Raw genomic sequence first — 68,684 nt, 5'->3', positions numbered from 1 at the left:
CTCATGGCCCGGACGCCTCCTCTCGTCTGACAGACGTCTATGGGAGACCCCCGCCTGCCAAGTGCCCAGCTCTGCCATCCAGTGATGGGCGTCCAGGCCGAGAATCACTGTCAGGGGGCTGAGGCTGGCCGGCCCCCCCGTCCCTGATATCCGTGCCCCACCCGATGACCATAGCCCAAAGGACCTGCGTGGCCCTCTCAGCAGATGGGGAGGGGTCTCCAGGGGCTGGAGGAGGTCACAACTCCAGGCTGGACACTGGAGAGCTGGGGGTACATGTGCTGGTGTCTGAGCCAAAGGTGGGGGGGTCCAGCAGGGGAGGAGGGGGCCCTGAGGCAGCGCAGGGGTGGGAGGACTCTCCTGGTGGAATGCAGCATCCCGAGGTTCCTGATCCTTCTGAAGCCTTCAGTGGTCAGACCCCACGCTGTCCTCCACACACATCTGCAGGAGGACAATCGGGTGGTGGACTCAGGGTCTCTTGTAAGGAGAGGTTAAGGGCACACGGCCTGGGGCCGTGGCTGCCACCCCCCTCCCCCAGCAGCCCCTTCAGCCTTGAGCAGCATCTCTCGGCCCTGACTCTGGGGGGAGGTAGGAGGGGGTGTGGGTCCCTTGGGACTGGGAAGGGGCCTCGTTCAGGTCCCATCCCCCACCCTCACCCAGGCTGGGCACTAGGAGGCCTCAGTGACCAGTTTGAGAATAAACAATATGATCAGTAATATGAATATCACTGGGGTTTCCCAGGTGGCACTAGAGGTAAAGAACCCGTCTGCCAATGTGGGAGACCATAAGAGAGGCGGGTTCCATCCCTGGGTCGGGAAGATCCCCTGGAGGAGGACATGGACACTCACTCCAGCAGTCTTTTGCCCGGAGAATCCCCACGGACAGAGGAGCCTGGTGGGCTACAGTCCATGGGGTCGCAAAGAGTTGGACACGACTAAGCGACCGAGCATGTATGAATATTGGTTAGAAGTGATACAATCCATTACACCATTAATTCAGAAAGAAACAACCTTTGTAAAATAAAGTAGCAGCTGCCCCAGAGACCGATTCCCTGATTCCGCACCCAGGGCCTTGACGTGTGAGCCGGGTTCCCAGGGGACCCTGCCCTCACATGTGGGTCCGAGGAGGCAGCTGAGCCCTGTGAGTGGGTGTGAGGACCGTGACCCTGGCGGGTGCCGCAGGCCCAGAGAGCAAGGCCACGTGGTGCTTCCAGTCCCAGGCTGTGGAGTCCACCCCAGGTCCCGGCCGAGCCCCGAGGATGCTGAGCTTTGCCACCCTGGGCCTCTGAGCCCCGCGTGCCCGGGTGGAGGGCGAAGGGGTCAGATCAGGCAGTCAGTGGACAAAAGGAATGAAACCAGCCCCGGGTGGAGGGACGCGCAGGCCCGTCAGAGTGTGGACACACGTCAGGGCTGGGGCGCCTGGGCCGTCAGCCACACGGCAGGTGTTGTGTGGATCATGCCCTCCCTGGGCCCAGCGTGGTGCTCACAGCTGGGTCTGGCAGGAGGCAAGCCCTGCAGTAACTGCAGAGGGGCCGTGCTGACCGCAGGGCGCACTCTGGCACCTGGGAAGGTCAGGGGTCAGGGAGCTCACCGAGCATGCTGCGCCCCACTTGGTCCCCCCACTATGATGGGGTGTGAGGTGCCAGGCCCAGGGGAGGAGCAGTGCCCACCCCCTCTTCCAGGGGGCACCTCACAGTGACCAGCCATGCATGGCACTCTGCCCATCAGCGGCCACTCTGCCCACCCACGCTGACCACTGCAGGCCCGGGAGTAGTAGCCACTCAGAGGCTCTGAGGGACCGCCCCCAGCAGGGTGGAGGCCAGGCCTGCAGCAGGTACCGACGGCCAAGCCTGGGGACTCGGAGCCTTGCCCCGAGCTTGGCCACCGTCACATCCAGCAACAGAAACGGACCCTGGCCTGCCCCAGAGCCGGGAGCACGTAACCTGAATTAGGAGTGAGGGAAGGTGGCCTGGTGTGGCCAGTGATGGCTCCAAAGAATGGCAGCTGGTATAACCAGAGGACTCCCTGGGGGTGGGGGGTACCTGAGCTGCAGGGACCCCAGCTCTGTGGCCCTCAGCTCTCTCCCCACTGTTGGCAGGGATGGAGAACACTCTCAACAGCAGCGGCTCCAGGAGCAGCAGTCCAGGCCCCACCCCGGCGCCCCCCGACACAGTACGGGAGGTGCTGGACGCGCTGGTCGTGTTCACCTGCGTGGGCGGCATCGTGGGCAACGGCCTGGTGGTCTGGCTGCTGGGCTTCCAGCGGCGGAGGGGCCCACTGGGCATCTACCTGCTCCACCTGGCCGTGGCTGACCTCCTCTTCCTCCTCTGCTCGGCCACGCTGACCGTCCTGAGCGCCAGCTCCTGGGGGATCCACATGCACCGCCTGGGCCCCCGGGCGGTGAGGAGCGCCGGGTACCTGGCCTACACCGTGAGCCTGAGCCTGCTGACAGCCGCCAGTGCCCAGTCCTGCCTCCCCGGCCTCTTCCCCACCTGGTACCGGGGCCGCTGGCACCGGCGCCTGTCAGCTGCGGTGTGCGCCGTGTTCTGGCTGCTGGCCGTCCTGTTCATCGTGCCGGCCTGGTACTTCCATGACGAGGCTGAGCATCCCCACTCGTGGCTGGGGTCCAAGGCGGAGACCGTCTTGCACTTCTTCACCCTGGTCAGCTTCACACCCATCATGGCCCTGTCCGGCATGGCCCTCTGCATCCAGGTGCAGAGGAGCTCGCCCCCGTGGCAGCGGCCGCTCACGCGCCTCTACGTGGCCGTCCTGCTCTGCGTCTTCGTGTTCCTCGCCTGCGCCCTGCCCCTCGGCATCTCTGGGTTCCTGCTCTACTGGCTGGACCTGCCCCAGAGCGCGAAGACTCTCTTCGGCCATTTCACCTGCTTCTCTCTGTCCGTGAGCAGCAGCACCAAACCGATGATCTATATCCTGGTGGGCAGTGGGGGCCGCTTGAGCCTGAGGGAGCCCCTGGGAGCCGTGCTCAGCAGGGTGCTGCAGGAGGAGCCTGAGCTGGAGGAGCGGGAGATGCCCTCCACTGACCCCAGTGACGAGGTGAGGGTCTGAGAGCCTCTGGAGCCCTGCCCGAGCCGCCCACCGTATGCCAGCCATGTGAGCCCTGCCCCGCGGCTCCCTGCCCAGCTCCCTCCCTTTCCCAAGCCCAGCATCCAGCAGTCACTCCAGAGGCAAACAGCTGCTGTGCCACAGGTCCCGGGGGGGCGAGCGTGCGAGGCAGTGAGGAGGAAGCTGAGGTCCCGGGCCCGGGGACACAGGAACTCTTGACAGCAGTCAGGTGAACAGCACAGAGCTGTTAGCCACCCCACAGCTTTGGCGGGTGCCCCCCACCGCCAGGTCCCAACCCTTCAGTTGTTGGATCATCAGAGAGGTCCTGGGAGAGGCAGGGCAACTGGGGCAGTGGTCAGGGGGCTCAGGGTGAGGGCCAGTGTCCATTGTATCTAGGTGGTTCAGTATTATTTTTAACACTGATTTCCTTGGCTGCCCCGGGTCTCAGCTGCAGAATCTTTTTCTCCTCATGCATCTTCACTGCGGCACGCAGGGTTTTTGAGTTGCAGCACGCAGTATCTTGTTCCCTGACCAGGGATCAAGCCCGGGCCCCATGCATGGCGAGTGCAGAGCCTTAGCCACGAGACCGCCAGGGAAGTCCTGGTGGTTCTGTGTCTTCACTGGACACGCAGCAGCTGAGTGCCAGAACGGGTGACAGGCTGCAGGGGCAGCCCGCATGCCCCACGGGAGCAGCACAGATGGCGCTGACCGGGCCGTGGGCCACGGGCGAGAGAAGGCACGCGTGGCGCCAGCACCGGGGCGGGCGGCCCAAAGTGGACGGAGGAGCGTACCTGGCAGACACTCTGGGATCCCCAGGGTCCTGGACCCAGCTAGAGTGTGGAGGTGGCTGAGAGGGGCAGGGCCCTGGGAGCTACGGGATCCATCAAGGCCCTGGGTCCCTGTGCCGCCCTGTTCACCCAGAGGCCTACAGGCCAGAAACAGAGGCCTGGGGTGGGACTGCCACCCCGCTGGGTCCGTGCTCACCAAGAGTCACAAGGGCAGGCGGTTTCTGCTCAGCCACACTCTGCAGCAGCGGGCACCCTGCATGGACCACGCATACAGCAGGCATTTAATAGGTGGTGTTTAACATTTAAACGGGCATTTAACAGCAGCTCGAGCAGGTCGAGTGTCGATGCTCACGGGGTGCTCACAGGTGCACCCTGGCTTCATCCACTCACTCCTTTGGGGCTCTTCTGCCTCCTCTGCATGGACCCCTGGGCAGCAATGGTCTCCCCCACCCAGCTCCGTGCCCTCTGACCACCCCTCCTGCAACCCCGCCCACCAGCTCCAGTCTGCCTCAGGGCCTTTGCACCTGCTGTTCTCTCTGCCCAGAATGCTCCTCCCCCAGCTGCGTGCAGAGCTCTCTCCCTCATTTCCTTCAGGTCATCACTCAAGTGTCACCTCTTCAGAGAGGCCTTTCCTGACTGCCTTACATAAAATAATACAGCACACACACCCCTCTGGACCTCCCACCCCACTCCACTTGCCCTGTGGGCTCCCCGCTGTGTACTACAGGCTCACCAAGAGGGACTGTGTCCATCTGGGTCACAGCTGTGCTCCACACCGAGGACAATGCCCGACACAGAGAGGGGCCCAGGACATGTTTGTGGAATGTGCCGCTGGGCAGGCAGGCCTGGGGGCCCAGGGAACAGCAGCCACGATCGTGGGGTGGGGTGGTAACCCAGATGGCTCCAGTCCATACTCATCTCCAAGAGCTGCTGCTGCTGCTAAGTCACTTTAGTGGTGCCCAACTCTTCGTGACCCCATGGACTGCAGCCTACCAGGCTCCTCCGTCCATGGGATTTTCCAGGCAAGAGTACTGGAGTGGGTTGCCATTGCCTTCTCTGATCTCCGAGAGGGCCTTCCTCAAATGACACACTCCATGAGGGCCCTCCCCCATGCCCAGATGGGAGCCTTGGCATTCATGTAGGCACAAGTGAATGAAAGTGAGTGATGTGTGTGTCTGCCTGTTGATGTCCATAGCACATAACCCACACCATCCTCACCCGGAGCCGACCACTGGTCTTCGGCTGTTTCATGCATATGTGATATTTTTTTTCTCCCCTCTGTAGGGTAAACTCCCGAAGAGGAAGGCCTGATTCTTTACAACCTTGCCGAAGGCTGATGGCAAAGACTGCCATCCGTCACCAAAATCTGACTTCCAGAATGAACAAGCAAGCTTGCGCATGGGCTGCTTCTTTGCTTTATCTGTTTTGAGGCTGTGTTATTTGGAGCATACGAGCTTAGGGGTGTTCTATCCTGGGGAATTGGAGCTTTAGTGGTAAAATATGAAGCTGCCCTCGTGAATCGAGAGGTGTCAATTCCTTACAGTCTATTTGATATTATCGCAGCTCCATCAGCTTTCTTGTCTTGCTGTTCGTGCGGTGCATCTTCTCTTTCTGTGACTTTCAAGCTTTCTGTATCCTTATCTGTTAAGGTGTATTACTTGTAAACAAGTCAGAATTGGATGGAGTTGTAACTTTGAGAATTAAACCCACCACTGCAGTGAGTGGGCTTGTGGTTCCTGAGTCCCGCATCCCATGCAGGAGTCAGTCCTGGGTGACGGCAAAGTGGGATGAGAAGGCGGGAAGGCCCCGCCCTCACTGAGGGACCACAGCGATCGGGGGCGGGGAAAGGACTGGCTCTGGCTTTGAGACTTGGCTCCGCCATCACCTCCGTGGGGACCTTCTGGCCTCGCAGAGCTGTCTTCTCATCTGTAAAGTGGAGACAGCCACCTCCCCGCCCCCACCAGGCTGCTGTGTGCTGGTCTGGCCTCCATCTATCAGCAAGCGCTGAGAAGTGTCATCCCGGGGCCTTCTGCGGAGGAGACCCGAGCTGCGTTAGAGCTGGGTGGGCATAGCCCAGCCCTGCCTGAGCCATCCCAGGCCCTCTCCATCCTGTCCCTGGATCCACCAAGGGTCAGGTAAAAGATGTCAGCCCGCACAGGGACTCGTGGGATCTCAGAGGAGGAGCTTCCATCCCAGGTAAGGCCAGGACTGATGTGGCTCTTACATCACCTAGGCCTCATTTTCCAGGGCAAGGCTGTGCCCGTCCTTGACTTAGGAACTCCGCTTCGGACTCACGGAGCCCAGGGCACACTCAGGCCAGGGTAGTAAACAGGGCAGCGAGGCTGACCAAGGGGGCTGGATGAGGGGACCCAGGTGGGGATAACCAGGAGAGCCAGGGTGGCCGGGGAGGCCGGGACAACCGGGGGCCATCAGGATGACTCCCTCCAGCCTGGTCAGACAGCTCCATTCCAGTCCGCTCCCGTCCACTCTGCTGCCCAACCCCCGTGCCCCCAGAGGCACGTATCGGCTCCCTTTGCCAAGGGGACGTTTGCCCTTTCAGACCTGGCTCCCTGCAGTCTGACTGGGCGAGAGCCAGGAGGACGCAGAAGAAGGAAACTAAACACAGAGCCATTCGGCCCGGAAACAAAATATGGCAACCGGCTGTTGCAGTTCCGTCGCTCAGTCGTGCCAGACTCTGTGACCCCAGGGACGGCAGCCCGCCAGGCTCCTCTGTCCATGGGATTCTCCAGGCAGGAATACTGGACTGGGTTGCCATGGCCTTCTCCAGGGGATCTTCCTAGTCTGGGAATCAAACCTGGGTCTCCTGCATTGGCAAGGGGGTTCTTTACTGTCTGAGCCACCATACTTTTCAGCAAATCCGGAGCCTGGCACGAAGTTGCAGGTTAACAGTAAACAGACGAACAGATGAAAGCTTAGTATCCTCCATCCTAGAACGAACCAACCCGGGGGTTGCACGTGGTGGCTCCAGATAAGACAGAGCAGAGGCGAAGCTCGTCCTGAAACCTGGAGAAAAGGTGAAGCTACACGCACTGGGTTTCCCAGATTGTGCTAGCGGCCAAGAACCCGCCTGCTGATGCAGGAGATGCAAGAGATGCGAGTTCGATCCCCAGGTCGGGAAGATCCCCTGGAGGAGGGCATGGCCACCCACTGCAGTATTCTTGCCTGGAAAATCCCACGGACAGACGAGCTTGGCGGGCTACAGTCCACAGGGTTGTGAACAGTCGGACACCACTAAGCGTGTGCACACTCACACACACACACACACACACACACACACACACAGTCAGGGACACCCCCCTCCCCAGCTCCCTGGGCAGAGGCTGGAGGAGTCTTTACCAGGCATGCTTATTTCCTGTAGCTTATGTAACAAATGACCACAAACTGAGCATTTTAAAACAGAATAAATTCGGACTAATATCTCTCAGGGGACTTGGAGCTATTTTTTTTTTAATTAGGAAAAAGCAACTCCTTGTAGGGATACTTTAGCCTGTTGCTGCCTGAAAGATCACTAAAGTAGGATGCTACAGAGTGCTTCTGGCAGACAAAGCATTCACTGAACCAGGTGAGACTGATTAGCTGAATCACGGCAGATGCTTCGCCTCCTAACCTTTTCAGCCAATAACACTTTCGCACGGACTTAGGGTCCTGTTTTCCGTGTTTCTCTCTTAGTTGTATCAGAATCAGATCCTCAGTATTTTAAACTGGGCAACATACTTACATGTGCTAAAACTGAAAGTGGAATGGAATCGCTACAGCGAAATATTTCAGACTTCCCTGGTGGTCCAACGGTTAAGAATCCACCGGCCGACGCAGGGGACACAGGCTCGATCCCCAGTCTGGGAGGATCCCACATGCCAAGGGGTAACTAAGCCCGTTGCGCCACAACTGGCAAAGCTCACGTGCTCCAGAGCCTGCTGCTCCACAACGAGAGAACCCGCTGCGGCGAGAAGCCCATGCTCGCCCCAACTACAGGAAAGCCCTTGCGCAGCGACCAAGGCCCAGGGCAGCCAGACACAAATACACAAAAATAAAATAAGCTTCATTAATAGGCACTGACGCTTGCATTTTCTACCCGTCTCGTATGTCACAAAATAGTCTTCTGAGTTTTTTCAACCATTACTAAATGTAAAAGTCATTCTTCGCTTGTAGGCTGTACCCAAAGAAAGGGCCAGGGGCCCAGATTGGGTCTGAGGGCAACCGTTTGGCAACCCCTGATCCAAATAACATCGGGAAAATGGTTTACTGAATTCTGGGGGAGCTCCGTGATGTAATACGATGAAGCAGTTTTGAATGACGATTGTGACAAATATTTTTAAAACATGGGACAATGTTTATGACACATTAAGTGGAAAATAGCAGAACACACAAGGGTATGAGCAGCCGGATGGTAACGCTGTAAAAATGCGCAAACACACGGAGGGCGATCTGCAAACCATTAAAAGGGCCCAGCTGGGTAAGCAGAGTGAGAATGGTTTCATCATTCGTTTTTCCAATTTTTTTTTTTCAAGAAGACTCAGTGTAATTCTTGGCTCAATGCGATGCGTGGTAAAGTGAAATTTCAGAGGTTGGGGCACACAGCATAGCCAGTGATCAAGATCATAACTCTGGGCTACACTGGGGGTTGGAACCCACTGGTCATCACTCACCGCTGAGCCCCGGCTCCCTCTTCCAGGAGCAGTGGGGAGTGAGAGGGGGAGTCCGGAGGGTGAGCCCTGAGCGGAGCCCTCCTTCCACGGTGGCCCACTTGGCCACCGTCCCTCAGGGGCGCCCCCTCCCAGCTCTTCCCTGGGTCTCTGGGGTCAGCCAGCTCTCTGAGGTTGCTCCTCAACAGCCCGGGTCATGGGGGCCCGCCCCGCCCTCACCAGCACTAACCCGGCTCCTCCATCTGAAGGAGGCACCTCCGTGGTGCAGAGGCTCGGAGGCCCGTCCAGCCATGGTGGGAACAGTCATCCCTGCCTCACAGTCCTAAAGAGCCTGGCTCAAGGGCAGGCCAGAAGGCTCAGCCACCATGTGCTGTTCAAGAAATCCAAGGGACACAGGGTGACCATCTGACCCAGCGCTTCCACTCCAAGAGAAGTAAAAACAGCTTCAGGTAAAAGCTCGCACTCGAATGTTCCCAGCAGTACTACTCACAGTAACCAGAAAGTCGGAAAGTCCAAATGTCTACCACCCCGATGGATAACAAGATGTGGTCGGGCCATACCATACAACAGTGTTCAGGTGTAAGAAGGAATTCACACTGACACGTGGATGAATCTTGACAAGGTTCAGTGAAAAAAGCCAGACACTCAAGGCTATATTGTACGATTCCATTTGTATTAAATGTCCAAAGTAAGTGAATCCAAAGAGACAGAAAGGAGGTTTGTGGTTGCCTGAGGCTGGGACTCAGGGACTGGGCAGTGACTGCTGGTGGATCTGGGGTTTCCTTCTAGAGGGATGAAAACATTTTGGAACCAGATAGAGGTGAGAGATGGGATGAGATGGTTGGATGGCGTCGCTGACGCAGTGGACATCAATGTGAGCGAACTCGGGGAGATGGTAAAGGATAGGGAAATCGGGCGTGCTGCAGTCCATGGGGTCGCAGGGTCCACCATGACTTAGCCACTGAACGACAATAATGAGATGATAGCTTTGCAACATTAAGAATGCCACTGAAAGGCTCACTTTAAGATGGCTGGTTTTAGGGCTTCCCCAGTAAAGGGAAGGCTCAGTGGTAAAGAATCTGCCTGCCCGTGCAGGACACACAGGTTCCATCCCAGACCCAGGAAGATCCCACACGCTGTGGAGCAACTAAGCCCGTGTGCTGCAACTATTGAGTCTGTGCTCTGGAGCCCGGGAGCCCCAGCTACTGAAGCTCAGGTTCCCTACCAGCCATACTCCACAAGGAGAGAAGCCACCGCAGTGAGACTCCCTCGCACTGCAACCCGAGGGAAAGCCTGTGCAGCAGTGAAGACCCAGCACACCCAAAAATAAATTATCTTTTAAATGGTTAATTTTAGGAATTCCCTGAAAGTCCAGTGGTTAAGCCTCCGTGCTTCCGATGCAGGGGGCGTGGGTTTGATCCCTGGTCGGGAAACTAACATCCCACAGGCCACATGACCAAAACAAAACAATGAAATAAAGTGGTTAATTTTACGTCCTGTGAATTTTACCTTAAAAGGATGTCCTGAAGGAGCTGGCCAGAGTTGGGGGAGGGGGAATACAGCAGCTGAACGGTGCCATAGACAACGGGCCAGATGTCAGAGCCACATAAATACGTAACATCAAGTCCTCCATCCGATACACACGCAGCGATGCCTACATGGGACAGACCCTGGGCCAGGGAGAGCCAGGGCTCGGACCCCGTCTGGCCGGCTTGAGGACGGCCGGACACAGGGCGCTGGCCGCCTCTCTCCGTGGAGGATGGAGATCTCCCTGGAAGCTCCCCTCCCCCCGGGGGGCTGCAGTTTTCCTGCCCCGCCCTCCCCCGCCACCCCACCCTGCGAGGGCCCGCAGCGGTCCAGGGGAACATACTGTTGGCAGCTGCCAATCTCCCTGACTGACAGGCCTGGAAAATCCAGAATTCCTCACCCTCTCACGCTGCCAGGCATGCAGACCTTCTGGGCTGCATGTGTGAATTAGAAATGAGAGGAATACGATTATTATTAAGAACATTTGGGCGGGACTTCCTGAACCATTAAGTCACCCTTCACCCAAGCCAGAAATATGGACGTCTTCCCAGGCCCTCACCCCACGGGGATCAGGCCACAAATTCTGATGATTTAACCCGTGAATATTCAGCAGCTGTGCCCCTCAGCCTTCTCTGCCTGGCCACGCTTCCAGACTCTGGCTACCTACCCCGTCCTCCATGATTCTGGTTCATTGAAGACACCTCCTCCTCTTGGTCATCCCCAGAAGGACTTTTCTAGAATACAAATCGGGCAGATCTCCCCCTCCTCCCACCTATGTAAGACCCAGGCCCACCCCCAGCCAACCAGGACCACAGGATGCCCAGGATGGAGAAGCACCCAGGATGGAGAAGCACCCTGCAGGGATCTGTTCCCTACAGATCACAGGACCACACTCAGCACTGTGGAAAACTTTTAAAAAGTGCAAGAACTGAATAAAATGACAAGCACTAGACCAAATCCCAAAGGTCAGAGATGTTTGAATTTGGCCTTACAACTTTCCTTCTTCTTTACGCACGTGGGTGTCTTTTACATACATAGCACATGTGCTCAGACACTCAGCTGTGTCCGGCCTTTGTGACCTCATGGACTGTGTGGCTGCCCAGCGTCTTCGATCCATGGAGTTCTCCAGGCCACGATACTGGAGTGGGTTGCCATTTGCTCCTCCCGAGAATCTTCTCAACCCAGGGATCGAACTCATGTCTCCCGCATAGGCAGGCGGATTCTTTACTACTGTGCCACGTGGGAAGCTCTTACATAAATCGGAGCCTACTGAATCACTAGTTCTGCATCCCATTTTTATCCTTAAACATTAACATTAAATGATTACACAATGTGATTATAAGATGATTCTACCATTTGATTTTTACAAAGTATCTGCAAAAAAGATGAATTCCTAAATATTATAGAGGAACTTTGGGGTAAAGATGGCAAGTGAAAGTTAGTCACTCAGTTGCGTCTGCCTCTTTGTGACCCCACCAGGGTCCTCTGTCCGTGGAATTCTCCAGGCAAGAATGCTGGAGTGGGTTGCCGTGCCTTCCTCCAGGGGATCTTCCCAACCCAGAGATCAGATGGCAGATTAAAGGCATACATCAACCGAAGGCCACTCCTGAGGCAAATCGACTGATTCCACAGAATCACCAGAAGCTCAGGAAGTGGGGGTCCTTGGGTGCTGAGGAAGGGGGTGCAGGGGAAATAAACTAACAAGGAGGTAGGAAAGCCTTTCAGAGAAGCAATCGCTTTAGAGACTGAAAGTAGAATAGAGGTAGGAATTCCCTGGTGGTCCAGCGGTTAAGACTCTGCCTTCCAGCGCAGGGGGTGTGGGTGTAACCCACGGAGCCCGGTCAAGGAACCAAGGTCCTGCAGGCCGTGGGATGTGATCAAAGATTGTTTAAATTTTTTTAAATTTAAGAATAAAATTAAAAAATAATTTTAAAAAAGAAAGTTGAGGTGACCAGGGGCTGGGGTAGGGAATACGGTTTAGGGGGCACAATTTCCTTTCAGGGAGATGAGAAAGTTCTGGAAGTGGACAGTGGTGATGGCTGTATAATATTACTCAATGCCACTGAGTTGTACCCTTCAAAACGGTTAAGATGGTACATTCTATGTTATGTGTATTTTACCACAATTTTTTTTTTAAAAAAGAAAAGGGACCTGGGACTTCCCTTGGGGTGCAGTGGATAAGAATCCGGCTGCCAGTGCAGGAGACGCAGGTTCGATCCCTGATCTTGAAAGATCCCACAGCGAAGCCCGAGGAGCACAACTACTGAGCCTGTGTGCCTAGAGCCGATGCTCTGCAACAGGAGAAGCCACAGAAGCGAGAAGCTCCTGGGCTGCGACGAAGAGCAGCCCCACTCTCATCAACTAGCGAAAACCCATCAAAACTGCGAGCCCCAGCTCAGCCAAAATAAATAAGTTAATTAATTTTAAAAAGACACAGTCTGATGATCAGATCCGAGGTGCTACTCAGCGAAGCCCCCTCCCCAGACCCAGGAGAAGAGTCGGCGCAGGTCTCGTCTCTGCGGTGAGTAAGACGGGCCCCTCTGCTCTGGGGCCAGGGGCACAGTCAGGGCAGGGATCCCACGCAGAGGAAAGGGTGTGAGGAGGAGAGATGAGCAGCAGATGCCGCGAGCCCACCTGCCCTGGCGCTGCCAGGAGTCCGACAAGTCCAAGGGGAGAGACGGACACTGACCTCCGACCCCTGGCTCCGGGGCCTGGCAGCTGGCTCCCCGGCAGAGCCCTAGGTCAAGGAGCCCGTGAGCATCTGAGCATGCAGGCCTCACCGGATCCAAGTGGACAAGGACCAGGTGTCTGAGGAGAGCCCTCCAGCAAAGGCAGATGACGGAAATATGGAATAAAACCACTGCAGGAAGAGGGGCGCAGGGAGCAGGGCACTGCACCCCAAGAGAGGAAGGAGGAAAGAGACGAGGGAAAGGAAGGAGTTCTCAAATCGCGATAAAATGTGGTCGTAGGAATTTTTAAAACCTGAATATCAATATGAGGGTTGGGCAAATAAGCCTGAGGAACGGCTCACAGAAAGAAAGCAAAAGACCAAGAGAGAGAAAACGGAAAATGTAAAAAGAAAATATGTCCAGATTTGCCCTGTGCACGAGAGGAAATCCAGAGAAAGGGCAGAGAGACGTCACAGAGAAGAAAATCCACAGCAAGATGACCTCAGAAAACTTCCCAGTGCAGAACCATCAGAGAGCTCCGCCCGGCTGCAGAGGGGTGAGCCCCAGTCATGCGCTGGACAGATGATCAGAAGCCCCAGGAGGGGGATCCGGGGGCGAGACAGGTGCAGACCCACCCCCATGAAGCTTATAAACACCGTGAACCAAGACTCACTGAAAGAAATGCATTTACATCACAATCGTGCACACACAGAGCCCTGAGTAAAGTTTCATCAGACAGCGCCTCCTCTGACCGCGTGTGTCACCGTCTGATCACTCCATCCTGCCCCTTCTATTTCATGCCACTGTTTGTTAAAGTCCCTGGTTGCAGCTCACCATGTTGATTTCAAGTCCGCCATTCGGGTGCAGCCTACAGTTAATGCTGTGCTGTGCTTAGTTGCTCAGTCGTGTCCAACTCTTTGTGACCCCATGGACTGTAGGCTGCCAGGCTCCTCTGTTCATGGGGATTCTCCACGCAAGACTAGTAGAGTGGGTTGCCTTGCCCTCCTCCAGAGGATTTTTCCAATCCAGGGATCGAACCCAGGTCTTCCACATTGCACGCAGATTCTTTACCATCTGAGCCACAGGGAAGCCCAAGAATACTTGAGTGGGTAGCCTATCCCTTCTCCAGGGGATCTTCCTGACTCAGGAGTCAAACTTGTATCTCCTGCATTGCAGGCGGATTTTTTTTTTTTTACCAGGTTGTGCTATGATGCGAAGAACTGACTCACTAGAAAAGACCTTGATGCTGGGAAAGATTGAAGGCAGGAAGAGAAGGGGTCAACAGAGGATGAGGGGGTTGGATGGTATCATCGACTCAATGGACATGAGTTTGAGTAAGCTCCAGGAGTTGGTGATGGACAGGGAAGCCTGGTGTCCTGTAGTCCATGGGGTTGCAAAGAGTTGGACACAACCGAGAGCCTGAACTGAACTGAGCTACCAGGGTAGCCCACAGTTAATAAAAAACAAACAAAAAAGCAAAATGCGTGGTACATACAGTAAGTCCCCTACATGTGAATCTTCAAGTTGCGAACTTTCAAAGATGCTAATGAGTGTTTACACGTCCAGTCGTGTGTCTGGTGTACACTGTCTCGTGTGTGCACCTCTACAGGCGGCTGTGCTTCTGTGTACTGCACGGAACTGCGTAGAGCACACCTTTGTTTCAAGCCCGGGGTGTCTGGAATCAAGCCTGAAAACAGCTGTGATGTAGCTGGTAGCGTCGTACTTTTCAAGGTACTGTACTATTAGATCAAAGTCGTTTTCTTTATTTTTTGTGTTTGTATCTTATGTGTTATTTGTGTGAAAAGTATTAGAAACCTATTCCATGCAGGACTTCCCTAGTGGCCCAGCGGTTAAGATTTCGTGTTCCAGTACAAGGGGTGGGCACGAGTTCAGTCCCTGATCGGGAAGCTAAGATCCCACGTGCCTGGAGGCCGACAAACCAAACCCTAAACCATAAACAAAACTAACGAATTCAAGAAAGACTTTAGAAAACGGCCCACTTCATAAACCTATTACAGTGCAGTGCTGTATGGCCGACTGCGTTAGCCGGTACTTAGGCTACCTGTTGGACTCATGAATAAATTGGACTTAGGAACTCGATCTTGGAACCAAACACATTTGTTTGTAGGGAACTTACTGTATAAACCATGGAATATTAGCCATTAGAAAGAGTGACATAATGCCATTTGCAACAACATGGATGAACCTAGAGATTATCATACTAAGTGAAGTAAGTCAGAGAAAGACAAATATGTGATACCCCTTACAAGCAGAATCTTTAAAAAAGAAAATGATATAGATGAACTTACTTATAAAACAGAAACAGAAACAGAGACATAGAGAAAGAATTTATGGATACCAGTGGGGGAGGGTAGGGGTTAAGGGATAGATTGGGAATTTGGGGTTGGAATGTACACACTGCTGTATTTAAAATAGATAACCATCAAGAACCTACTGTAAAAATAATAATAATAAATTTTTTAAAAAAAGAAAAAACAAAACACCAATCTAGCTGGAGGAGGGAGGCAGATACTGTAACAGTGCAGTGTTAATTATAAAGTCCTGTGTATTCCACTTTTTCTTTTTTTTGGCTGTGCTGGGTCTTCGTTTTGTGCAGTAGCTTTGTGCAGGCTCCTCTCCAGTTGTGTGTGGGCTTCTTGTTGCGGTGGTCTCTCCTGTTGCAGAGCACAGGCTCCAGGGCACTCAGGCTTCAGCAGCTGCAGCTCGCAGGCTCCCGGGCTCGGGCTCAGCAACTGTGGCTCAGCCGCTCCTCGGCGTGTGGAATCCTCCCGGACCAGGAATGGAACCTGTGTCCCCTGCAATGGCAGGCAGATGCTTATCCACTGCTCCACCAGGGAAGTCCTGTGTCCCACTTTGCTAAGCTCTGAAACTTCACCGGAACCCCAGAGCCCTCTCTCTTCTGGCAAACTCTGGCCCGCTTGTGTGTGTGTGTCAGGACCACCCCTCGCCCCCACCCTCCAACTGCTCTGTGGAGACCCGCTCATGGGTGCCAGGCTGGAAGCTGGGAGACGAGTGTGCCAGTGGATTCCAGTCAGGAAAAAGGGGACTCACCGTGGGCACTTGAGACCCAGGATCGCCTCACGGGACTCCAGCTGCGCAGAGAAAACGAGCGGCTAGCCGTCACCCCCAGCACTGGGAGGACAGGAGGGGCCCAGCCCCGGAAGGACCGGGGGATAAGTGTTGGGGGCCAGAGTGAGGCACTCCGCCCGTGGCAAAGGTCATGAGGAAGGAGGCTCGACATACGCAAAGGCGGGATCGAGCCTCAGGAGTCCCCCTGGAAATCCTCGAGCATCTACCCCCATAACCAGAGCCTGCCTGCTTTATTACTTTGTGCTCTCACCTACACCTCTGACTTTACGGGGGGCTGTCCCCCACCACCTCTTTCGGAGAAGGAGTTAACCTAGAGCTCCAGTTAATAAAAACTCCTGGGCGTGACAAGAGTGTTTTAACCTACAAACTCCTCTGAAGGTTCTCTAGCCTGCCTGACAGGCTTGTCCGGCCACATGTGATTGCTCACAGCCTCCCAACCGTGAGAGGCATGAGATGCTTTAAACCTTCTAAAAACAGGTTCCTTAGAAAAGTTAGAAAACTATTAGTATAAGTATAATGGGCTGATTAGAAATTGTATTGGTGAAGGGTTTTTCATTTGTTGAGCCAATATTTGTTGCTAAGTCTCCACATCCCCCGCCCTTACACACGTTAATGAATATATAGAAGAAATAGGTATTAACCTTTGATATTAATCACGTTAGACCTTAGGCTAAGTACATTCTTTCCTTAGCTAAAACCCACTACACCCTCACCCTATAGGAATGTAACTTTATTTGGGTGGCGTCTCTTTTAAGAATAATCACCCCTGGAGAAATAAGTGTCCTGGTTGACTGACCGCTGTCACAAGGAGAGGGTCATAAATTGTCAGCAGGCCCCCCTGGCCAGAAGATGATGTAACACCCCTAAGACCTCTGTATACATTTGTATGAAGCACCTGACTTTGATAAAAGTCAGGACTGCTGACCCCGCGTGACTTTTGCATAACATCTCAGTGTATAAAAGTAGACCATGGAAAATAAAGAATTGGGATCAGTTTCTCGAAATACTGGTCTCCCCATGTCTCTCTCTCACTCTGGCTGAGTCTCCATCTGGAGCGCGGAACCCGCCATGCTTACTAATTATGCCTGGGCTTCTAAGATCCGACCGGGGAGGCCTCAGTGTCTCCTCTCCTTCGGAAGAATGGAAGGACGCCTGCGGCCTACGTAAGTGGTGCAAACTTCTTGTCTTGAAGTTTTATTGGTCTCCTGCATAAACCAAGCTACTCAGCCTCTTTTCTCCACTGAATTTTCCTACTGAGCTATCCTCATCCTATTACTCTTTACATCTTTAATTAATATCTAATTGAAGTTATTGTATCCTGATCCTCGCCGACGCCGTCCCCGCTTCGAATACCCTGGATCAGCCAGGGCTGGACCCTGGCAGATACGGATGCGGTTTGCGGAGCATCAGCCTGGCATCACAGAATGAAGCAGAGCAAAGAGGACATGGGGGAGAAGGACGTTGTGAAACAGGTGGGGACCCCGAGGCAGAGTGCAGGGCAGACGGGGCGGAGGCTGGGCCAGGATCCAGGTCAGACAGGCTGCGTGGGAGCCAGGGCAGCCACAGAGGAGGGGGAGATGCGGGCAGATTCCAGCATGGTCTGAAGGCAGGGCACAGCGCACTTGCTGGCAGGTCTGTGCGGGGGTGAGAAAGAGGTGAACAGGATGGCTGTGAGGGTGCCCGGCGGGTGAAGGCAGGGCACTTGCTGGCAGGTCTGTGCGGGGGTGAGAAAGAGGTGAACAGGATGGCTGTGAGGGTGCCCGGCGGGTGACCTGAAAGAGCTGCAGGATTAGAAGGCGTGTCAGTGTCCTGGGGCAGCTTGAAACACAGAAACTTGTCTGCCCCTGGCTCTGGAGGCCACAAGTCCAAAATCAAGGGGTCAGCAGGGCTGCACTCATTCCCAGGGCCCTAGGGGAGGAAGAAGCCTTCCTGCGTGTCCCAGCTTCCGGGGCTCCAGGTGCTCCTGGATCCGGGCCACATCCCTCCAGCCTCTGCCTCCTCCTCCAGGTGCCCCCCTCCTCCGTCCCGTCTATCTTCTTTTGTCTCTTATAAGGGCACCTGTCATTGGCTTGAGGGCCCACGAGCCAGCAGGATGATCCCACCTTGAGATCCTTAATTACATCTACAAATACCCTTTATCCAAAAAGATCTCATTCATAGGTTCTGGGTATCGGGATGTGGGCATAGCTTTTGGGGGCCACCATCCAGTCCACCACCCAGGGGCTGATCAGGCCCTCAGACAGGGACGCGTTGAGTTCGGGATGCCTCTAAATACCCAAGGGCAGATGCGAGCAGACTTATATTTGGAGCTAGGGAAGATCGTAGAGAAGATAATCCTTGGGGTGCCATCAGCATGTAATTGGCATTAAGGCCCCGAGTGGCTCAGGCCCCGTTTCCCAGAAGCACAGGGGGATTCAGGACTCGGGAGTCTGGCTTATGGGGAACAGCCGCTCAGGGCAAGAGAGTGAGGACCCAGGGTGGGCTCAGGGGAAGCCGAGCAGAAAGAAGGCCTTGGCTGGAGACAGGCATCGGCCTGACCCCGATGTGCCAGGGGCTGGTTTCACCGGAGTCCTCCCGCTTTGAGCCACAGGCCAGCGTCTTGAATCGCTGGGTCCTGCTGAGTTCTGTCCAAATTCCTGAGCCCAGAACAGGGAACAGGATAAACGGTAGTTTTATACCACAGAGTTTTGGGTAAATTTGTTATGTGGCCATAGCAACGGGAGCAGCCTTTCTGCCTCTGACGAACAGGAAAGCCCCAACCAGACCAGGAGCCCAGCAGGCCCAGCAGCTTCCCGCCTCTGACCGCCCAGTTTCTGTCTGTTTTCTGGAACACAGGGATGTTTATCTTTGAGGGGGGTGTGGCTCCATGTGTTTAGAATTCCTTTTCCATTTTATTAGGACTGCTGAGTGTCGGGTCAGGGATCGGGGTGAGGGTCCTGCCCCAACTTGAGACCCAACTAGTGACGCTGTCCTGACCAGAAGCCTGAGCTCTGTACCTCCTGCCCTTCGTGATGGGAGCCGGGGGACCCCGTGGGGTCTCACCAGGGGGAATAAAGAACAGAGAGGCATGACCACTGTCCCCAGGCTTGCCGAGGACCGGAAGAGGGCTGGCTCTGTGCTGGGGGAGCAAAAGACAAGTTCATTCCCAGATGATCGGGGACCTGCCGGCTCTCACAGGGAGGGGTGTTCCCTGGACATTCGGTGGCGGGGCAGCAGTCCCTACGGGGCTTGCTGGGGCTCCACGTGCTGAACCCAGGGAGGAGGCTCACCAGCAAGCCGTGACCTCTGTCCTCTCGCTCCAGGAACGGGCATAAAAGACACCAGGATGCTCCCTTCACTGAAGAGCCTCGACCGGAAGTTCCCTGCCCTGGTTTGGCTGTGAAAGCCAGCCCCGGGCAGCCCCACATGGCTAGTCACAGCCTCTGTCTGTCCGGGGTCACCAGCAGCCTCCGCAGCATCTCTGAGCAAATTTTTTTAAAAAAAGGGAATTCCCCGATAGTCCAGTGGTTAGGACTCTGTGCTTTCACTGCCCAGAGCCTGGGTTCAATTCCTGGTCGGGAAACTAAGATCCCACATGTTGTACAGCACAGCAAAAAAAAAGTAACGGAAAGCCCTTCCTCTGAGGGGGCCGCAGCTGGTTTCACCAGACTTGTTCGGCTGGGCACAGGTGGGTTTCAACCCCAACTCACCCCAAAAGCCAGTTCCATCCACCCCTGAGAAAGGTGAGCAGGCCAGTCCCAGGGGCAGGCCCCTCTGACTGCTGAATCTGTGGGGTTGAAGGCTGAAGCGAGCGACGTGGCAGCCTCAGGACATGTTTGAGAGGGAAAGACGGGCGTGAGCAGCCCTCTGCTGGGTTTCTCTCTCTCTGGGTCCTGGAATCCCTAACTGAGTTCATGAAAAGAATCCAAGTACGGCTTCCCCCTAAGGTAGGGAGCCCCAGCCTCTGGACTATAGACCAATCGGTCCTCTCGGTCAGATCAGCGGCACCATTAGATTAAAATGCCCGAAAATGTAATGCACTTGAATCGTCCTAAACCCATCCCCCTCCACCCCCACACGCGGAAACGCTGTCTTCCATGAAACCGATCCCTGATACCAAAAAGACTGGGGACCCTGCCCTAAGGAGACTCGCTTCAGATCTGCAACAGACGCTGAAACAGTGATTTCCAAATGTTTCTGATCACATACCCCCATCAGCAACATATGCAAACATTGTATGCTGTGACCAGTGGGATTTACCCTAGGAATTCAAGGTTGGTTTAACATTCAAAATTCAATTCACGCAATCCACTGTATGAGATGGTTGGATGACATCACTGACTCAACGGACATGAGTTTGGGCAAACTCCGGGAGATGGTGAAGGACAGGGAAGCCTGGAGTGCTGCAGTCCATGGGGGCGCAAGGAGTCGGACACGACTTAGCAGCTGAAAGACAAACCACCACCAGAGAGCTATGTATAAAAGATGAATCCCACGTGGTCATCCCCACAGGCATGGAAAACCTATGACAAAGTCCAAAACCATTTGTGATTTAAAAATAAAACCACTAATAAAAATTTATAAATAAATCAACAAAAATTCCCAGCAAATTAAGGATGGAAGGGGACTTCCTGCCCTAATACTGCATTAGGGAACATGAGGGGGGGGCGGGGTGAAGGGTGGCACAGTCCTGTGCATTTACTAGAACTTGTTGTGTTGCACGCTGGCAATGGGTGGATTTCATGGTACGATCGCCCCACCTCACTGAAGCTGTGCAGCAAAATAACTCATCGGCAGTTGTGGGCTGGGGACAGAGAGCTGAGCGGTGGTTCTGGCAGAAAAGGGGGGAACCGTCGCTGAAAAGGGCAGGCAGCCCACCACAAAGAGAGAAGTGAGAGATGAGAAGAATTCACGAGCCGGACAACCCAAGCTGGCATCACTAAGGCTCTGGCCGCCCAGGGTGAGTCCAGATCGGCTCCCTGGCTCCACTTTTCCTCCGAGCAGAGAAGTTTCCAGACCAAATAAGGCTGCAGCTTTTGCAATGCTCCTGGCATGGAACACAGTTCCTGTCAAATGCCAGGTTGTAAGTCAGGCCTAAACCATCCCCACAGCAGCCGGGTGCCCATCAACCCTCTCTGATCACCTGGTAACGCTCCAAACAAACCCAGGTAAACACAGGGCAGGGCAGGGCAGGGCCCACTGCTGCCCACAGCCCACCAGCAGGCGAGGAGGGTGCACCTGTTGCGTGGAAGGAAGCTCAAGATGCCCCCCCCGAGCCCAGGCACGGGGCTTGACATACAGCATTGTCGGCTGGCAGTTCCTGGGGCCCCAGGCACCCTGGCCTTGGCCAAGCGCAGGAAACATCACTTGGTGAACCTGGAGGAGAAGCCACCTGTGCCATCTCAGCTCTGCAACAAGACGTCAAGGACAGCAGATACTTCTGAGCACAGGAGCACTGTGTCAAGAGCCTCGTGAGTTTAAAGCCTTTGAGCTTCACAGCAACCCTGTGAGGTGTCCTGTTATGTCCCCATTTGACAGATGAGGAAACTGAGCCCCACGGCCACACAGCCTGTACAAGGCAGATCTGAGCATGTGCCCCAGGGCTGACATGCTCCAAAGCCAGGGCTCCATGCTGTGTTGTATCACCCCCACAGCAAAAAGAAGAAAACAGCAGGCCCCCACATGGGTGCCCCCCACAGAGGAGAAGACGCACGACCACCCAGAAGGGACTCCAACACCAGTTGCTCCTACAGGAGCCGGCAGACCACGCTCCTCTGGTTTGGGCTGTTCTCTCCTTTTCTAGGCTACCCTTTCCAGGTTGAGGGTTAGTCACTCAGTCTTGTCTGACTCCTTGAGACCCCATGGACTGTAGCCCATCAGACTCCTCTGTCCATGGGATTCTCCAGGCAAGAATACTGGAGTAGGTTGCAATTTCCTTCTCCAGGGGATCATTCTGATTGAGGGGTCAAACCCAGGTCCCCTGCTTTGCAGGCAGATTCTTTACCATCTGAGCCACCAGGGAACTCCACAACATTTTTTAAGCTACAAATACTTTCTGAACAAAATCTCTCTGGGATGAGAAATGGAAACCTTCTGTGCTGTTTCAACTCACTACATTTTAACCACGCATCAAACCCGGCTTGAGTGGAGGGCAGTGGCAGAGATGAGGACCCCATGTGGGGCTGGGGGTTCCTGCCATGGAGCCCAGTAGCACAGCCCAGACCTCACCAATACACTGCCCACTGCCTCTCTGTGGACATCTCAGCACAGCTGGCAAGGTGGCCCATTCCCCGGTCCCTGTGACAGAGGAGCAGATGGGCTCAAAGGGGAGCCACCTGCCGAAGCCACGTCAAACAGAGCTGGATCCACACTCAGAGCTCACAGCTCGGGGCTCCCACCACCCCGCCACACAGGGCTGCCTTCCTCCTCTGCTTGGAGCTCTTCCTAGTGGGCTGGCCCACTGAGGGAGCACACAGATGAAGATACAGGGCCTGCTCTTTCCCTAATGAGGGGAGGGGCCCTGACTGGGCACCACCTCTGTGCCAGGACTGGACAGGCCCAGTAAGATACACAGTCGTGGGCACAATTGGATCAGGGCAGATCCTTTTAGCTGCAAGGAATGGAAACCCAGGGCAGATTTTCTCATCTAGAAAAGGGGATGTATTAGTCTGAGACACTGAGAAGAATGGGTTGGGGATCAGGTATGGCTGCATACAGGTGTTCAGACATCGTGAGCCGGTTACTCCCACACCCTGGTTTGACTCTGCTTCTGTGTTTGCCTCCTTCTCTCCTGCAGACGGGCTTCCTCAAGGTGGCAGGAGGGGTGGCTGCAGGTCATCCCCAGTGGAAGAGCCAGCATCTTTTAGCACCTGTGTGTGGACCCAGGGGGCAGATCCTGGTGGATCCTGCTTGAATTCTAACCCGTCGCCAAACCTGGCCCTGCTGTGGCCATTCAGATGTGTTCTCTGATCCGGCGGAGGACCCAGAGCCTCCCTGTGGCAAGAGGATCAGGGCTTATTAACACAGAGGCAGGGATTAGCACCCTTTGGGAGGAGAGAGCTGCCACGGGGCCCTCAGCAACCACAAAAGGATGCTTCTGACGCACACGCCTCGTGACCGGGTCGCCCTGTCCAAATTTCCCAGCAGCCAGGGCGCTCGAGCAGCGGAAATGGTGGCTCTGCACTCAACAGCACTCTCTGTGCTGACCTGGATCATCCTCAGACTGTGTGGCCCCTGGAGACCCTCCTTCCTCTTCCCGGACAGTTCAGTCCTAAAGCCACCAGATGAGAGCAAGTAAGGAAGGCATTCACAGAAGGGGGAGGGGAAAGGGCCGTGTGCATCCATGGAAGGGGAGGTGGAGGGGCCGTGTGCAGGTGGGCATCCACGGAAGGGGGGGGGGCCATGTGCAGGTGGGCATCCACAGAAGGGGAGCTGGAGGGAACATGTGCAGGTAGATATCTATGGAATGGGGAGGGGGAGGCGCCGTGTGCTTGGAGGCACTGGCATGGGCAGGGGGCACATCCCCACAGGAGGTGGCACAGAGAGGGCCGCCAGGCTGGGGGCAGGGCCAGCACTGTCAGAAGCAGGGCAGACAAACCTGTGGGTCTGGGGGGAGGTCAGGATCCATGGAGGTGCTGGGTAAGCGGCCTCCAGGGCCCGACGGCACAAAAAGAGAAAAACTGGGCTTCCTAGGGTGATGGAAGTCAGAACAGACACCTAATCACCAGCCGCTCCCAGGCCCCCCAGGTGGGGATGAGGGGCGGCGGGGAGGCGTGGTCCATGGCGGTGAGGCAGTCAGTGATGGGGAAGGAGATGAACCAAGGGCAGCATCCCCCAAGCTGGCCGGGCCTCTCTTCCCAGAGGCACAGCTCCAGAGAGACCGCCCTCCTCCCCACCAACCTCTTTCCTCCAAGCTGGGCCCCGTGTGTCCCTGTCCAGGTTACACCCCTACATGTGCCAATCTGAAACTTCCCTCCTGGTTGATAGAAACGTCCAGCAGAGCAGGAATGCTTTCTCCTGCGTCAGCTGTGCCCGGGGCAAGTGTCCCCCCTCCTCCCGAGGCCCTGTGTGCTCAGCGGGCTCTCAGCCACCCTGGGAAAGGGGGTGCAAACCCCTCTAAACCAGGCCAGAGTGAAAACAGAAGAACCGCATCACGAAACGTACTGTGGCTGTGTGCATGTTTTCACTTAATGTTTAAATAATTTATATTCCTTTGAAACAAATAAAGCTCTGAGAATAAAATAAAACATCCATCAGAGGTTCTCTTCCAGAAGGGACCCTGGAGCATCCCTCCGGGGGCTTCGGGTCTGCAGGCTTGGCTAGGCCGGGGCTCTAGGGGGCTCTTCCCTGAGACCACCACTGCAGACAGTGACACGGATGGGTGGCATGGCAGGGAGCCTCCCCAAACCACACCCAGACATGACCTCCGACCTCCAGGGCACCAGAACGGCCAGAGTCGCGTTGGTTGGGGTCAGGGTGGGGTCACTGCGGCCCCCAGGGAAGAGAGACAGGAACCGGCCCCAGTGAGGTCACAGACCAGCTACGGGCCAAGCCGCGAGTGGGGACATCCGGGAGAAGCGCTGGCTCTGAGACGTCCTCCGTCCTGTCTGACCTGAAGGGCGGGGAGCTGCCACCCTGGGCCGTGAGGCCGTCTGTCACCTTCACAGGGTCGCAGGCCCAGGCCCCAGTCCAGGGGAGAGCACGACCCGGCAGCAGCAGCCCACAGCGCTCCCTGGAGGGCGGGCTTGCAGGAGGCCCTCGGGGTGGGGGTGGGGAGCGCACGAGGGCTCCCACCCCCAACAGCAGCCCTGAAAAGCGGCCTGGGCTGGGATCCCCCAGGCTCTCCGCCTTGTCCCGAGTCATCAGAGAAGCTCATCGCTGGGTCCTTGGCAGGCACTTCACCCCGCGGCCGGGGGCCGATGTGGGTCTGGCTGCCACGCGACCGCGTAGAGCCGCCACCAGGAAGGGAAAGGCACTGCAGGTCCCGCTGGTCCCAGAGGCCACAGGGGCGGCAGGGCGCCCGCCTCACTTGCCCTTCTCCTTCCTCTTGCTCCGCCTCTGGCCGGTCAGTTCGTCCAGCTTCTTGTCCAGCCTCCTCTGCAGCTGGGCCCGCTTGGCCGGGTCCAGGGACCTGTCCTTGGTCCCACTGCCGGGGTAGAGGACCCCTTCCCGGCTGATCCTCTGCCGAGCGTGGGCGCGAGCCCTCTCCCCACAACCATGGACCTGGGGGGACACAACAGGCAGTGCTGGGCCAGGAGTGGGGACAGACGAGGCCCCAGTTCCACCCACACAGCACTCGGGGGCCATGAAGCCCCAGCATCGCCCTCGGAGGGGCTCCCTGCTCTTTCCACATGCTGACTCTCACCCACGGGCTCCCAGTGTGGGGTCGGGGGGCAGGAAGGGTCCATGCCCTGGCAGGGCTGGTGGCTAGAGCCCCAAATGCTTCCTGCCCCCTGCCTTGGGCTCAGCACAGACCCTCCACCAAGCAGACGGCAGTGCGGGGCGGGGTACCGTGCCTCCCCGGCAGGGCAGGGTCCACTTAGGGGTCACTCACACCCGCACAGGCCCAGTCTGTATGCGCACGACACACACACACAGGCCCATGGTTTGCCCGGAGCCCACCAGCCCAGGATCTGGAGACGAAGCCCGCCACTCTCCCCCAGGGCCGCGGACCTCGGGCAGGTGGTGGCTGAGGCAGTAGCGGCGGCCGCAGTGCAAGCAGAGCTGGCCCAGGGTCACGACGCTGGCCGTGCACTTGGCGAAGCCGCAGGTGTTGTCCGCCTTGATGGCAGCCAAGACCAGGGCATCAAAGTCCTCCTCAGCGGGCAGTTCTATGGCCGCGGGTCCTGTGGGGAGACAGGCGTCAGTCACCCCAGCAGGCGAGGACAAGGAAGTAGGATGCCAACTCCCCGCAGGGCCCACGTCTGCCCGTCGAGCAGCCTGGCCCAACCCCTGCCCTCAGGGCTGCCGCGCGTGAGCAGACGCTGACGGAGCGGGTCCCTCACGAGCCCATGGCCCTCACCGGACAGCGCAGCGGATGGTGCAGCTGGGAGCGTCCGGAAGGGGCCGGCAGACAGGGCGCGCGCGCCTCAAAGCTCACCCGCACAAATCCAGAGAGCATTTAAATATGAGCATATCCTCTACGTTGCTGACTGTAATTTCAAATCCCCAGACTAACCCTGCCATCCAGGGAAACACAGCATATTCGTTCACGGCCCAGTGTAAGGAAACATAACACCTATAACCAGACAGTTGTGTGGGAATCCTTTAAAGTTGTAAGGAAACGCTCAGAAGGGGGAAGGAGTCTATAATCCCTAAGCGGCGTTTTTAATTCTGGCGGCTTGAAGAAGCACCCGGCGGCTCCAGCTCCCCTGGTGTGGGCGCCGACTCCGCAGGGCACCATTCTCACGTGGTCGCCACCCACACCCCACCCCCAAAGGAGGACCATCCTGCGGCCACGCCCGTGCAGTCACGTGTTCTGAGCTTGGTGGAGGCAGGAGTCGGGTGTCCGCTCCCGTGGGGGGCGGGGGACGGCGTCTCCTGTCCCCCAGCACAGAGACCGCACACAGGGGCCGCTCACGACAGGAGCCAGCGCAGACAGGCCCGAGGCGGGGTCTGGGTGGTGCTTCCCAGGGCTCGGGGGCCCAGGGAAGAGGACCAACCCCACGGCCTTGCCTGGAGGGACGTGGCTGTGACAAGGCTCATGCAGAAAAGCCAGGCTGTGCCCTGGACTCTCAGCTTCAGCGTGACACTGCGTCGGGGTGGGTGGCGGGCGGAGCAAACTGACCCCGGGTGCCCGGCGGAGGCCAGCGTGGCACAGAGCGTGACGCAGGGGCACACGGCCCTGCCGGGGACCCCAGAGCCCGTGGAAGGAATGTCGCGGCCGTGCAGGTCGCCGTGACCCTCTGTGCGCCCGGGCCCTGCCAGCCGCGGCTGCTCCTCCGGCCCTCTCCCTGCAGGAGGAGCTCCGGTGGCCCGACCGGACCCTATACTAGGCCCTGAGGACAGAGGCCGCTGAGGCCAGTGTGGTCCCCGGGGGCTTAGGGTTCAAGATCCAGGACCCAGGCAGGGGCCCGCGGGAGGCGCCTTGCTTCTTCATGGTGGCAGGTGGGCCTCACCCTCCCAGTGGAGGGGACGCCACGCCTGCGCTCCCACGAGCCAACTTACCTCTCGCATCTTTCTTCTTCTTCTTTTCCGGCAACTTGCGGGGCGCGGGGCCCAGGGCGCGGGGCCCCTCCCTGGCCCGCTGCTCCTGCTGGGCCCCCGCCCTCTGCAGTCCCTCCAGGTGCAGCGCCTTCAGGTCCGGCTGGTCCCGGCCGCTCGAGTCCCTGACGGGGGGCTCCGGCTGCTTGCAGCTGGGGGTCTCTGGACGCAGAGGGGCTCTGCCATCGGGCCCCGCGGGGGTGGGCGGCGCCTCGGGGGTGGGCGGGGGCCTCTTGCTCACCGTGATGAAGCGTTCCCTCCCCTTCCCGGTGCTGTCGTGCCTCAGCCCGAACTCCTCCGCGATCTGGTGGACCCGCAGCCTGTCGCGCGGGTTCAGGGAGGCGGGGAACTCCAGCTGCGTCTTCTCACTCTCCACGAACTCCACAATCGCGGCCCTGAAGCTGTCTGCGCCGTCTCTGCTCCCGGCACCCTCCCAGCCGCCGCCTCCATTGAGGCTGGGCTGAGGCTGCGGCTCAGAGGAGCCCAAGGGCGCCCCGCTCGGCTTCTTCCGGCCTGGCCCGGTCCCCCCGGGGGCCCTCCTGGCTGTCGCGGCAGAGCCCCGGGGCTTTCCGCCTGCCTGGGCACCCTCGTGGGAGTAGTTCTCGGGGACGATGTCATCAAGATACTCAAAGGCCGTGCGCACCTCGCCGTGCTCCGTGAGGTAGTCCACCAGGGTCTTCAGGAAGGCGTGGTTGCTGACGGTGCGGGAGTCACAGACCACGGCCACGTGCCGCCGCGCGCGGGTGACCGCCACGTTGATGCGCCGGTCCTCGGCGAGGAAGCCCACTTCACCTGAACACCAGCCCGGGGGCACGGACAGCAGAGACTAAGGGACAGGAAGGCAGGCTCCCCCGTCCGCTGCCCTCCCCCAGAGGACCGCCCGCGCTCCGTCCGCCCCACAGCCGTGGGTCCCGTCCACAGGCTCCCCCGGCTGCTGTCTAGGACAGTTCTCTAGTCCTGCCTGGGGCTCTGGCAGTGACGCCTGCTGCTCGTCCCCAAGTCAGTACAGAGTCCTCTGCTGGAGCCCAGACCCAGGACACAGCCTGGGGCCCCAGCCAACACGCGAGGGACCTTGCGGTGCGCTCCTCCTGGCTTCACTTTACCCCTCCTTGTCTGTTTTCGACCTGACAGAGCCCATTCACTAACAACTGTTTCTGGGAAAAAGCTTCTTACCCGATGGAACATCCATCAGCCCTGGCTGCAGAAACCAGGCCCTGAGGCTATACTGGCCGTGGGGCCAGGAGGTGAGCTCTGGGCTCTCGGGGGCCACCTCCACAACCACTTCGAGAGGCTCGTGAGATCCTAGTTCCCCGACCAGGGATCAAACCCAGACCCTGGACAGCAGAAACGCCGGGTCCTAACCACTGGACTACGTGGAAGCCCCAGCCCCGCACCTTTCCTGTTGGATCTGACGAAGGACAGGATCACAGCCTCCTTCTCCCGGCCCTGGAAGCCATCGACGGACCTTATCTCAAGCTCCGGGAGCCTGTGTGCGAGGCTCTGTCTGAGCAGGTCCACCTGCAACACCGAGCAAGGCTTCGCACCACAGCTCACGTCGGGGCGGCCCCACACGCTGCCCTTTAACCCAGCGGAGGCCTGACCCCGCACAGCCGCTCGGCCCAGGCGGCCCGCAGCAGCCTCGGGGTGACGGCTTCTGAGCACCTCGCTTCCCACGGGTGTGTTCATGAACGACAAAGCAGCACACAAACGTGGCAGGGGTGACCCACACCCCAGCACGGACGCTCACGCCACCACGGCTTGGGCTCAGACACCCCCAGGCGTGCACCTCTGAACCGGGACGGCATCTCATGCACAGACCTCACGATCTGGGAAGCATAGTTCTTCCTACCAAATGAGACAGGCTTTGCCTTATGAGCACACAGGCCCTGAGAGGGGAGATGGGAAAAAAGCCCAAGAGAAGGGAGGCGATGTCTAGGGCGTCTGCTGCCCACCGCACCCTTCACCAGGCGGCGCCCCCGACCTTCCCCAGGAAGCCTCCGGAGACACCCAGCCCTGCGGTGTTCCACGAGCCAGAGAGCTGACTCGGGAGGGGGCAAGAACCTGGCAACTGGCCACAGCCACCAGCTCAGGTGTGGGCCAACCTGAGCCGGACTGGAGACTCCAAGCCAAGGCTCCCATGGGGACACCGTGAGACAGGCCACCCCAGGAGCGCGTGGACGGAGGCCAGCCTGAGGCTGCCTGGCCCCGCGAGCAGGCCCGGCAGTTAGCTGACACAGGGAGCCAGTGAGAGCCCGGGACGGGGTGGGGAAGGCACCGCCAGGGGCAGACAGACGGAGCTCTTGCTGAGGCCATCTGAGCCCTGGATGCAGTCGTGACGAGGTCAGTTGCACCCTGCAGCTCTCGGCCACCAGAGCCCGTCAACCACCCTCTCCGCCGGCCCCTCCGGTGGGGAGTCACCCTGACACACACCTGCAGGTTGTACGGCGTGATGACGGCGATGTCGGCGGCCCGGACGCCCGCGTCCACCAGCGCCTGGACGTGCAGGCCGACGAGGCGCACTTCACCTGGGGGGAGACAGGCGGCCCTTCAGCACAAGGGGCGCTCCACGGACGCCCGTCACCGGCCCTGGTTTCCTAAGCGCTTTTCCAGCTGTGACGACAGGCCCCTCCTGGGAGGGGACGCCGGACCCCACACACAAGGCTCAGGGCCCCCGCGGACGGGCCTCCTTTCTCAGTGAGGAGCAGGTGTGCGCCCCATCCAGCTGGCTGCCCCGAGGGGGGCCCCTCGCTGCCTGGGCCCCCTCTGCCTTGACCTGGGGCTGCCCGCCTGTCAAGCACACCCACAGTGCCCCACCGCCCAGGGCGCCTGGCTCAGGACCCCCCAGCCCTGCCCTCACGCGGCTCCTCTCTGATGCAGACCGCTGAGAGGGGCCCGGGCCAGCCTGCTCACCGGGGTTTCCTTTGGACTGCTCGTCGTCCTCCTCCAGCTCCAGCAGCCCACAGCCAGCCGTGTCCACCAGCAGCAGGGGCACGCCCGTCTCCTCGGTGGCCGCCACGCCCGGGAGGTCCCTGCACACAGGCCGACACTGAACACGGGAGGCCCCGGCGACAGGCAGGGCCCTGCTGCCCTTCCCGCCCCTCCCCAGCCCTGACCCCACAGCAGACAGCAGGGGGAGGGGAGCAGTCATTGTGATCGGAGGACCTCATCCTGGAGGAGCCTGACCCAGTGCTCTGGCCAGAAATCCAGTCTCAGAGGCGACCTCCATACCCACATCTTTACAGAATGCGGTTCAGGGGACAGAGGGCGGGGTACAGCAGAGTCACTCACCTCAGGAGGTGCCCGGCCACGGAAGGGTGGGCGGTGAGCTGCCCGTGGTACAGGGCCTCCGAGGCCCAGCGTGCGATGGCCTGGTGCATGCGGTACTGCACCGTCAGCATCCGCAGCGCCCCGGCTCCGTGCCGCTCCACCAGGCGCTCCATCAGGCTGAGCGACAGCCCCGCCAGCGCGGCCCTGCCCGGGGACAGCAGCGAGGGGGCCCGAGTCCCGAGGCAGCCTGAACCAGGGGCCAGGCGGGAGGCAGCCCTCAAAGGGGCCCGAGTCCCGAGGGCAGCCTGAACCAGGGGCCGGGCGGGAGGCAGCCCTCAAACCTCAGCCCACTTCCCTCCCAGAACTAAGGGAACGGCCCCCCGGAAGTGCCCACGTCCACCAGCGAGCCACGGAGCTGGGACCCAGCCAGGCCGCCCGGCACAGAGCCGCCCTCGGCCCACCGAGGGATGGTGCCCGGCCCTACTTCAGCCCCGCACTCCCTCCTAACCTCCCTGGGTTACCACTGTTCAGTACAGGCATCTACCAACAGCAGAGCCGTGGGCGTGAAGGGTGAAGGGACCCCAGTCCCAACCGCAAACCCAGAAACACACAGCACGACCCAGCCCACACGTCCCCCAAGTCACCCGACTTCCCCCCAGACACAGTTCCGTGCGCCTCCCCAAGGGCACATGGTCCACACAGAGGGCTGCTCCGCAGGCCCCTCAGGCCTCCTCAGGAACCAGCCGCTGAGCCCAGGCCCCCGAGCCCTCCTCCTGGACAGCATCCATGCCCACCCCTACCCGGACATCTGGCTCCCACAGGACAGTCCTCCAAAGCACACTCCCGTCCCCGCTTTATCCAGCCCGAAGTCCCCTCTAGATCCTCACTCTGAAGCCCCTGGCGGCTGGACGCCCTTTCCCTGTGGGACCCTGACCTGCACACCTCTCAGCGTTGGGGTCCCCGTTCCCCTCTTGCCGGCTCCACCGACAGCCTTGCTCGCACACCCAAGTCTCACACCTCCACCTGCCGCATTAGGGGACATCCACTCAACAGGCGGGGCCTGAGCACACTGCAGGTGGCCCACCCTCACGGGGCTCAGGTCTGACCAAGCTGTGGTCTGAAGGAGCAGCATGGGCACGCGCGGTGGACAGCACACCTGGCGGTGAGCAACAGCTGTGTTCTTGGAGCCGCAGCCCCGGGGGTGTCACAGCGTGACCGCCAGCTCACACCAGCGTCCGCGCGTCCAGAGAAGGCCCTGAGCTCAGAGTTCCCACCATCAGCTCCTGCTCTGCTTCACCCGGGGCCCCTTCCACGATCCCCATAGAGACCAAAGCCGGGGAAAGGCTAGTGACTTCCGCCCGACTACCTTATACCTTGTAGGTGACAGGTCTGCCACCTGCCCTCCAGCCCTGCCCGCTGCTGACCCGGGCCAGCCAGCCGCCCACCCCTGCTCACCACCCCCGCCACCTCTGGGGTCTGTGAGTCACACATCGTGAGAGCCTACTTCCTCTGTGTGGGGGTAACTGAAACTACACCTTCAATCAAAATGACCCCGGGGTTTCCCTCCCCTAAGTGGGGCTCAGATGCTGAGGGAGCCACCTGCCCCCCACAATCTTAACTCAGTCCATGGGCCGGGCTTCCCCACTGGTCCAGGGCCTCTGGGTGAGCCTGGGCTTCTGAGCTGGACTTGGAGGGACACACAAGGGGGTGGCGGGAGAGGGGCGGAGGGGTCTCACTTGTGGGAGACGATGGTGGGAGGCAGCTGCTTGTGGTCTCCGGCCAGGATGCACTTCCGGGCCTTCAGCAAGGGGATCCAGCAGCTGGCTTCCAGGGCCTGGGCACACTCGTCGATGACCACCATGTCAAAGTGGCTGTCAGGCAGCAGCTTTAGCGGGCCATCCGCAGAGGCGCCTGGTGGAAACCGGAGCCGTGAGCCTTCACAGAGGCGCTGACAGCGGCGGTCACCCCGGAAGAGACCCAACAAGCCACCGGCTCACAGTCTGGCTGCACGTTAAGGCTTGCACGGTGCGTTTGCCTCTTGGGATGAGGGGCAGCAGGGTGTTCCAGGGCTTGGGGCTCCAGCCCCTGTGTCTAGGTGTGAAGTGGTGAGCCCCAGCCATGGGCCACCCCAACACTTCGCTCACCAAAGTCAATCTCCCTTCTGGGGCTGGGACCCCAAAGAAGGCTGCCTTGATTGTAAATACTACTTCTGTGTCATTTTCTGAATTTGGAACTTAGTTAATTCTCTTTTTAGGTACTTTCCTGGACACACGGAACAATTAACTGCTGGGCGAAAATCACCATGTGCCCAAGGACACAAAACCATCACACCCAGTTCCTTCTTCCTGGACACAGAGCGGTTCAGCGGTCCCAGGACTTGGAGGGCCTCCGTCCAACCATCACCTGCCCATGAGCTAAGGGAGCAGGGCTGCAGGGGCGCCCAGGACAGGAGCCGCTCAGGAAAATCACTGGACAGACAATGACCACAAGGAGAAGAAACAAACCGGGGAAGGGAAGATGACCTGACCTCCAGCATCCCACACAGTACCATTTACAACGGTCAGTCTCCAACAAAAAGTTACAAGACAGACAAGGAAACGAAGTACGGCCACTCACGGGTGAAAAGCGATCAACAGAACCATTCGTGAGGAGGCCCAGATGGCGGACTTGCCAAACACACACTTTAACATCAGCTACTTTAAATGTGTACAAAGAGAAGAAGGAAGCCTCGTCTAAGGAGATAAAGGGCTGTCTGAGAATGATGTCCCACCAAGACTATCAATAAAGGGACAGAAATTACCTTTAAAATAAAGCCCCAAACTCATAACATTATAAATCAGTTATACTCTGGTATAAAATAAAAAGAAAAAAATAAATGATTTAAGCCATTAAAAAAAACCACACTCTGCAGTTGAAAACTATGATAACTGAAATTCACCGGAAGAACTAAACAGCAGATTTGAACAGGCAGAGCAACCAACAAACTTGAACTCAAGCCAGTGGAATTATTCAGTCAGAGAAACAGAACAAAAAAATAACGAAGGGCAATGCCCAGCACCTCGGAGACCCACAGGACACCATCAAGGGCACCAGCGAGCACATCCCAGGAGCCTGAGAAGGAAAGGAGAGAGAAAGGGGCCAAAAGAGTACTGGAAAAATAATGGAATTTGGAAGCTTCGCGAATCTGATGAAAAAACAGCACACAGACCTAGAGGACTCAACAAACTCCGAGTGGTTACCCAGAGGGAGCCACGGGCAGACTCGTCAGTCAAGCTGCCGGAAGACAGAGAAAGCGGGGCTCCATCACGTACAGCGGATCCTCAGAGACTGACGCTGCCGCCGTCTCATGAGAAACCGTGGAGGCAGAGCGTAGGGGCGGCACGTTTGTACACCTCGGTCAGCCGAGAACTCTGTCTCCAACAGGACGGTCCCTCGAAAACAGAGGAGAGAAAAGGTACGCCCAGGTGAAGAAAGCTGAGACCTGTCCTTCGAGAAACACTAAAGAGAGTCCTTCAGGGTGACATGAAGGATGCTAGAGAGGAACGCAAATTTACAGAAGAAGCAAAAGGCAGCAGTAAAGGCAACGACGCGGGGAAGTATAATAGACAGCGTGACGGTGTTAGTGCAATGCTGTCTTCGTCCTGTCTGATCTGAAAGACAACCGGACAAAGCAAGGATTACAGAGTAAATCAGAAGCTGGGCTCTGCTCCTGAGAGGCTGCAGCAGACAGACCCTCAGGGCCGCCCACCCAATCCCAATCCTGGCCTCCTAGCAGTCACACCCCGCGTAGCCCCTTCCCAGAAGTGTGGGTCAGACCCGGGCTTTGCTTCCAGCCAACAGAATACGGCCAAGGTGATGGGGGGTTCATGTCATGGTGATGTTACCAAAGACTGTAACCCAGCTTGCCAGAACACTCTCTTACTCACTGGCTTTTAAGAATCAAGTGGCCACGTCAGAAAGGCCTAAAGCCGCTGAACGTGGTCTCCAGCTGGACTGGCTGTTTTTATACCAAAGCAGACGTCAGAAGGCTTCCCAGGGGGCTCAGGGGTAAAGGATCCACTGCAGCGCAGAAGAAACAAGAGACAAGAGTTCAATCCCTAGGTTGGGAAGATCCCCTGGAGGAGGGCATGGCAACCCGCTCCAGTATACTTGCCTGGAGAATCCCATGGACAGAGAAGCCTGGCGGGCTACAGTCCATGGGGTCGCAAAGAGTCGGACACAACTGAACGACTAAATAATAATGTTTCAAAAAAGAGAACATACTAGGGATAACGAAGGTCGTTTCAGAATGATAAATTGGTTAATTAATAAAGAGAACATAACATTCAAACCCCTAATAAGAGAGCTACGGAGGACACGGGGTGAACACTGACAGAACTCCAAGAGGAAACAGACGTACGATTACAGCTGATTTCAACACCCCTCTCTCAGCAAGTGACAGGATGAGAAGACAGGAAGTCAGTAAGGATGCTGACAGGAAACTTCAACAAAACCAGGGAACGCTTTCCTTTCAAATGTGTACTGAACACTCACAAAGACCATGTTCTGGACCATGAAACAAATCTCGATGAAATGATCCAAGTTGTACACAGTATATCGTCTGCCCACATGGAATTAAACGAGAAATCAACCACAGGAAGACATCTGGAAAATCCCCAAATATATGGAAAGAGAATGACACAATTCTAAATAACCGTGGGTCAAAAAAGAAAAGGGAAATGAGACGGTATTTCACAATGAATGAAAATGCAAACACGCACGTTAGAAGTTACGGGATGCCATGGAAATAGTGCACGGGGAAACACTCATAACACTAAATGCCTACAGCACAGAGATGACGGTCGCAAATCAATACAAACCAAAGCCCTCCCCTTCCACGTGAAGAAAAGAGAGACTGAAGAGCAAATTAAACCCAGGCGAGCAGACAGAGAGAAATCACATGAACCAGTACGGAGATCAGTGCAACAGAAAACAGGAAAACAACAGAGAGAGCTGCCGACACCAAAAGCTGGCGCTGTGAGATCGCTAAAATTAATATCCCTCTTGCCAGAAGATCAGAGGAAAAAAAATAGGATGCAAGTTACCAATCTCAGAAGTGAAAGAGGTAACATTGTCACAAATGCTACAGATATTTTTTTAAATGATAAGGGGTTATTATGAACAATTTTATGCCTGGGAATTGAAAGACTTAAACACACAAACTCCTTGAAAGACACAAGCTCTTTTGAGAAGAGACACCCTGAATATTCTACGACAATTAAGGAAACTGAATTTGCAATTAAAAACCTCCTGAGAAAAAAACTCCAGACCCAGGGGGCTCCACTGGTGCATTCTACCAGATTTCAGACACCTCTATGAAACGCTCTCAGAAAGCGGAGGAAGCGGGCACACTCCCCACCTCCGTGGGGCGCCGAGGCGGGCGGGGCAGTGGACGCAGGGCCCCTCACCCGTGTTTGTGGTGAGGACCACACTGGCCGCCGCCAGGCTCTCCAGCATGGCTGCCTCCTCCCTGTCCTTCAGCTCCTTCCTCAGCAGCTTGATTTCATCTCGAAAATTACTCTTCTCTCTCTTATCCTGGGTCTTTCTGTTTTTCGCCTACAAAGAAAAGGAAAGATAGTAATTCTGACTCAACTTTGCTTTTTTTAGCTCCTTTTAATTCACAAAGCACTTTTATTTATCATCAATTGGTGCACTTCCCTAAGGTCCTTCAAAGGTGATAAAAAGTCCAAAGTCTCGGGCCTTGCCTAGTGCTCCAGGGGCTAGGGCTCTGTGTGCCCAGCACAGCAGGCCTGGGCTCAACCCCTGGTGAGGGAGCTAGGGTCCACGCGCCACAACTAAAGATCCTGTGCCTCAACGAAGACCCAGCACAGCCAAAGAAATACATTATAGGGGTACTCTTTCTGCCCCCTTCTGATGCCTATGTCAGAAGCTTTCTCTATCTCCTTTATACTTTAATAAAACTTTATTACACAAAAAAAAAAAAAAAAAAAAGAAATACATTATATGTTTTTTTAAAGTCTTTCTTCAAAGAGCAACAGATCCACGTAGGTGACGTCCTGACTGGCCTCAGGGCCCTCAAAGCCACTGTCAGCTGTACAGGGAGAGGCCGGGGGGAGAGGCCGGGGGGAGAGCGTGGGGCCCCAGAGAACAGTAAACTCAGCCCAGGGGAGCCGGCCCCGCCCCGCAGACATCAGCAGTGCTCCCGGGGAAGAAACGGCGCCCGCTGCTGCAGGACTGGGTTTCGGTGGTCTACACAGAGGGAGGCGGAGCTCCTCTCAGTTTTCCACACTCGTCAGGAGAGGAAAATATTTGCTTCAGCCCCTAAATGTTCACCTAGACCTTGACTTACTTCCACACTCAAAAGACACATAACCCCTTCCTTATTTGTGGTTTCTACTTGGAAAGGATTTCGGGAGGAGTGACAAGAGGGACGCCTACCTTACAGAGAAGAGAACCTAAAAGCACAGATTTAAAAAGGACCGAGAGGGCCTTCCGCGGCTGTCCAGTGGGTAAGACTGTGCTCGCTCCCAGTGCAGGGGGCACGGGTTTGATCCCTGGTTGGGGAACTAAGATCCCACATGACCTGCAGCTCAGCCAAAAAATTAAAAAATAATCAGGAACAAGAAAATGAAGCCATCCACATGCGTGGTGGCATGGATCACATCAGTGCAGTCCTCCAGCGTCTTTAACCCTGAGTGACCCTGCGAGTGCCCTGTCTGCCCCCGGAGTCCCCACTACCCTGTGGGCCTCGGAGAAGGCCGAGTCTCCACGCCAGCCCTGTGAGGCCTGGACACAAGGAGGTGGGCTGGCGGTGAGCAAACACAGGGCGGACGTGCGACCCACTGACCTATCAGCTACCAAGTTCTTTCTCACAAGGATTACATTCCACTTTTTTGCTTTTTCTTTCTGGCTAAGCTGGGTCTTCGTTGCTGTGCATGGGCTTTTCATCGTGGTGGCTGCTCCTGCTGGGGAGCTCAAGAGCTCAGCTCCGGGCTCGAGCACACAGGGTCAACAGCTGCGGTGCACACGGGCTTGTCGCTCCGCAGCACGTGGGGTCTTCCCGGATCCCTGCTCTGGCAGGTGAGTTCCTAACCATTGCACCAGCGGGGATGGGGAGCTCAAGAGCTCAGCTCTGGGCTCAAGCGCACAGGGCCAACAGCTGCGGTGCACACGGGCTTGTCGCTCCGCAGCACATGGGGCCTTCCCGGACCCCTGCTCTGGCAGGTGGGTTCCTAACCACCACACCAGCCGGGAAGCCCCTACAGTGTGTTTTATATTAATGGACTGAAAAATTAGGGAGGATGCATATTTTCTGAGTTTTACTTTGGGCTTGCTTTTTTTTTTTTCCTTGCCATTATTATCCAGCCAACATGCCAGACACAAGGAGCCCTTAAGAGCAATGTTTCCTGCACAACAACTGCTCGCCTCTTCATGAAACCACCCTGAAGACAGTGAGTCCCCATTTGGTGCTGAGCACAGGCCTGCAGCAGATACGGGCAGGCCCAATGTTTCAGGCTGGTCTGTGACTCAGCGAAGGCCAGAGAAACCCAGGAGGATGCCACTCACTCCTGGCAAAGACCGCAGATCAGAGAGCCACACGAGGAGCAGACACAGCCGAGAGCTACTCACCCAGGCCTGGTCGATGTCCCTCCTGATGTCGGCCACGATCCGGGCGCTGTCGCTGCGCGCTAAGACCGCGTCCAGCGAGTGCTGCTGGATGGAGTCCAGGAGGCGGGCTGGGTGGCCGAGGCGGAGAATCCTCTGCTTCCACTGGGCCAGCCGCTCCACCAAGTTGTCCACAGCGACGTTAGAGGGTGCACAGCACAGAACCTGGGGGGCACAGCTCGAGCTCGGCTTGGGGGTTTCTTTCTAAATGAAATCACCTAAGTTTACATTACAACAAGTGGGAAGTCCTAAGGTTAAAGAGAGAAGGGTGGAGCGTGTACAGCTGGTGACGTTACGGGGCAAACATCCGGCTGTGAGGACTGGTGCAGATGACCTGACGGACACGCCACCACACACGGACACGACATCTGGGTTCTAGACCTGAGGTCGAAAGAACCTACGGGGCTACCGAAGACCAGAGAAGCTGACCGGCAACCAGAAGGAAAGGCCTCAAAGTGTCCTGGGATGGTCAGTCAGGGCTAGGACACCCGTCTCTCTGAGGACTGAAGGAGCAAACGCTGCAAAGGCTTAGACGGGTGCCTGGTTCATAAGAAGGACCCAGGGAACATCGACCTACAGATCTTGACTGTTACTGCTCCAGTTCTTATCCTTATCCAATATTTATGACCCAGCAAGGTAGCAAGCGCTTCACGTGCTCAGAATCCATGATAACTCGTGTTGAGGGTAAAAGAGCCTCTCTCAACCGTTAACAACCTAAGTGCATGGTAACACACACCATCGCATCCCACATCTCAGGAACCGGGAACCGGCCATCTGCACAACTAACGGGACTCTTGAATTAACCAAAAAAGGTCTGTCTCCCATGACTGGCCGCAGGGCCTTCTCCTGAAGGGCACAGACGGGCCGGGTCACCTGCATGCCCAGCAGGGGCCTGAGCACACAGCACGGGTGCTGAGCGGGTGGCTCCTGGACTGTGGCCCAGCGGACAGTGCCCCAGGCCTCCCCAGTCCAGACCCACAGCCCCGAGGACAAGCCCACACCCCCAGCGCTGTCAGACACCAACAGGGGCGCAGCCTAGCGGTCAGTCAGTAAACGCCTGGGAACGTTCCTACCCGAGTCCTGGAACCTGGCTGGGGCCCTTCAGGGGCCTGCGAGCGCAGCAGACCCGAGTGACAGGTGTCTGTGGGGACGCGGTGCCCACACCCACCTTTGAGCCCCGTTTCACAGCTTGAAGGATGATCTCCACCACGGTGGTGGTCTTCCCAGTGCCCGGGGGCCCGTGGATAATGGCGAGTTCCTTCTGGGACAGCGCGAACAGGACCGCTTCCTGCTGGGAGGTGTCCAGGGCGGGGTTGCAGAAGGTCAGCGGGGCTGCGGGACAAGCGACAGTGAGGCTCCGGCCCCCCGTGACCCAGTGCCGTTCCCTCAACCCCACCCTGATGGAAATACAGGATGTCGTGTGACAGGGAGAGAGCTGGCCCTCCCCTGGGTCAGCAGGCAACACAAAGTCAACCTGCGTGGTTTTCAGAAGTCTTCCCCTGGACAGGAATCCACAGGCCTGTGTGCAGGCTCCTGGGGGACCGTCCCCGGCCGCCCGCCGCTGCTCCGGCGCGCACAGCCTGCAGTGTTCACCACCTGTCCCTTTACTGACAAAGGCGGCCAACTCACGCTCCAGAAAAACAGATTCCTGGGAAGTAAATGTCTCTTAGAACATATCTGTTCCCACCCTAGTGCTCCTTTTTATGCGCCCATAAAACAAAAGCAAACAATGAAAAAGAATCACTAGCAGATCCAGGATGGTATTTCTAATCTGAATCTTCCATAAGCGAGACCGACAATCTGCTTCGTAAGCTCTGTGCTCAGAGCCAGTGCCGCTGTGTCCAGCCCCGAGTCCACAGCCTCCAGCCCACACTGCCCACTGCGGAGATGACGGTGCTGGCTGACCGCGCGGGCACAGGGGGCTGATGGGCAAGCCTGAAACACTTGCAGGCAGCATGGGAACCTGGCAGCCAGAGCTCCTGCGTGCGTCCTGGCCCGCCACACCGTGCCCCTGCTCCCCTGGACGCCGGGTACAACCAGGGCAGGCGTGCAGCTGTAAACACAGCAAGGACAGTGCTCACTTCCTTCCCAGCTCAGAGCAGCCTCTCACTACCTGGCCGGCAGAAATAAAATCTTCTTTGAGAAAACTGACAGGCTCTAATTGTGTATGTATGGCTCTTGTTGTTTGCTTGCTAAGTCGTGTCCCACTCTTTTACAACCCCATGGACTGTAGCCCTCCATGCTCTTCTGTCCATGGAATTCTCCAGGCAACAATACTGGAGTGGGTTGCCATTCCCTTCTCCAGGGGACCTTCCCAACCCAGGGATCGAACCCAGATCTCCTGCACTGGCAGGCAGATTCTTCACCACTGAGCCACCAGGGAAGCCCAGAAACAAAATCTCATTTAAATGTGCTTTCAGAATTTGAGAAAGTATTGGGCTGGCCAAAAAGTTCATAAGATGTTACAGAAAAACCTGAACAACTTTTTTGGCCAACCTCATAGGAAGCAGCCCTGAGCTTACAGACAACACTACCAGGGTATCAGCCCAAGTGTGACAGGAGGAGGGCGTGGGGTGGCCCTTGCATTAGAACCCCTGAAGAGATGTTGCATAAACCGCAAGTCCAACATCTGGAGAACTGTTCAGTGAAGGGCAGCTGCTTGACGAGGTAACAAACCCCTCTCAAAATGAGGTTTTCCCAGACACTGAAGGGGATGAGAGAGTGCACAGACCAGCGTGAGAACAGTGGGTGTGTGTGGGGGGGGTGTGTGTGTGTGTGTGTAAGTGAAAGAAACACCCTATCTACGTGGATGTGGAAAAACAGCTATCTGAATACACACGCCCGTCAGTGAGGCTACTCTACGTGACACGTGTTTCGGTGATTTCCCCCCTCTTGTTTATACGCTACTTTATTTCCAAATGTTCTGTGACTAACACCCGTCACACTTACAATCAGATATAAGCTGTCCTCAATTTGAAAGACACAGAAAAAATAATCAGATGTATTGAGGACTGAGATTCTTCAAACCATAAGAAACTGCTATCGGGCATAAAGCACTGGGTTGGCCAAAAGATTCGTTCACACCCTACAGGTGTGGTGGGAACCAGCGCCGTCGCTGCCGTCTCAGGGAGCAGAGGTGCCCGGGTCGCAGCCGGCATCCAGGGGAGCAGGCACATGCAGGCGCTCTGGCTCAGAGGCTCCGATGCAAGCGTGTTTCAGTCCAGTCTGTCGGGGTAGCACCCTGCGCCCATGGCGTCAGCGTGGCATCTCTGTAGTGGACGCCTCGGTAGAGACTGTGGATGTTACGTTTTCCATAACACTGTATGTTGCTGTCGCTGTTGTTCGCTTGCTAAGTTGTGTCCGACTCCTTACAACACCATGGACTGCAGCACACCAGGCCCCTCTGTGCTCCACGATCTCCTGAGTTTCCTCAAACTCATGTCCATTGAGTCGATGATGCCATCCAACCATCCTATCCTCTGTTGCCCCGTTCTCATTCTGCCCTCAATTTTTCCAAGCATCACGGTCTTTTCCAATGAGTCGGACGTTTGCATCAGGTGGCCAAAGTACTGGAGCTTCAGCCTCAGCATCAGCGCTTCCAGTGAATATTCACGGCTGACTTCCTTTAGGACTGACTGGTTGACCTCCTTGCAGTCCAGGGGCTCTCAGGGGTCTCCTCCACACCACAGCTTGAAAGCATCAGCTCTTTGACACTCAGTCTTCTTTGTGGTCCAGCTCTCACATCCACATGTGACTACTGGAAAACCACAGGTTTGACTAGATGGACCCTTGTTGGCAGCGTGATGTCTCTGCTTTATAAAACACTGTCTAGGTGTGACATAGCTTTTCGTCCAAGGAGCAAGAGTCTTTTAAAATTTTGTGGCTGCAGTCACCATCTGCAGTGATTTTGGAGCCCCCACCAAAAAAAGTCTGTCACTGTTTCCATTGTTTCCCCATCTATCTGCCATGAAGTGATGGGACTGGATGACATGATCTTCATTTTTTGAATGCTCAATTTTAAACCAGCTTTTTCACTCTCCTCTTTCACCTTCACCAAGAAGCACTATAGTTCCTCTTTACTTTTTTGCCGTTAAAGTGGTATCATCTGCATATCTGAGGTTCTTGGTATTTCTCCCAGCAGTCTTGATTTTAGCTTGTGATTCACCTAGTCCAGCATTTCGCATGATGTACTGTGCACATAAGTCAAATAAGCAAGGTGACAATATACAGCCTTGATGTACTCCTTTTCCAAATTTGAACCAGTCCATTGCTCTATGTCCAGTTCTAACTATGGCTTCTTGTCCTGCATACAGGTTTCTCAGGGGGCAGGTAAGGTAGTCTGGTATTCCCATCTCTTTAAGAGTGGGAATTTTTATTACACAGCTTGTTGTGATCCACATAGCCAAAGGCTTTAGCATAGTCAATGAGTAACACCTTATGGAAAAACCCAAACGAATCTTTGGGCCAACCCAATATGATCAGCCATCCTCTGTTCTCTTCAGGTCACTGACCCAGAAGAAATATCCTCCCCCTTCAAAATGAAATACTCAGATACATTAGAAACAGCATTATTTAAAAAAACAACAGAATGAGCCACTTCTTTGACACTGTGTGCAGGCAACTGACTTGTTCAAGAAAGTGACACAAAGAAATTTATAAAAAGACACTAAATTAGACTTCTCCCCGCGCATTTGCAAACTCTTGTTAAAATCGCCCAAGATCGCACTGGTCACGGTCACACCGGTCACGACAGTACCCATAGTGACTTCAATCAGGAAAGGAAAATCAAGAGCTCTTACGCATCTCGCTGGGAGGACTGGGGTCCGATGTGCCGAAAAGGACCTCTATGAGTGAGGACGCAGGGCCAGCGTGATGCTTCTTTAGGGAAATCAGAGCTCTGCCAAGGGACGGGGAAAATGAGGAGCTTAGAGACAAACAGGACTAACACGGCACCTGGGGCCCCCGCAACACCGCCGCCACTGCCCACCATCTCCCGCAGTGCTGTGTGCTCAGCTGCTCAGTCATGTCCAGCTCATTATGACCACATGGACTGGAGCCCACCAGGCTCCTCTGTCCATGGAGACTGATTCTCCAGGCCAAAATACTGGAGTGAGTTGCCATTTCCTCCTCCAGGGGATCTTCCCAACTCAGGGATCGAACCCAGGCCTCCTACACTGCAGGCAGATTCTTTACCGTCTGAGCCACCAGGGAAGCCCGCCATCTCCCTCAAGGGGCATGCAACCAACCCCAGACCCCAGGTACTTGCCGTCTTCTCCAGCAGGAATGAGATATGTTTAGGGAAAATGTTACGTGTGATTTCCGGAGAAGGCAATGGCAACCCACTCCAGTATTCCTGCCTGGAGAATCCCAGGGGCGGGGGAGCCTGGTGGGCTGCCGTCTATGGGGTCGCACAGTCAGACACGACTGAAGCGACTTAGCAGCAGCAGCAGTACGTGTGATTTCCAGTTACGTACACTTACTTTTTCAGTCGCTTGTAAGTCACGTCGTTGGCAAGCTTCAACAATCTGTAGGAATGCTCTTGGTCCAAACTCAGCTGGGAATCGTGGGACTCATCAAAGGCCACGGTGACCGCTTTCTGGGTGATGCGGGTCAGGATCCCAGTGGCCAGCTGACCGCTTTCGTCATACAGACCCACGATGTCACCTGCAGGAGCAAAGACCAGTTACGTAAACGCTGAACAAAGTTAAACAAGAATTACTTCATTCAACAAACGCCAGCACATTTCAACTACTGTAACTGTTACTTTCATTAGAAATGAAGTTAGTAGCAGCAAAAAAAAAATACTTCTAACTCACATTACATAATTAAATTCACTTGCACGAAAGGAACTGTTTAACACAAACATGACAGTCAGTAAGATATTTAAAGTCTTCCTCTGCGCCTGGCACTGTTCTGGGCGCTGGTCTGTATCAGGAATAAATCACAGTCCCTGCCCTCACTTTGGGAGGAGGGAAGCAAACAGAACCACCTGGCGGGGTCAGCGCCAAGGGCTTCAGTGAGAAGACGGGCAGAGTGAGCACGGGGTCACTGCAGGGCATGTGGGACGGGCTGCTCTGCGGGGAGACAGGTAAGCAGGGCAGGCCCCGAGCAGAGTGGCCACAGGAGCTCAGCTGGGGGAGAGCACTTGAGGTGGAAAGGGAACACTGCTGAAGGAGGGAAGGGGGTGCTGTCCACTCAGCTGGGCCTCCCGCCCCTATGACAGCTCTGGTGACTCAGCCTCCACCAAGCGAGTCTGAGGGGCACGGGGCACTCGACCCACACTCAAGCGAATCAGGGTTTCACATGCCCCTCAGGGATAAGCCTGGGGCCAATCGGAGCCTGAGACTTTTGCCCGGGCAAGCTGGAAGGAGGCCCTCACCCTTCCCTGCTAGACCAGAAACCAGAGAAGACGGACAGGCTGCAGCTGCCACCCCATGGGGCCTGAGAAGGAGCCAACCCAGAAGAGGGTGAAGCCAAGACACAGAGAGGAGCTGGGCCCAGGCGACCCCTCTGAGCCCAGGGCCACCTTCCAGTGGCCGCAGCCCATGTGCCCCTTCCTGCCCAAGCCTGCCAGGCTCAGCACTCTGTCCCGTGAACACCAACAGTTCTGCCCAAACCAGAGTCCACATGGAGATTCAGCCAGAGCCCCCACGTACTCACACCCCCTTTATCCTGAGTCAGAGTCCACACCACACATCAATAGGCACCAGGCGTGATTTCAGTCCAGACCTATTTTCCTTCTAGGAAACGGGTTTCATCTGTACCTTGAATCTGTCCTGTCTCCCTCCCCACTTCTAAAGACAGAGGAGGTGGCAGCAGTCCCCTGCCTGGGCGCAAGGCCTGGTTCTGTGCATGGGGTGGGGGAGTCTCCGTGGGCTGAGTGCTGGGGCTCCAACCCCACTGCGCCTTCCCCACCAGCCGCCCTGATGGGCCCCACATTGCAGAGTTCACATCTCTAAGCTACAGAGCCTTAAAACTGCTCCGCAGAAGATGGAAACCTAACATCCAACCTGACCTATGTCTGATCGGGAGCTGTAGCAACACATCAGATTTCAGATCTGTGCTTTTCCACCTAAAGGACCACCCTCCTCCAACTTTCTGTGTATCAGTTACTCATCAACCTCGAAGGTCCTGCCCTCCACAGCACTTCTTAACTGAACATAATACATTTTCCCTTTGGTTTGCAGAGTTTACAAACGCCCAGCAGGGACATTCGGTCCTGCCCACTTAATCCTGATGGTAAGGCCGAAAGCTCAACTGTCTTTAGAGGACAGATGACTTGACTCCTGGCCCCTCAGCAACACACTGTGTAAGATCTGACTCCGACCATCAGCTTCCCCTCCTCCCATCTGTCTCCAAATGCAGCCAGGATTCCAACAAGCGGGGGGCAAGAGGCCAGAAAGTCAAAATATGAAACCAACAAACCCTGTCATCACCAAATCAGGGCTGAGAGACTTTTCCAGAAAAGCGCAGTGCTTGGCAGTGCTGCCGTCTCCGTTTCCAGGTCTGATTGAAAACGAGAGTCCCAGGTGTGAGGTTAAGAAGCTTCTTCAAACTGCCCCTTCTTTCCAACACAGCTGCCACAAGTTTAGCCAAAGTATCCTTAGTACAAGGAAGGTCTGGGACTACACAGCTATGGACAACGAGCCATCTGGTCCGGGGCTACCGGGAGGGGAGGCGGCGGGAGGTTCAGGAGGGAGGGGACGTACGTCTACCTACGGCTGATCCATACTGATGCATGGCAGAAGCAACACAACATTAGAAAGTGATTACCCTCCAATTAAAAATAAAATTTAAACAAAGAAATACATATACTGTGATATTACGGGAAAAAAAAACAAGAAGCGAGAGTCACGTGTAACCTTACATCTTCTCACGGCTACGTTTGTGTGTTGTTGTGTGTGTGTACTCAGTCATGTCCGACTATTTGTGACACCATGGACTGTAGCCTGCCAGGCTCCTCTGTTCATGGGATTTCTCAGAAAAGAATACTAGAGTGGGCTGCCATTTTCTTCTCCAGGGAATCTTCCCAACCTAGGGATCGAACCCATGCCTCCTGCATTGGCAGGCTGGTTCTTTACCACGGAGTCACCTGGGAAGCCACATTAACAACCAAAAAGAAACAGGCAGTTTTAACAGTAGCTTACTTAATCCGATATGTGAAAAATATTTTCATTTCCAAACACGATTGGTAGTCATAGAAATCACTCTCTTTTTTTTACAGCACTAAATCTTCAAAATCTCTTGTGCATTTTACATGGGCAGGAATCACCAGCCATATTTCAGCTGTTCAGCTGGTGTCTGCTGGTCTGGACAGTGCCGATCTAAACCACCAGAAAGCCTCATAACTGCTGGAGAGTTCTCCACTGCAATGCTTTATTCCCTAGCTGGTCCTATGTGACTAGATCTTTACAACCCACATCTGAAGACTGCAATATTCAACACACACCCTTGTCAACAAAGTACACACCGGAAGTAAAGCTGTTACTAGGAAGCACAGCTGCAGACACGCATCTCCTGGGCTCGAGGGTAATGAGCAGCCGTCCGTACAGCCCGGTCCGCTGGCTGGATACCTGCAGCTTCAGCAAACAGACGCCTCGGCTCTGGAGTTCCTTCAGAGAGACATTTTCCTGCCAGGATCTGGGAAACACCCAATGTTGAGACTTCAGTATTTGTATTTTACCAGTTTTTACTTCCAAACGTGCAGGAGGAACAGAGGAAATCTATGCACTGCTGCTGCTGCTGCTGCTGTGTCACTTCAGTCGTGTCCGACTCTGTGCGACCCCACAGACGGCAGCCCACCAGGCTCCCCCATCCATGGGATTCTCCAGGCAAGAACACTGGAGTGGGTTGCCATTTCCTTCTCCAATGCAGGAAAGTGAAAAGTGAAAGTGAAGTCGTTCAGTCGTGTCTGACTCTTAGCGACCCCATGGACTGCAGCCCACCAGGCTCCTCCATCCATGGGATTTTCCAGGCAAGAGTACTGGAGTGGGATGCCATTGCCTTCTCCCAAGTCTATGCACAGGAAACTCCAAACCTGCCTCCTCTCAAACCTGTTCCTCCTACAGCCGCCCATGCCCTCCTCGCGGTGCCCCCACTCACCTTTGCCTTCTCTCCTGGGCCCTGTGAGTCACTGTCCCACCAGGCACCCCCATTTGTACCCAGAATCCACTCCTGCACCCTCACTGCCGAGGGCCATCCTCTGCCCAAGAATATAAAATAAGAGGGACTCCTCTGGCCATTCAGCAGTGAAGACTGTGCTTCCAATTCAGGAGGCAGAGGTTCAACCCCCAGTTGGGGAATTAAGATCCCACGTGCAGCTTGTCACACTCACTCTCACACACACACACACACACACACACACACACATAAAACTATAATACAAGCTTCTTCCCCAGGTCCTTTTCAATCGGACCCCTGTGCATCTTTCCACGGGTGCTTACTCTGTACTCCGGTCAGTGCTGAGCCCTTGACTTTTAGATCACTGCATCCCCACCTCACTGGTTTGCTGTAAGGATGATCTCATTTTACAGACAAGATGACTAAGGCTGCAAAGTCACCCAGCCATAAATGATGGAGCCCGGATTCCACTGAGGACAACAGGAGTCCCCACTCTCAATCATCATAATCAAAAACTTCTAAATCAAATCCTCTCCACTTAGGCAGCACAGTAGTTGAGTACAAACATCAGCCCGCGTGACCTCAAATCCTGGCTCACCCTGTGTTACCTGGGGCAAGCGACTTAACTTCTCCATTCCAGCCTCCTTAGACCCAAGATGAGAATCGGTTACCGTAGTAACCAATTTCCCAGAGTTGATGCGGGGTTTACAGCGACTGATGCCTGTGGAGTGCTTTTACACGCCTCAATAAATGTCAGCTCTCAGTTTCAGCCTTAGGGGTAAAAGCCCGACGTTTTCAGGGCTCCAGTCCTGGCTGCAGGGGTGCGCTGCTTTCCCACATCTCCTCCAGGAAACTCCTCCCCACAAACTCTTTAACCCCTATTCTTCTGTAAGCTGTGCTCAGGCACCACCGCCTCCAGGAAGCCATCCGCCGCTAAGGCTTCGCAGAGTCGGCGGTCCTTCCCTCACCCCCTCCACTGCATTCGGCCTGCACACACAGCTCAGCACCTGTCAGGCTGGAAGCGGGCCGTTCGCGCCCCCGCCGGCCCCTTCTGCTCACACCGGTCGCCCGGGGCCCATTACCAACCACTCCGTCCCATTCGAGGCCCGGCACGGAACAGGCGCAAGCACTGACGGGGGGAAGAGGAGGGAAGAGGGCGGAGAACACGATGGGGATGGAAGTGGGGAGACAGGCTGGGCCCCCGCGGCAAAGTTCAGAGGGGCACTTCAGGGGGAGAAGACCCTTCCAAGGGGGTCCCCAAAACGGAACGGGCGCCCCGGAGAGTGAAGAGGCTTCCATCCCTGGAGGCGGCCAAGCCCCCTTCACAGTCAGGAGGGCAAATCCCGGCCCTAAGCTTGTCAGGCCGAGCCCCCGGAGGCTTCATCTGTGGGGTCTCAGCTGGGAGAGGAGGGGGCCCTGGGGGAGACGCCGGGCCGACCCCGAGAGGCCCGGGCCGGCGGCCGTACCTGCGCTCCTCGACCTCCGCGTCTCTCTCGAGCTCCAGCAGTTCCAACTGCTTGGTCACGAAGCTCTCCACAGGTGTCGAGGCCATGGCCGCAGTCCGGCCCGGGCCCAGAGCCGCGGAGGTCCGGCTGCAGCGCGCGGCGCTGCTCCCGGCCGGACCCGGTGCGTCGACGCACCAGGCTCGCGCCACTTCCGCTTCCGCTGTGGGAAGATGGCGGCGGCCGTGGCGGCCAGGGCCCTGCCGGTCACCTTCGGGCGGCTGGCGTTTGCATGCAGCCGCAGCGTCCTGAGAGCGTCGGGACCCGGAGCCGGTGAGGCCTGCCCCGCGGGGTGAACGGAGGAAGCTGGGCACACGGGGCGCCTTGCCACGTGTGTCTGCGTCTGACCAGTGTTAATCGCTTGTTTGATGGCGGTGATTATCGGTCGTGGAAACCCTGGGTTCAGACCCTGATTCCTTTAGTTAATAGCTTAAATATTGGTGATAGCTCTCCAACTTCCATATAGGCTCCATTTAAGTTGGGGAGCAAACTCAGGCTCAAAATGGTCAGGTAACTTGCCCTTGGTCATACAGCAGGGAAGTAGGAGAGGACTGAATCAGATAGCTCGGTCCGGCTCCAAAGCCTGAGTTTTAACTATCACTCCCCAGGCTGCAGGCCACTCTTTAACCTTCCTTGTCCTCATCTGGAAAACGGTGGTGAATGACTTTGCCCAGAGGTAACCAGTCCAGCAAAAGCTATATCTGTATTTTAGGCACTGGGTTGTCATGAAGCCCAGCAAGGTTTTGTTGGTCAAAAACACTATAAACCTCTCCTCAAAACGGTTGGAGTGTGTATTTGTGTGAAGGTATGTTTATGTATGTAAAAAAGTTTTCCCTTTTTTAGGTGTGATAATGATGTGGTTATGTTTGTTTTTAAGATGCTTTGTCTTTAATAGAAGTACCCGGACAATTGCTTTAAAATACACCACAGAGTTGGAGCAGAGACATTGTGAATGAGTCAGGCTTGGCTATGAGTTGATGACTGTTGAGTCTAGGAAGAGATACAGGAGGACTCCCTGTTGTCTTGAGTTTTGTGTGCTTATCGTTTTCCATAATAAAACTTGGGTTTAAGCAGGCAGGGAAGTTTTTATAAAAGCGGTGGGACTTACTTTGTTCTACCAACATAAAGCTACCTCTAGAATGCTGTGCTCAATTCCCGCCCCACCCCCCACCCCCGTTTTCAGAGAGAAACACAGGTGAAGTGAGCTGAGTAAAGACAGGGTGACCAAAATGGTGAACAGGCAGGATCTTGAAGAGTGACTGAAGGAAACCATCACAGTTCTCAGGGATTGAAAGATGGTCCTGGGGGACAGGAAGGTGCACATTTGTTCCCTGTGGGGTTGGAGCTAAGCTAAGGCCATAGGCAGGAATTACAGGGAAGCAGATCAAGTGCAGAAAGTTTCTGAGCTTTCACCAGTGAAATGGCTCTCAGGCGTGCTGTCTGTCAGTTGTATCCAACTCTTTGTGACCCCATGGACTATAGCCCGCCAGGCTTCTCTATGGGAGTTTTTGGGCAAGAACACCATAGTGGCTTGCCATTTCCTCCTCTGGGGAATCTTCTTGACCCAGGGACCGAACCTGAGTCTCCTGCATCTCCCGCACTGACAGGCAGATTCTTTACTACTAAGCTACCTGGCTTTCAAGAGAGGCCAGTCGTGAGTTTCCAACTGTGGGGTGTTCCACAGGGGCTTCATTTGATGGCTTAGAAAAGATTTCATTCATTCCTTCGCCATTTATTGGGCATCCATTACAAGTCAAACTCTGGTCCAGGATGGTGAATACATCAGTTAAATTCGTAAAACAAACCCGTTTTTACGGAGCTCACATTCTGATGGGGGGAGGCCTTTGCAGAGATGAGCAATTTTACAAAGAAGCAAATTACATAGTATGTTCGAAGCTTAAGAAGAAGCAAATTCCATAGCAGGTTCAAAGCTGGTAAGTCTTACGGAGAAAAATAAAGCACGAGTTGGGAGGAAAGTGTTCAGTTTTAAATAGGATGGTTGGGGAAGCCTTCTCTAGTGAGATGGTGTTTGAGTGGAGACCCAGAGGAAACAGGGGATTAGCCTAGAGGGCCTCCTGGGGTTGGGGTTGTCCCGAGGAAGAGCAGTCAAGGCATAGGCCGTTGTACTTGGCATCTTCCAGGAATAACCAGGAGGCCCAAGTGGCAGGTGTGCAGGGAACAAGGGGAAGCTCATGAGGCAAGGCCCAGAGAGACGGGGTCACACTGCCTGCTGGCCACTGTGAAGATTGCCTTTTTCTCAGAATGAAATGGGGCGCTCTTGGGGGGTTGCACGAAATAGGAACCTGAGCTGCCCTCATAGTTTGTTTTTCTGGTTTTGGGGGGATTTTTGCCCACCCCACACGGTATGTGGGATCTTAATTCCATGACCAGGTATCGAACCTGTGCCCCCTGCAGTGAAATGTGACATCTTAACCTCTTGACCACCAGGGAAGTCCCCAGCCTTCTAGCTGCTGTGCAGACAGAGAGGCGAGGGTGAGAGCAGGGTATCAGTTCCAAGCCAGGCAGCTTGGCTGATTGAAGTGGTCAGAGCCTGGATGTCTCAAAAAGAGCAGGGGATTTGCTGACAGGTTGGTGGCTGTGGGGTGTGAGAGAGAAAAGTCATAAATAAGTGAGGTTTTTGACCTGAGCAGCTGGAAGGATGAATTCGCCATCATGCGAGATGTGGAGGGGTGTGGGAGAAGCAGGCGGGAGGGGCAGATCAGGAACCTTTGTTAGGTTCTGAGTCAGGTGACGACCAGGTGATGCCAGCAGACAGGCAGGTGCCTGTCGTGTCTGAGTCCAGGCCGCAGGTGTCCACTTGAGAGTCACCAGTGTGCTGATGCTGAAATCCATTCAAGCAGATGTAATCCCAGAGGAAAGGGCATAAATAAAGAAGCGGTAAGAACCAGGTTTTAGGGCAACCCACTCCAGTCTTCTTTCCTGGAGAATCCCATGGACAGAGGAGCCTGGCGGGCTGCAGTCCACCGGGCCACAAAGAGTGGGACATGACTGAGCACAAAGACCCAGGTTTAGACCACAAGCACACCAAGATGGTGGAGGGGAAGAAAAACCAACTCAGGAGACCAGGAATTGGGAACAGCTGCTAATGAGTGAGCTTTAAAAGAGTGAACTTTATGGCATATAAATTATAGCTCAACTGAAAAAACCAACAGTAGTTACTGAGAGATCTGCCCTCTGCTTCTAGCACCTAAGCATGGGGCATTTTGTTTCTGGGCCCTTCTCAGCAGGCTCTGGGTGCCTTTGTCCCTAGGTGTATTATTATCTGATGCTGTGTCCTGAGTTACCGCAAACCCAGCAGCTTAAGATAACTTAACATGTACTACGTCACCCCGTCACTGAGGGTCAGGATGCAGGCGTGGCTGAGCTGGCTCCCCGTCTGGTTAGATTAAAGTCAGACTGTTTCAGGCTAAGAGTCAGCAGGGCCAGCAGAAGCTGCTTCCTGGCTTCCCCGGACAGAGAAGCCTGGCGTGCTGCAGTCCATGGGGTTGCAGAGAGTCGGACATGACTGAGCCACTGACCTGAACTGGGAAGGTGGAATCCCAGGGGCCTCCCTGGGCTGCTCACAGCGCAGCGGTCCTGCTGCAGCGAGGACGCCAGGCCGGCAGCTGCCCTCTGATCTCCTCCTCTGGAGGTGCTGGCCTGTCACTCCCGCCACACGCTCTTTGTCACTGAGAGCCGCTCCCTTGGAGGGGGGAGCAGGGCTCGGGGCTGAGAGCCCCAGGAGGGGTGTCCTGGAGGCTGCTCCCACACTGGGGTGCCGAACAGGGCCTCACCTTGGTGGGCACCTGGCGTCGAGGAATGAGTTAGCAGGTAGGTGATTCGGTCTCAGGCCCTTCTCGATGGCGTGATGCACGCCCCTTGGCGCTTGTGGTAAGAGCCCGCAGCTGTGAGTGAGTGACGGCCTCAGTCTTCTCTGGGCCTCTCCGTAGTGCGCTGTGGTGTGGTTTGAGCCGGGCCAGCCACACTGGCAGCACTCGTGCGCTGAGCATCGTGAGGGGCGGTTCGTGTTTCCCCCTGCTAACCACGCATGTCTCTCTTGTCCCTCAGCTTCCCTGTGGTCCGCTTCTCGGAGGTTCGGTTCGCAGAGCGCTTCATCTCCACAAGGGTAATATCAAAATGTGGGTTTTGCTGACTCTTCCTTCCCTTTCTTCTGAAGTCAGACTTCGAACATTTAGGTTTTTAGGAATATATAAGTTTTAACTGTTCGGACAATATTTTACTCAGACCCTTAACACGTAGAAATACAGACGGAACCTCAAGAGTCCAAAGAGAAGGTGTTCTGGGCCATGCGTGGCTGTGTCTTTTTAAGGAAAAGCTTTTAATTCCTAATTGGGAAATTTCTAACCGGGAAGGTTGAATCACAGGACGGATTCTCTGGAGGACCTTATGTAATTTGAAGGAGCATGTTTAGTGTTAAACTGTATATTTAGATTTAAAAAATAAATAAATAAAAATATAAACTAAAAAAGGTAAATTTAACAAAATCACACTTGAGTAGGAATATACAGGGTCCTGTACCAGCCCTTGCAGCCTGGGTCTGTGAGCAGAGTCATCCTTGGGCTTCAGTTCCTCTTTGAGAAATGGAAGTAGGGGTCAGGAATAGCTCAGTTGGTAGAGCATTTAGACTGGAGAAATGGAAGTGATATCAGGCTGCATCGCAATGGGTTTTCATGAGAGTCGAGTGAATTTCTGCATCCAGAGAGCTCATTAGAAGGACTGCCAAGGGGGAGGAGTGAAGGAGGGGTGGATTGGGAGACTGGATTAGCGGGTATAAACCGTTACACCAGCATGAGGCCCACGGCGTGACACGCAGCGTGGGTGAACGGCGAGGTCTCCCTGTGGCACAGGGAACCACGTTCAGTATCCTGTGATCGTCAGGAAAAGAATTGTACATACGCACGTGTAACCGAGCCACTTTGCTGTACAAGAGAAACTGACAACGTTGTGGGTCAGCCGCACCTAGATAAATACATTCCTTAAAAGAGAGCTTCGGCGAGCGCCTGGCACCAGGAAGCTCTCAGTACAGCCGCCTGCACTCCTGCAGCGGGGGACCCGGGGCCTGCTGTTCCCCTGAAGGAGCAGTGGGCTCCCCGGATGAGGCTGGAGGCAGAAACCCTGAGGGGGCACTTTCGTGAACCCAGCTGATCCCCCCAGCGCTGCTCTGAGCGGTCACGGCTGCCCCGGCCCCCTCGCAGCTTTGTCCCTCGTCTGGCTGGCTGCTGCTGGGCCACCCGGGGTCCTGAGCCTCGAACACGATTCACGGCTTTAAAACACAACCTAATTTGGGGGCCAGTTGACTGCAACAGGGACATCTGTGTCCAGCATACCTGCCATGACAGTGCCGGGGGCCCTGGCCTGTGCTGGAAGCAGCAGTGTCCCCAGTTCTCCAGGGTCTTCTGGCTGGTCAAAGAGTTCAGTTGACGGGAGACAGGTTAACAGGAGAAAATCAGACCTAAGTTTAATAACCTGTACACACGGGAGAGACCTGGGAGAAACGAGTCATTCGCCAGAACGACTGAAGCCCTCTGCTGAAACAGCTCCTTCAGCTAAAGACAAAAGAGGATGTTGAGGGTAGGGGTCTGGGACTTGAAGAGCGGGAGAAGGCAGTCCACGTGGGGGTGGAAAAGCAAGTGTTTGGTGGATAAATGTTTGTGGGGCCTGCAGAGACCGTGGGACACGGAGCAGCCCCCGTCCTCGGGGCCCGCGTGTTCCACACCCTTTCTGGGGAAGCTGTCTCAGGACAGGCCCGCCATCTCCAGATGCCTGCGTGCAGCCCCAGGCCTGCCTGCCTCCTGCCAGAGTTTCTTCCAGAGTCTTGGGCCTTGATTGTTTTCAGCTTGAAGTAATCCACACGTCTAAGAGACATTTGGGGGTCAGATTTTGCTCCCCCACAAATGTGGGGGCTGCTGCCCTGCCAGCCACTCAGGCATCGGAGACGTGCTGGATCCTTGTCCTTTCTGGCATGCTGAGCACAGCTGTGGCTCACAGGTTGGAACTGTCTTTTCACGTGTGTGTGACCTGCATGCAAAAATACTTTTACAGATACGTTCCTAAAACCTCACTGAGTTCACCACCTTGGCCAGAAGTTGTGCTGCCAGACCCTGTGGAGGAGGCCAGACACCACACAGGTAAGGGGGGCGGAAGCGGGGGGAGGGGCGGCCTCCTGGCCACAGAACAGGGGCCTCACACTTCCAGGTGCCCAAGACGGGCACGATGTGGGTGTTCCCCTTCACAGGATGCAGCAAGGCAGGAACGCTGAAGTTCACTTAACACCAGAATCCGAACCCTCGTTCAGTTAGCAAAGCCTCCCAGGGCACCGGCTGAGTAGCAGGCAGCTGACACAGGTGGTGGCAGGGCTCCGTCCAGCCCAGTCTCCCCGCCGTTGGTAGAAACGTGCGTGTTCAGGGAGAGAGAACAAGGAGCATGCTCCTCGGTGGAAGCAGCCCCAGCGCGGGGGCCAGGAGGCCATCTGGGTCCCGGGAGGAGGGTAGCGTACCGGCCGCGCCCAGCGCTCAGAGGCAGTGAGTGTCCTCGGTTTCCAAAACCTGGAAATGCACAGCAACGCGTGGACTCCTCCTGGTTTTAGATATGGTTGAAGGATGTGGTGGGAGAGCAGGGAGGAGCCCCCGGCACGCGCCCTGCCGCCAGTCCATGGATGCTCAGGGTCGCGCGGCTCTCGGGGGCGCAGGGCACGCGGGCAGGGGCAGAGCTGTGACCCTGGCCACCCTTCCCCCTGCAGAGGTCGTGGAGAAGGTGAATGAGCTCATTGCCAGGGGCCAGTACGGCAGGCTCTTCGCCGTGGTGCACTTTGCCAGCCACCAGTGGAAAGTCACCTCTGAAGACCTGATTCTAATTGAGAACAAGTTAGACATTGCCTGCGGAGAGCGGATTCGGCTGGAGAAGGTGAGACCATGGGTTTCTCAGTGTATCTGGGACTCAGTCCCTGCTCCCCAGGGTCGCCTCTGGTGGAGAAGGCTGGCGCCCTTCCTGGGACGGGGCAGGCTGGCTGGGTGGGCGTGGGGGAGCCTGGGGGCAAGGGGAGATGCCCCTGAGGGCGGCCCTGACTTGGCAGGGTCCCTCCCAACGGGGAGACGCTTGGCACGTTTCCCCAAGGAGGAGTGTGTGTCTGTGGGTCTGTCTCACGCACTCCCCTGGCGTGAGGTGTGGCGGCCGCTGCTGTCCTAAACAGTGAGCGCTGGTTTCCAGCCGTCCCCCCGGACACCGGTCATGTTCTGGCCTCCAGACCCACTCCATGGTCTGTGCTGTTCTTAGCCATGCTTGTCAGCTTCCACTTAGGATTCTGTTTGCTGTGTTCAGGGGCCTGCTTGGTTTTTGCCTGTTCTGCTGTAGATAAAATACGAGATCTCCGCACCAGATCCCGTTTCTGTGACATAGTTAACTGTTGACAAGGTGTAAAATGACAGATGTTTTCTTGATAGTTTAAAACTCCTCCTTTGTGACCATAGCTGCTTGGTGTATTTACACCCAGGCAGCATCACGCTCCCCTTTCTCAGGTGGTCCTCCCGCAGCCTGTGGTCTGAGCAGGACCACGTGACTGAGAGCTGAACGAGGTGCTGTGGGGACACCCGCGGCCAGCACAGCGCCTTCTCCGTGGGGCCCCCCGGGGCCACATCACAGGCTCAGGGACAAGAGCTTGTTTACTTCTTACGTCTAAAATCGGACACTTCTGAACTGTATCTGTAAGGGTTTCTTAAAAGACGTTATCTTGAAACATTTCACACTAACAAAAGCGTAGGAGGCCCCACCCAGTAAAGATGATTTTCATGATGTAGGAAACCCAGCAGTAGAGACCACGTCAGGCTGAGAGTGAGCGGGTTAAGGTTCTTTGTCAGGGCCTAACGTACAGAGTCCATGGATGTTCTTACAAAACAGGCTGTCTTCCACGTTTAGGTTTGGTGCGATCGAATTTTCTTCTGATCTGTAAAATTCCAGACAAGTCTCCCAGCGTCTAATAAGACCCCCCGCACTCGGGTCGCAGGGCTGTCTCCATCTGAGGCCAGCCCTGGTGGCGCGGCTGCCCTCCTGCTGCCTGGCGGGGGCAGGGTTTTGGGGTCATTGAAAGAACAACCTTGAACCTGAATCTTCACAGAATCTGCAGGACCGTCAACTGCTTAAAGACCCCCACCGTCTGGTTTGTGCATTTTTCCCCGTACGTATATGCTTCAGTGAGAAGGTTTAAGTCCGTTTCCAGAGGAGATGATCTGCTGACCGGATGTGCCACCAGGCCCCACGTCCGCCTGTGCCAGTCATACGGGCCTGTGTCCCTAGGAGGCGGCGAGCCCATCCCCCTCTGCAGCCTGCCTCTGTCTCGCCTGTCCTGCGACTCTGTTCTGTGGCTGTTCTCTCTCGGTGACGCGCCTGTTTCGTTCCAGGTCCTGCTGGTTGGGGCCGACGACTTCACTCTCCTCGGCAGACCCCTGCTTGGGTAACGTGCCCTCGGGGGGCCGGCGGGGGCCCAGTCACACCCAGTCAGCCCCAAGCTCGACACGTGGACCCTGCGGTTCCTGGGCGTTTGGTGCCCCGCGTGCAGAGCGTCCCGGCCACGTCTCTGGCCTGTTACTGCTTCGCTGCAGTTTGGCCCTTTTAGGACTGGCTGTGAGACGACCCCGTCCCTCACCGTGTAGTGTCTGCGGGGGGCGGGGGCGGGGAACACTGATAACCAGCAGAAAAGGAAGTTTTATTTTAGAAGTTCTCACGTGTAAAGTACCAGGAAAATGGAAAATAAGAAGGTACATCACTGTTTATTCTCCTGTCTTCTAGAAAGGACCTTGTTCGAGTAGAAGCCACGGTCATCGAGAAGACAGAATCGTGGCCGAGAGTCAACATGAGATTTCAGAAAAGGAAAAACTACAAAAGAAAGAGAAGTAAGTGGGGGAAAGCGGAGCCCACGCCCCCGTCCTCCGGGTGTTGCCCCGAGGCCTGCCCTGGGCGGGTTGGACGGGCACCTGCCCTCTGTGGCGCCTGGAGACCAGCGGGTGGGCGCGGCCCTGTCCCCACTCTGACGGGGGTGGGAAGAGGCCACCAACTGGAGGGCACGGCCCTGGGAGGCGCGGCCGGGAGCACCGGCGGCTGCTGAGACCCCCGCAGCACGTCTGGAGTCCCCCCGGGAAGTGGGCAAGCAGGCCGAGGGCGCCCTGTTGGGAGACGTTGCCCAGAGTGCAGGGGGTGCCCGCCTCCACCCAGGGGGACAGTCTTAGAGGGGGAGGGTGAGACCGCCGCCTACATCCCGGAGGTGGGCGGAGCCCATTCTTGTGCTGCCAGGCACACACGCATCCACATGGGCACACACGCGCTTGCACGATGGCACGTTTCTGCAACAGGAGTGAGACCAGCAGAATCACAACTACTTTGGTAGAATTTCCTTTGTGTTTCCACCTATTCACTGGGCGTTTACAGAGCGTTAGGCCACACACATGATCTGGAGATGGTTTAGCGTTTATGGGAGGGAGTGTGTAGGTTACACGCAGACACTCTGCCATCTAGTGTGACGGGCTGGAGCATCCTTGGCTGCTGGAATCCTCAGGAGCCCACCCCCTGCAGATGTGCATCGGTCCAGTCCTCAGTCACAGGTGGTAAAACGCACCGGTGACGTAGCGCCAGCTTTCCTAGAGTCAGGTCATTAGGAAAGCTCTCCTCCAGGAGCCTCGGGTCATCAGATGCCTCTGCCCTCCCCACCTGCCATGCCATGTGGGGGTCTCCAGGCATGTGGAGGGGCGAGGCCAGGAGCCGCAGCAAGGGCTCCCGGGCTGTCACAGCCCCTGCTGCATCTGACGGGGCTCAGGGAATCAGTGGTGAGGCCTGTGGTCTGTGCGCCCCCGGGACACACCACACGGGACCTCGCTGAGTCCGACCCCCATGGGCTGAGCGGGCGGTGGCTGGTCTCACAGTAGCTCGTTCCCAGCATCGGGGTCTGCACCGACGCCCCGGCCCTTTTCTCTCTCTCAGTCATCGTGAACCCGCAGACCGTCCTCCGGATAAACACCATCGAGATTGCTCCCCGTCTGTGTTGACCGTCCAGCTGATATTTATAGAAATATAAAAATAAATCTGTTTTCTGAAGAGACCAGGTTGCTATGTTTTGCTGTAGAAAACTCTGATGTGAAAAGCTAAATCCCGTTGTGGGTAGTTCTAAACTGAGCGCCCTGACTGAGAGCTTATTCTTAGTAAGCAGCAGCCTCCCTGAGCCAGAGATGCCAGGAATTCAGGAAGAATCACAAGCATGGCCCTCCTGGGGCTGGAGCTTGGACGCTTTTGTAAAGACAGGCTGGCGTTACTGGCTGCCCTCCCCCCGGTGCTCCAGGACCACAGGGGCGTGACGGGCACAGCTAGGGCCCAGAGCTGACTGCGAGAAACACGATCCGGATTCCGCTTCTGGGCGAAATGAACGAAGTGCCATCTCCTGGGTAATCCAGTCACTGCTGCTAGTGGCTTGCTTTCCTGAGAAGCTGGGATTCAAACCAGGGGTCTGGGCACTGAGCCCCCGCCCTCGTCCTTCAGCTCCGCTGGGTCCAGCAGTGAAGGAGGGTCACGGTGCTGGTGGGTGGCATGGCTCGGCGCCTGGAGCCCCAGGGCAGCAGCACAGCACCTTCTGGAAGCTGGACGTGAATTACAGAGCAGAGCGGCCAGAGCAGTTCCAGACTAGATCTTGACAGCAGCCTTTCGGGATCCTGGGAGGGTGGGGGCTGCCCAGGCCCGTGGGAGTGGGTCAGGCAGGCAGCTCACCCCTGTGCTAAGGAAAGGGTCCCGAACCAGAGTGGCCAGGGCTGGAGGGCAGATGGAAGGACTTGGGGAGGGTGCTCCCAGACAGTCCAGACCCCTGGTTCTGTGTCCTTAACAGAGACCTGGCTTTGCTCCAAGAGAAAATTTAGGACTTTCAAGCAGCACAAAAAGCTTTTTTTTCAAGCATAGTTAATACTTTATTCTGCAAGATGGCTTTACAAGTCCATGGGGGTCGTCCCTGTGACGAGGGGTAGGGGGCTGAGAAAGGCTGAGGCCCGTCCTCAGGAGACCTCCCCTTCCTCCCTGCCCCTCTTCAGGTACAGGTCACCCTCGGGGCTCTGGGGGATGCCCGCTGGTCCAACCCTGGGGAACACGGCCCTGCCCCTGCTGCAGTACCTTCCCTGTACAGCAGGTGGCAGCAGTTCTGCACGTGGAGATCCCGGATTCTGGCTGTCGAGCTGCGGTCCTGGAGGGGCGGGCGTCCAGGTCGGCCTGCAGAGCTGTCCCTCTGACCCCGCCGCCTTGGGACCTGGGATGACTTTCCACACACCATAGTTCGTAGCTCTTGCGGACTTCTCTGAGAGTCACGGCTCTGGATCCCGGGGCCTGGCTCTCAGTCCTCTGGGCCAGCCTGGCACCCTCTCCTGTGGAGGACTCTGGCTGACAGTAACTGCGCAGCCAGTACTCGGCTCGTTTGTAATGTAGAACAAGGCAAAGCCGCTGTGCTCTGGGGAGCTGGTGCTGTGCTTACAGAGCACTGACCGGTGATGCACTGCTGAGAGTTTCACTCAGTTCAGTCAGTTCAGTCGCTCAGTCGTGTCCGACTCTTTGCGACCCCATGAATCGCAGCACTCGAGGCCTCCCTGTCCATCACCAACTCCCGGAGTTCACCCAGACTCACGTCCATCGAGTCAGTGATGCCATCCAGCCATCTCATCTGTCGTCCCCTTGTCCTCCTGCCCCCAGTCCCTCCCAGCATCAGAGTCTTTTCCAATGAGTCAACTCTTCGCATGAGGTGGCCAAAATATTGGAGTTTCAGCTTCAGCATCATTCCTTCCAAAGAACACCCAGGACTGATCTCCTTCAGAATGGACTGGTTGTATCTCCTTGCAGTCCAGGGGACTCTCAAGAGTCTTCTCCAACACCACAGTTCAAAAGCATCAAATTCTTCGGCAGTCAGCTTTCTTCACAGTCCAACTCACATCCCTACATGACCACTGGAAAAACCATAGCCTTGACTAGACAAACCTTTGTTGGCAAAGTAATGTCTCTGCTTTTGAATATGCTATCTAGGTTGGTCATAACTTTCCTTCCAAGGAGTAAGCATCTTTTAATTTCATGGCTGCAGTCACCATCTGCAGTGATTTTGGAGCCCCAAAAGATAAAGTCTGATACTGTTTCCCCATCTATTTCCCATGAAGTGATGGGACCGGATGCCATGATCTTCATTTTCTGAATGTTGAGCTTTAAACCAACTTTTTCACTCTCCTCTTTCACTTTCATCAAGAGGCTTTTTAGTTCCTCTTCACTTTCTGCCATAAGGGTGGTGTCATCTGCATATCCGAGGTTATTGATATTTCTCCTGGCAATCTTGATTCCAGCTTGTGCTTCTTCCAGCCCAGCGTTTCTCATGATGTACTCAGCAAATAAGTTAAATAAGCAGGGTGACAACATACAGCCTTGAGCTACTCCTTTTCCTATTTGGAACCAGTCTGTTGTTCCATGTTCAGTTCTAACTGTTGCTTCCTGATCTGCATATAGGTTTCTCAAGAGGCAGGTCAGGTGGTCTGATATTCCCATCTTTTTCAGAATTTTCCACAGTTTATTGGGATCCACACAGTCAAAGACTTTGGCATAGTCAATAAAGCAGAAATAGATGTTTTTCTGGAACTCTCTTGCTTTTTCCATGATCCAGCAGATGTTGGCAATTTGATCTCTGGTTCCTCTGCCTTTTCTAAAACCAGCTTAAACATCTGAAAGTTCACGGTTCACGCATTGCTAAAGCCTGGCTTGGAGAATTTTGAGCATTACTTTACTGGCGTGTGAGATCAATGCAATTGTGCGGTAGTTTGAGCATTCTTTGGCATTGCCTTTCTTTGGGATTGGAATGAAAACTGACCTTTTCCAGTTCTGTGACTACTGCTGAGCTTTCCAAATTTGCTGGCATGTTGAGTGCAGCACTTTCACAGCATCATCTTTCAGGATTTGAAATAGCTCAACTGGAATTCCATCACCTCCACAAGCTTTGTTCGTAGTGATGCTTTCTAAGGCCCACTTGACTTCACATTCCAGGATGTCTGGCTCTAGGTGAGTGATCACACCATCGTGATTATCTTGGTCATGAAGATCTTTTTTGTATAGTTCTGTGTATTCTTGCCACCTCTTCTTAATATCTTCTGCTTCTGTTAGGTCCATACCATTTCTATCCTTTATCAAGCCCATCTTTGCATGAAATGTTCCCTTGGTATCTCTAATTTTCTTGACGAGATCTCTAGTCTTCCCCATTCTGTTGTTTTCCTCTATTTCTTTGCATTGATTGCTGCGGAAGGCTTTCTTATCTCTTCTTGCTATTCTTTGGAACTCTGCATTCAGATGCTTATATCTTTCCTTTCTCCTTTGCTTTTTGCTTCTCTTCTTTTCCCAGCTATTTGTAAGGCCTCCCCAGATAGCCATTTTGCTTTTTTGCATTTCTTTTCCATGGGGATGGTCTTGATCCCTGTCTCCTGTACAATGTCACAAACCTCATTCCATAGTTCATCAGGCACTCTATCTATCAGATCTAGTCCCTTAAATCTATTTCTCACTTCCACTATATAATCATAAGGGATTTGATTTAGGTCATACCTGAATGGTCTAGTGGTTTTTCCTACTTTCTTCAATTTAAGTCTGAATTTGGCAATAAGGAGCTCATGATCTGAGCCACACTCAGCTCCCGGTCTTGTTTTTGCTGACTGTATAGAGCTTCTCCATCTTTGGCTGCAAAGAATATAATCAATCTGATTTCGGTGTTGACCATCTGATGATGTCCATGAAAGTTTACTCCTTTTAAAAACCAGGCTAGGCATCCTTCACAATAGCCAGAGGGCAGAAGTGACTCACGCCCATCCAGAGATGGATAAACAAATGTAGCCTATACTTAGAATGGAATATTAGTGAAGTGAAGTCTCTCAGTCGTGTCCGACTCTTTACGACCCCGTGGCCTGTAGCCTACAAGGGTCCTCCATCCATGGGATTTTCCAGGCAAGAATACTGGGTTGCCATTTCCTTCTCCAATGCAGTATTAGTTCTAACGATGGCATATTACTCATCAATAAAAAGGAATGGTGGGCCTTCCCTGGTCAGGGACCTAAGATCCCACAAGCCACCCAGCATGGCCAAGAAAAAGGAATGGGGTTCCGATACGCATTACAGGACAGATGACCTGGAGGACACCGCTGAGTGAAAGAAGCCAGACACAAAAGGACCGACACTATGATTCCACTGGGACATCCCTGTGCCAACAAAGGTCTGTAGAGTCAAAGCTGTTTTTCCGGTCACACATGTATGTGAGAGCCGGGCCATAAAGAAGGCTGAGTGCCGAAGAGTACATACTTTAAACTGTGGTGCTGGAAAAGACTCTTGAGAGTCCCTTGGACTGCAAGGAGATCAAACCAGTCCATCCTAAAGGAAATCAGTCCTGAATATTCATTGGAAGGACTGATGCTGAAGCTGAAGCTCCAATATTTTGGCCACCTGATGCGAAGACCTGACTCACTGAAAAAGACCCTGATGCTGGGAATGACTGAAGGTGGGAGAAGGGGATGACAGATGATGAGATGGTTGGACGGCATCACTGACTCAATGGACATGAATTGGAGCCAACTCCAGGAGATGGTGAAGGACAGGGAAGCCTGGGGTGCTGCAGTCCATGGGGTCACAGAGAGTCAGACATGACTTAGCAACAACAACTTATATGAAATACACAGAATAGGCAGATTCAGAGACAGAAAGTAGACTTGAGGTCACCAGGGGCTGGGAGCGAGGGGAACACAGGATTAGTGGTCCCAGCACATCCGAGTTCCTGCCTGAGGTCATAAGAAATCCGGAAGTAGATAGTTTCATGGTTGCACAAGGTTGCGAATGTCATTAATGGAGATGAATTGTCAGTTAAAAGTGGTCAGGTTGGTAAATTGTATGTTATGTATACATTTCACCACAATTCTTTCAAAATAGGAAAAAAAAGAAACCTCACTAGGTTAATGAGTCACGTCACTTGACTAAAAAAAGAAAAGGAACAAAAATTGGATCCCTGTGACTTTGATGACTAAGCTGTTACACTCTTAGCGGTGCCTGGACACTGGCCTTGGGTCGCCTGAGGCTGGCAGGAGGCTCTGGCCGCACCACCCTTACCGCCTCTCAGGACAGTGTCTGCTCCCTTTCTGACAGGAACACTTTGCTCTTCAGTCAGCAGCAGGGGAGGCTACCCCCTCCAGGACTCTTGCCTGGAGAATCCCATGGGCAGAGGAGCCTGGTGGGTTACAGTGCCCAGGGTCACAAGGCGTCTGAACGACTGGCATCTTCACTTTGCTTCCTTCAGCAGCAGGGGCTCCACCCTGGCCTCCGAGCACCAGCTTGCCTCGCCCCCCACCCCGAGCCGGTAACCCAGCCACCCACCCACGGGCACCACCTTGACTCTGCCCGCCTGCCCTCAAGGACTGCCCCTCTGTCCTCTGCCCCAGTTCGTCCACCAGCCCACAGGGCTCACCCTCTCAGGGCCAGGCGTGGCTGAGGCCACTGCCCGCCCCCCCCAGAACTTCCCAGGGGGTCCCACGAGATAGTGGTGGTGAGAGCATGAGGAGGGCATGAAAGGGGGTGACGAGGCGTGGGGCAGCCGAGGGACGGGGCACGAGAGCTCTGAGCAGACTCAGCCCATCCCTGCCCAGCGGGCCTGGCCGCTGCTGCAGCGCAGCGCGAGCTCAGAGGGGCTGTTTCAGCAGGTCCCTCCCTGGTCGCTATCTCTGCTCCCCGTCTTCCACCTGGTGTCAACACAGGTCTTGCTCTGTCCAGGTTTCTCCCCCTCCCAGCCCAGACTGCCGGCTCTAGAAGGGGGAGGCATCTGTTTTATTCACTAAGGGACACCCAGCATCCACTCCCACACCTGACCCGAGACAGGGACGGAGGTAAATGCAGCAATGTCTCCATCAGAGCCCCTGATTCCACGAAGCTGCTGACAGGGAGGCACTGAAGTAGCTCCTTCAGTGGGTCCCAGGCTGGGCTCCGGGCAGTGCGGAGGGCGGCATGGGGGCTGGGGGGTGCCCACCCAGTGGTGTCGGGAAGGCCGCTGGCCCGGTGGTTTGATGGAAGAGTTGGAGCTCTTGGTGTCTGGCGGGGCCACCATCAGACAGAGCTGACAGCGTTAAAGATGTAAATGGCTGGGAATTCCTGGGTGGCCCAGTGGTTGGGATTCTGTGCTTCCACTGCAGGGGCACAGGTTTGATCCCTGGTGGGGAAACTAAGATCCTTCATGCTTCACAATGAAGCCAAAAAAAAAAAAAATGTTTTTCTTAATTGGAGGATCATTGCTTTACAATGCTTTACAATGGTTCCTGCCACACAACCGCATAAATTAGCCATAGGATGTATGTGTTCCCGCCTCCTTCAACGTCTCCCCCATCCCCCATCCCATCTCGCCTCTCTAGGTTGTCACAGAGCACCAGGTTGAGCTCGCTCAAAAATTTTCTTAAAAAATTAAAAGTTATAAATTACATCGCAATGCCAGGTGGGGGGCGTGGGGCGGGAGGTTGCGGCTCTGGTTCCTGAAGGCGAGGAGCCCAGCTGTCAGGACCCTGGGAGACCTCGGATCCCTGGGGCCACTTCCTCTTGAGTCAGAACACAAACTCGCAGGGCCCGGCTCTTGGAGATAAGGGTGGCACACCCGGCTGCCGGGTGCCCTTTGACCCACTTCCTGGGAGGCACGGCGGCACAGCCACCCGCCATCTGGTCCTCTCCCTCCCTCCTCCCAGAGACCAACCATGCCCTAGAGCCTGGGCCACGCTCCCAGGCCTCCGTGTACAGAACAGAGTTACGACCTCCGCCCTGCCCTACCCCAGGCTCTGAGAGCGCCCAGGGCTGGCAGAGCCATTATCAGGGCGTCCTAGAACAATCGCAGAAGGACAAAGAGCACGTCATGAAGGCTCATGCTCAAGTGCATTACCTGGCGTGGGGCCTGCCTGCAGTCAGCAGGCCAGAGCGGAAATTCTGAAGGTGGGGTGGGTAAGATGCAGCCCCTGCCCCAAGGAGACTTATGCCCAGACCCTGACGGTGGTGGTGATGTTTGCTGAGCTGCTGTGGGCGCTGGACCAGGCACGGGGGCTGATTCGTCTGTGCCTCCAGCAGCAGCCCCGCAGCGTGGGCACCATCATTTCTCACCACTTGACACACAAAGTCAACCACAGAAGACCAATGGCAGGTCTCAACGCCGGCTGCACCACAGAATGGTCCGGTGTTATTTGTCAGCACCGATTCTGCCACCCCACCGCAGCAAATCAGCCCCTCCCTCCAGGGTTCCGCACAGGGAGCTTCTGTTTCCCGCTCACAAAAAACCTAGTGCAGGTTGGGCAACACCTCTAACTTATGTCAGGATCCACCAGCCCCCCGACCCCCACATACCAGAGTCCTCCTGTGGGCCCCCCGGGGCTGTGCTGGGGGCCCTGGCATCAACTGCGTAAGCGGTTGGCACAGAACAGACAAGGTAAATTTGGGAGTGCTCAGACCAGCAGCAACAGACAGGAAGCCAGAACAGAGGCTGACCAGGAGGGAGCACCCCCAATGGAGGACCAGGAAGCCTTCATGACGCTGACATGACACCACCCACGAAATAAAAGGTACAAAGCTCCCCAAGCTCCAGAGGCGGGAAAAAGCTCAAATGTCCTCGGAGCTGTCCATCTGACAGCCACTGCAGAGAGGAAGAGAGTTTCAAGAGACAGCCAGAGAGATGGCCATCCTGAAAAGTGGACTTACAGAAGGAGATCTCGGGGCTTCCCTGGCAGTCACCGCAAGGAGCACCAATTCCATCCCCCACCAGCAGGGCCCAAATCTCTTTGTGGGAACAGTACATATGGGCTTTTAGGCAAATGTACGGTGACACGCGGACACCTCTGTTTAGGGAGCACCTGAATGAAATGCTGAGTCTTGTGCCGGACAAGGCACAGCTTGGGGCCTGCCTCCCGGCGCACAGCCCAGTAAGGTATGCAGGTGGGACCTAGAGGCTCCCAGCTCCTGGTGAAGCTGGGTCTGCCCATGCCGGGGACTCGCAATGCATGCCTGCCGGTCATCCAGGTCTGGGTGTGTGCAGACGGGGATGGAAGGATATCTGGCCTCTCTGTTCACGTTCTGGAACCAAGAGCTGTGGGCAGGTGAGCCAGCCTCTCTGCTGAGTCTCCTGAACTCTGCTCACGGCCTCACAGGTGAGAAGACAAAAGATTTATGAGGTTCTTAGACTGCAGCCAGTGCCTTGGGGCATTGCCCGCTATGCTAGGGCATCAGAGCCCAAGTGTCTTCCAGTCACCCAAGACCCAAGTCCAAGGCCTCTGGCTCCTTAGGGAAGTGGCATGCCAATTCCTCGGGGAATTCTAGTCTGGGGGCATCACAGCCTGCCACAGTCCATGCCTGGGAAGAAGCCTGAGCACATCACCAGGGCGGGCGTGGACAAGGGAGCCCAATCAGACAGCCTGGCTAAAAGGATGATGGATGGCCATGACAGGCTGGACGGTATCCTCCCAAAATGTATATGTTGAAATCCTAGCTTCAGAACATGACTTATGGCCTTTCCTGGGGATCCGACAGCTAAGACTCAGATCCCAGTGCAGGAGGACCAGGTTCGACCCCTGGTCAGGGGACTAGATTTCTCATGCCACAGCTAAACATCCCCCAAGCTGCAACGAAGACCTGGTGCAGCCAAATAATTAAATAAATATTAAAAAGAAAAAAGAATGAGGTTTGTTTGGAGGCAGGCCATTTGCAGATGGGATTAGCTTCCCAGGTAGGGCTAATGGTAAAGAATGCGCCTGCCACTGCAGGAGATGCAAGAGACATGGGTTCAGTCCCTGGGTGGGGAAGATCCCCTGGAGGAGGGTATGGCAACCCACTCCAGTGTTCTTGCCTGGAGAATCCCATGGACAGAGGAGCCTGGCGGGCTACAGTCCAAAGGGTCAGAAAGAGTCAGACATGACTGAGTGACTAACACTTTAGATAAGATGAGGTCACCCTGGGGACAGCAAGGAGATCAAACCAATCAAACCTAAAGGAAATCAAGCCTGAATAGTCATTGGAAGGACTGATGCTGAAGCTGAAGCTCCACTACTTTGACCACCTGATGTGAAGAGCTGACTCATTGGAAAAGACCCTGATGCTGGGAAAGATTGAAGGCAGGAGGAGAAGGGGACAACAGAGAGGATGAGATGGTTGGATGGCATCACCAACTCAATGGACACGAGTTTGAGTAAACTCCAGGAGTTGGTGATGGACAAGGAAGCCTGGCGTGCTGCCGTCCTTGGGGTTGCAAAGAGTTGGACACGACTGAGCAACTGAATTGAACTGATCTGCCTTTGTTTTTTTTTGTTTGTTTGTTTGTTTTGGGGGGAAGGGTGTTTTTGTTTTTAAACAACAAAACTGTCCCTGTTTTACAAATGTAGTCTTTACAGGACCAGAAGGGTGGCTCCTGAATTCCTTCTACCACTCCCAAGGCCGTCCCTGTTTATCTTCAAAGGCTTGTAAATACTAAACAAAGGGGAAACTAAGTCATCCTAGGAAGAACTTGCCTATGTTTTGGGGATGAAAATGTCCTGTCTGGTCTTCTCAGGAACTCTTGGGCTTCCCTGGTGGCAAAGAACCAGGGAAGAACCCCCCTGCCAGTGCAGGAAATACAGGTTCGATCCCTAGGTTGGGAAGATCCCCTGGAGGAGGGCATGGCAACCAACTCCAGTATTCTTGCCTGGAGAAACCCATAGTGAAAGTGAAGTCACTCAGTCGTGTCCGACTCTTTGCGACCCCATGGACTGTAGCCTACCAGGCTCCTCTGTCCATGGGATTTTCCAGGCAATAGTCCTGGAGTGGATTGCCATTTCCTTCTCCAGGGGATCTTCCCAACCCAGGGCTCGAACCCAGGTCAGACGCTTTACTGTCTGAGCCACCAGGGAGAATCCCATGGCAGGTTGCAAAAAGTCCTACGCGTCTGAAGTGACTTAGCATCTGCCCTTGAGTATCTTTGGAATTTTTGCCAGGGGCAAGTGTTGCCTGTGTGAGAGAATTAACAAAACAAAAAAACCTGCTGGCTCAAGTGAGGAAAAAAAAAAAAATCTGCCTACCAAGCAGGAGACATGGATTTGATCCC

The 68,684-nt window shown here is 55.4% G+C and overlaps 3 protein-coding genes and 1 long non-coding RNA gene across 7 annotated transcripts in view; 3 read left to right on the top strand and 1 right to left on the bottom strand.

The window, feature by feature from the left end:
- LOC109553966 (mas-related G-protein coupled receptor member D-like) overlaps positions 1-7,911 on the top strand; it is an 8,798-nt gene extending 887 nt beyond the window's left edge. Inside the window, exons 2-3 of the mRNA XM_019954288.2 lie at positions 2,095-3,050; positions 5,132-7,911. Coding sequence (XP_019809847.2) covers positions 2,097-3,050; positions 5,132-5,158 — 981 coding nt within the window. The 5' untranslated portion in view covers positions 2,095-2,096 and the 3' untranslated portion in view covers positions 5,159-7,911. The remainder of the gene's footprint in view (positions 1-2,094; positions 3,051-5,131) is intronic.
- Positions 7,912-21,032: 13,121 nt separating this feature from the next.
- Positions 21,033-23,872, top strand: LOC139180714 (uncharacterized). Its single transcript, XR_011564972.1, has 3 exons — positions 21,033-21,268; positions 22,594-23,090; positions 23,784-23,872. It is a non-coding gene; the product is annotated as an uncharacterized lncRNA (long non-coding RNA).
- An 85-nt stretch (positions 23,873-23,957) lies between these two features.
- Positions 23,958-48,676, bottom strand: IGHMBP2 (immunoglobulin mu DNA binding protein 2). 3 transcript variants are annotated; one of them, XM_019954875.2, is made up of 15 exons: positions 48,518-48,676; positions 46,402-46,571; positions 43,412-43,595; positions 42,731-42,828; positions 39,100-39,263; positions 37,896-38,096; positions 35,714-35,861; positions 32,003-32,177; positions 30,288-30,470; positions 29,910-30,028; positions 29,430-29,524; positions 28,394-28,517; positions 26,964-27,791; positions 25,470-25,642; positions 23,958-25,019 (listed from the first exon to the last, which is right to left on the bottom strand). In XM_019954875.2, the coding sequence occupies exons 1-15, from the start codon at positions 48,601-48,603 to the stop codon at positions 24,822-24,824; spliced, it is 2,946 nt and encodes a 981-aa protein (XP_019810434.2). In that variant the 5' UTR covers positions 48,604-48,676; the 3' UTR covers positions 23,958-24,821. The 3 variants fall into 3 exon arrangements, 2 of the variants coding, with proteins under 2 accessions (XP_019810434.2, XP_070639109.1); XR_011564971.1 differs by lacking the exon at positions 23,958-25,019 and adding an exon at positions 25,819-26,034 and having other exon boundaries at positions 25,503-25,642; XM_070783008.1 differs by lacking the exon at positions 23,958-25,019 and having other exon boundaries at positions 25,472-26,034.
- A 6-nt stretch (positions 48,677-48,682) lies between these two features.
- MRPL21 (mitochondrial ribosomal protein L21) lies at positions 48,683-58,658 on the top strand. Of its 2 annotated transcripts, XM_019954873.2 has the most exons (7): positions 48,683-48,826; positions 52,622-52,679; positions 54,617-54,702; positions 55,314-55,477; positions 56,968-57,020; positions 57,356-57,459; positions 58,541-58,658. In XM_019954873.2, the coding sequence occupies exons 1-7, from the start codon at positions 48,727-48,729 to the stop codon at positions 58,603-58,605; spliced, it is 630 nt and encodes a 209-aa protein (XP_019810432.2). In that variant the 5' UTR covers positions 48,683-48,726; the 3' UTR covers positions 58,606-58,658. The 2 variants fall into 2 exon arrangements, with proteins under 2 accessions (XP_019810432.2, XP_019810433.2); XM_019954874.2 differs by lacking the exon at positions 52,622-52,679 and having other exon boundaries at positions 48,701-48,826.
- The last annotated feature ends 10,026 nt before the right edge of the window (positions 58,659-68,684 follow it).

Source organism: Bos indicus, chromosome 29, assembly GCF_029378745.1.
Source record: "Bos indicus isolate NIAB-ARS_2022 breed Sahiwal x Tharparkar chromosome 29, NIAB-ARS_B.indTharparkar_mat_pri_1.0, whole genome shotgun sequence".
Classification (NCBI taxonomy): Eukaryota; Metazoa; Chordata; class Mammalia; order Artiodactyla; family Bovidae; genus Bos; species Bos indicus.
The sequence above is the reverse complement of the archived record's forward strand: the minus strand, read 5'-3'. Positions and strand labels throughout refer to the sequence as shown.

Bases quoted from the DNA above. Each gene is read 5' to 3' on its own strand.
- IGHMBP2 (XM_019954875.2), bottom strand. From the start codon at position 48,603: ATGGCCTCGACACCTGTGGAGAGCTTCGTGACCAAGCAGTTGGAACTG. The intron at 35,862-37,895 runs GTGAGTAGCTCT...TTTTCTTTGTAG, and splicing joins GGGACATCGACCAGGCCTGG to GCGAAAAACAGAAAGACCCA. The intron at 25,643-26,963 runs GTAAGTTGGCTC...GTCTCCCCACAG, and splicing joins GAAGAAGAAAGATGCGAGAG to GACCCGCGGCCATAGAACTG.
- MRPL21 (XM_019954873.2), top strand. From the start codon at position 48,727: ATGGCGGCGGCCGTGGCGGCCAGGGCCCTGCCGGTCACCTTCGGGCGG. The intron at 57,021-57,355 runs GTAACGTGCCCT...CCTGTCTTCTAG, and splicing joins CTCGGCAGACCCCTGCTTGG to AAAGGACCTTGTTCGAGTAG. The intron at 57,460-58,540 runs GTAAGTGGGGGA...TCTCTCTCTCAG, and splicing joins AAACTACAAAAGAAAGAGAA to TCATCGTGAACCCGCAGACC.